Below are 72,089 nucleotides of genomic sequence, written 5' to 3'. Positions count from 1 at the left end.
TAACACTTATTATGAAGACTCAAAGTTGCTATGAAAAAAGTGTTGAAAAAGTCAAAGTCAAAGGTCAATGACTTAAAACCAGAAAACTGAAGTCACGTCCTTAACTCAGAAGACTAGAGATGGATGGTCTTGATACAAAAGAAGACTTGCTCAAAACCTAGCTTGATTAAGAAGATATGAAAAAGCATAAAGGAAAAGCATAAAACAACATGGTGAGGTGTCTTGATTGTAGAGGGAGAGGGCAAATCAGTCTTTTGTAAAAGTAGGGGTATAAGAATCTAAAAGTAGGAGGAGAGAATGCACCTAGACTTATTCTAGTGTCATGTAGGAGTAGTGTAATATTTATTTTCTAGTAATTTACATTCAAGTTTTGTTTTTACTTTTTGTTCTTCAATTCAATCTTTTTCTTTTCAAGTTTATGTTTTAATCTTTAATCAAAGTTGTTTCTTTTCAAGTTTATGTTTCAATCTTCAATCAAGTTTTTCTTTTCATCAATTACGTTGTTTCATTTAAGTTAGGAAATTTCATTACAAAGTTTGAGTCATTCAAAACAAGTCATGAGTTATAGTTAAGAATACTACCTTTTCTCCTTCACAACTCTCATCAATCCATATTCCAAACAATTTATGGTGAACCTCTTTTGAAAACCTTACTTACCACTAAGCACACTTCAAATGGCGCTGGCGTCATGGATTGAAAGAATATGAATTCTTGGTTGAGCTCTAATGAGGGAAGCACCATTATATCCTTCCATTTCTTTTTTTTTTTTTTTTTTTTATGTCATTTCATTTCGTTATTTTTCATTACTGATATGTTTTATTTCAAATCTAGGTATGCAGTTCAACTACTGTAGATGAGCTGAAGTTGATGTCGGAAGTCGACAGAACTTCACCAGAACCGAAGGGGCGACCGCCCACCCACTACCCTGCGACGGCCTAGTCACCTCCAGGCACTCTGTTGCCATTTTTTTTTTACAGTTCAAACCAATTTGTTTTCTGTTTGTAACTACAGATCCGGATTTTGTAATAGAGTAGTATAAATCAGTGGACTTTGTTCAAAAAAAAAAAATGAAAATGAAAAAATAAAAAATAGTTTATGTTAGTTACGTAGATTAGCATGAGTTGAGTACTTGGTTGAAGTTGTGCAACTTACCAAGGATTATAGTTTTCATTACCTTGGGAAGTTCAAGTGTGCGAGGTGAGTCGTGAATTATACGCTTGCGCACTTTGAATCAACTTGGTAATCAACACTCTAATTACGATTAACTATAGTTAATCTAGTTAATCTAGGTAATATATTAGTCTTAGTATTAGTATTAGTTTTACTTTTATGTTTTAGGCCCTTGAAGGCAAAGTTGTATAATTATTAAAAACCTGGATTGTGGGCATTTTAAGTAGACTTTTTTGTAACCTAAAACAGGGAACACTTGAATAGTTGGGCCTAATTCTCAGATCACGTGCCAACCAACGTCGCATTCTCCTCAAGCAGTGTGTAACCATGGCTTGAGATGTAAATTCTAGACCTCCTCGAAGCCCATGTACGAGGACACCTTGTGTGTTCAAACATGCTTATGTGATTGTTTGAATTTTAATTTTTGCAATGTAATTTCAATTCGCGCATAAGGCTTAACCCGAGCCACATAACAACCATTGGGAAGTCATTCCCCAAGGTAGATAAATCGGGCGTTGCTTGATTCTTGAAGCACTAGACCAAACAATCAAATTAAAATCAATCAACTACAGCCTAAAGTAGTCACGCTCCTCCAGAAAAGGACAAAAATATAGCCACGAGGATTTAGAGTAATCAGTTACCAGATTCCGGTGGACCAACTACCTTCCTCACTCCCCTCCCCCAGATTCATCGTGAGTGAGATTCTTGGTAGCACACCACTTGGTGAAGTGATTGCTTACTCTTCTGAGCCGTGTAGTAGATCCATCCTAGTCTCGCGCCCAATTGTTCCTTTGAACAGGGTATAGTAATTTATAGATCCAGCAAAGATTTTCAAAACTCCAACTTGCAAAAACAAATTTCGAATTCTTGAGCATACATTGCATTGTTTGTTCATGTTAGGATAGTTTTGCTATCTTGCTAAAAGTGCATGATACTGTGTTTAGGCACTACAAGGTTTAGTGAGAATAAAATTTACTCATGTAGGAGAGCACGTTGTCCTAGACAATCTCCAATTTCTTGTCCCCCATCTACTAAGATGCCTAATGAAGCATGTAAGCTGAAGAGCATCTCTCCAACTTCTACACACCATTACAAGATGGACCTCCATCTTGTATATGACTCATACCACTCATGAGCGACTTTTGCATTCCAACAAGCGTGTTCAATCTTCAACCCATCTTTCACGGGTTTGAACATGAGTTATCGTACGAACATCTACGCTCGATACATGAAGTATGCAATACTTTCCACCATCTGGGCATCACCGACAATCAAGTGAAGCTATGAGTGTTTCCATTCACTCTAGCTGGTAAAAGTCATGCATGACTTCATTCTCAGAAGTCCAATTCCTTCGATACATGGGAAAAGGTTGTGTTCTCCTTCATGAAGAAGTACTTTCCACCGAAGAAAACAGAAGAGATAAGAAGAAAGATACAGTTCTTCAGACAGAACCCGAGTGAGATATTTTTCGAAGAATGTGATAGATTCTCTGACATACTCCATTCATGTCCTCACCATAAACTAGAAAAATCCACTCTTGTCCAATGTTTCTTCAAAGGTATTCTCTAAGAACACAAAGTAACCCTCGACATCATGAGTAATGGTAATTTTTTGGATAGAAGTGCAACCGAAGCTTTAACCTTTCTTGAAAACCAAGCTACAAAGAGTACCCATTGGGGTGATATAAAGAATTCTAGAACAACCTAACCCAGTACATCTAAGGCTAGTGGTATTTTTGAGGTGAAATCCGATCTAGAAATCAAAATTTTAATTGAAACCCTCACAAAAAAGATAGATGCCAACACAACCAAACAATAAGGCCAAACTCCTCATCCTATCATGAACATAAATACCTCACTATGCAATTTATGTCTAAGCTTAAATCATATAGATATCACCTATCCCTTGATCACAAACCTATCATCACTTCTACCAGAAGAAGTCTGTGCTTTCAACATGCTAAATGCACTATTAATACAACACCCTAATTTTGCATGGACTAATAATCCACAAAACCAACCACTTCCAGGTTTCAATAACCACATCAAACCACAAAATACATTCAGACAAGGACAAGGCACATATAATAATAAGAATAGAACATTGGTAACATCCCAGTTTAACCAGAACTACCAAAACTCACCTATCAACAGCCAAAGAGACCTAGTTCCAGTTACACCACCAACTAGTGTCTAACAGATAAACCCACCAAAATAATGCTATCTGTCATGCAACAAAAACTTAAATCCTAGCATCCATGCAACAATATCTAAACTTGTTAGCCCAAGACAAAACCCAGAAAGGTGTGATCCCAGGATAAGCAATCCCAAACCGTAAACCAACAAACAGAGCCTTTGAAGCAACAAGTGATGTGAACGAAGCTGGAGCATAAAAACTTCTTCCATGAGTATTCCTATCTACGAGGATTAAATCCTCTTTTCCATTATATATTCCTTCCCATTTTCTTTCTGTTCCACCATTTTCTTAAAATGGAATACATCAATAAGGTAACTGGACCCTTCATTTGGAGTGTGTGGTTGTAAGTGTCGGAGCCTTAGTGCACGTGTATCTCGCATATTCTTTGTAAAACATATTTTACTCGTAGTTTGAGTAAGTGTGAACCTGTGGAGCGAGTATACAATTTTATTTTTCTTTATTTTATATTTCTTTTTCAAAACAATTTTTTTCCCGTTCTATTAATACAAGATTCTCGATACATCAATAGTCATGTTATTTTCCCAAAACAAAATGGGCAATGGATTCAACATAGACCAACCCTTAGAACAATGCAATCTAGGGCGGTTTGAAATTAGTTTTGCTTACTAAGGGTCGCCTATATCACCGAGCTATTCGCTCGGGGTCAGAACATTCCATGTCTTGAGCAGTAAATCTCCCAACTCGCGTAACTGAAGCTCTGTCTGTCTGGATTGGTTCGCCCCAGAGCCAACGCGAAAGTTGCTTGAGATACCTGTTATGGTTTGTTTTAAAAAATTAGCGGGTTTATAATCATGACTTTTGAGTACGAGTATCTTAAAACATCTCTCCATAGTTTTCAAAACTAGAGGATATAAAAATGAAAATTATACACCATGGAGTAACCAAAATGATACCAGATTCACGTATAATTTAATCTTCTTGTCAAAACTTCTATATGGTTAGAGATATATTTTGCTTGGGAAAGCCAACTAAAAAAAAAACAAAAAAACGAGGCGTCTCCAAACAAGAATTAAACAAATAGTGTAACCCAAAGTGATACTATTCTCTGTTTAATCCTATCTTTTGCCTCTACCTCTTTATTTTTCTCGAGAATCTGACGTCAAAAGACTTAAACTTGTACAAATTTTCAAAAATTCTTCTTTTTTTCTCAAAATCTTCTCCCTTATCAATCTCTCTTTCTCAAAACTTTCAAAAAAAAATTCAAAAATGTCTTTTGTTAAGAACAAAAACCCTCCACCTAGCAAGACTAGATGGATCAATTTCAATGATCATGTGCAAGCACTTCTTAGAGACCTGTAACTGAAGATATAGGCACATATACCAAAAACCATTCCTGGTTTGGGTAAGAATTCATACACACGCAAGAGATGAGCTATGAGAGAAAGCTGGTGCTCGAACTGTCAAACACCAACTTATCTCAGTTTTCAATCTCATAGTGAAAATTCAGTTTTCAAGGTTTTCATGTGCTAGCCACCTGCTCACTGAGCACAGCTGAAGAGAGTAATCTAACCATCTGGCTGGGATTGACTCAAGTTTTCAAAAACTTTAAAAAGTGTTGGGAATCTGACTTAAAACAACCCACCTTTTAAAATTTTAGTTCAAACATATTCAAAACCCAAAAAAATTAATTAAAATTTTCCTTCATTTGTTTGTATATATTTCCCTTCAGTTCTTTTTTGTTTCTTTCCTTTATCTGTTTTCCATCCACCTTTGGATGTGAGTGTACCCTATACCTTTGCGTTGCATTTTCAATGCTAATCATTTTGGTACCTCAGGGGTCAGGATCGGACGAGTAACGAAGACTTGATAGGCTTTTGAAGCTAGCAAGGCACATAAGACATGATCAAAATTACCAGATTTCATTTGGGCTTGGGCCAAAATTTTGTTTTAACTTAAAAGGCATGTGAGAGGCACGTGCCATCAACTCGTATTTAAAACTCGCGACTGCCCACCCACAATAAAACACCACCCTCCAAATTTTAACAGTAAACTCCATTTTCAACCCTCATTCCAACTAAAAACACTGATTTCATCAACTCCTACTCAAAATGGCTCGAGTCCTAAAAATCGTGCCGAAGCAAAATTTTTAACCCCTCTTTAATTTTGATCTATTTGAAATGCACTTCAAGGCTGAGATTAGAAGAAGAGGATGGGAGTCTTTGGTTTTATTGGAGGGCGCGAGTTATTCTCCCTCTCTCACTTTTTTGTTTTAAAACAACATGCAACGAGGGGAGGATGGCCGCGCCATGGTTGTCAGAGATGGCCACACGTTTGAGCTCACTAAGGAGGTGGTGAGTGAGGCTCTGGGGATTCCTCTAAAATTCCACACAGACGGAACAGTCCCCAGACAGCAAGACCATCGATGTGATGATGGCAGAGACGCTTCTCGAGGGTAAGAAAAACCTTACGTCATACTCCGTTTTAGAGTTCGCTATGAAAGAATCAGTTGGTCGTATCTTAATGGACAACCTACAACTTATTAGGCTCAGTCAAGCCTTCTGATATTAGTAAGACAATGCTCCACATCCTATGGATTCTCTAGGAGTAGAAGAATAGCTTCTGCATCGCTACCTTCGTCTGGGAGCAACTCTGCAAACCCAGGAGGTCCACCACCCCTCTACCAGTGCTGGTCACCAAGATCATGCAGCACTGGGGGTTCGATGCTACAGACGCTCTGCTGGAGATCAAGGACGCTACCATAGTTCCTATCTATGCCCACTGCGTCTAGAAATTCTGGCATCCACCTGTCGCCGAGCAATAAAACGTTACACCTACGCCAGTAGACTACTTGCCACTCACCAGTTCACTTAGCCCATGGGCAGAATTCATTTCCTCCATGAGGGTCAGAGGATTCTTCACCAGCATGTCCACCAACTCAGGCAAGGGCAGCGAGTTATTATAGCAGCTTTCGGCAAACCCCTCGAAAGGATGGATGGAGCGAGTCTCTTGGCCAGAGCAACGATGTTTTAGCCGCGGTGTCACAAGGACACTACAGAGCATTAGAGATGCACTCCCGTGTAGTGATAGATACTCTAGGACTCGACGTCAGCGAGGAGAAGGATCTTCTCGACGTCGTGATGAGTCATGCACGGATTCTGACTAGGCAGCTCTCTAGTGTCCGTATAGATAGTTTATGTTTTATTTTCATTTTGTTTGTTTTTTTTCTTGTCGCACTTATGTATACTTATAACTATTAGTTTAATTTTAATTTTATATGCTTGTTTTAAATTGTTTCTTATGTAGAATTTGGTATATGAGTAGAAGGTAATACATATACATCATGCCAAAAATTTCTATTTTTCTTTCTGCATTACATATGTTTTCAAAAATACAAAAACCCAAAAAGTTCATAGTAGAATAATTATCCTTAGTACAATAAATCATATATTTCTTGTTCTATATCAAACAACCTATACCCCAAACTTATTTGGGGGTAGCATATTTTCATCATGAAGAACAAAATACAGGTGTATCACCATTTTTGCTCATGTTTTCTATGGTAATCTCTTTCTTTATCTCTTCATACTTTGACGACAAAACATATTTCTATTTGGGAGTGGTATAGCAACATTTTACAAAAACTATGCATTTCTTATATTACATATAGTAGTATATTTATTCATTTCTTAAAAAAAATTCGAAAAAGACCATTTTTTTAGTACTAAAAGTCTTGTTTCATTTTTCTATGATGAATACAAAGTTTAGAAGTCTCATTATAGCAATAGAGTAAGGATTCGTTCTTCGAACTTAGACTAGTATACGTACAATAGTTTCTGTATCTTTGCATGAATGACATGTGTAAACATTTGGTTGTATATAGCAGTGAGTTTCCGAGACCAAGGTTAGAACAATTAAGTTCCATATCCTGTGAGAATCTAGCCAAAAGTCTCATCTGAATGATTATTGAGTGATGCCATAAAGGATGTCCGGATAGAAAGACCACACGTCCACTTGCTTGATCACCACGCCATATTCTAGGAGAGAATTTAGGCCCTTTTTGGATAGATATAGCCAAATAAACATTAAAAACCCAAAAAGATAGTTTTTCCTCTAGTTACCCCTTTTGAGCCTTCACAATTTTTTAAAACATTTTTATTCTTTGTTATAAATTCCTGACCCGTTACAACACACAATAAAAAACTTACCCAGCTAATGAGTTAAGAATTGGGTGGATATCAGAAAAAGAGAAGAGAAGACCTTGTACAAAAACAAATCAGTTAGTTACTTCGAAAAGAAAAGAAAGACCCATCAAAAACCAAAACTCCAAAAAAATCAAAGTAGTAAAAAAAAAAAAATCGAATCTCCCAAAAAGTTCAAAATCAAAAGGAGATGATATCAAAAAATAAAGAAAAGTTAGAACTCCCAAAATTTCAAAATCATATGGAGTCAGAAAGCCAAAGGGTTAAAGAATGAATCAAAATTCGGACGTAAAGAACAAAATGAGGTTTTTCTCTAGTTACAACTATCTTGAAGACTTAATTTCTCAACTTATCAGATTTTGTTTTCCCTTCCATTTTCTTTCTAAATCATCACCCTATCCCCGTAACTCATAATAAAAGACCTTTATCTCAATTAGAAATATGATGGTGTGATAGTAAGTGGCAAGTATGATCAATCGACCTCGGTTTCCTTTGGACGTCATTTGTGTATGTGAGGAATATAAATGCCCATTGTATTTGAGAGAATGAAACTTGAGTGAATCTATCAGAGAGTTTGTGTTTCAACACATCCTTGTGAGAACCCACCTTAAGGATGTTCTCCAAAAGTTTCAGAAACGACTCTGCTTTTGCATTTCATTGCTCATGTTTGTGCATTTATCTTTAAATGATTTAATTACTGTACATATGTTATTCTAAGTTCAAAGGAGCTTGTCCTTATTCCCTGTTAATGAGATGTATAGATTTCTGAGAATAAATAAGGAAACAAGACCTTTTGTACTAGATAGAAAAAGTTTGTGAGTACCTTCTCTGGAAAACTCTCACGAGGCTTAAGCTCGTATACTAGGGAATTCCTAGTGGTTTAAGGCATTGTTGTATATGGTCAATGCAATCACACTCTGCGAAACAAGATTAGTTGAATAAATAATAAATCACTCATTTGTGATCTTAGTTTTTTCTCTCATCCTTGCTTGAGGACAAGCAAAATGCTATTTGGGGGTGGTGATCAGCTCCCAAATGTGCGTTTTATTACCCTTACATTACTGCATTACAACCCTTCTTACGCATAATGAAAAGACAACTCATAGCTTTTATTGCCTTTTTCAGGTTACAGAGCATTTCAGACCACTTATCATAAAAGCTGCTTCTTAGCGCCACAAGGATGCTTATTAATGCTTATTATTAAGACTCAAAGTTGCTATGAAAAAGTGTTAAAAAAGTCAAAGTCAAAAGTCAATGACTAAAAACCAGAGAACTGAAAGTCACGTCCTTAACTCAGAAGACTAGAGATGGATGACTTTGATACAGAAGAAGACTTGCTCAAAACCTAGCTTGATCAAGAAGATATGAAAAAGCATAAAAGAAAAGCATAAAGCAACATGGTGAGGTGTCTTGATTGTAGAGGGAGAGGGAAAATTAGTCTTTTGTAAAAGTAGGGGTATAAGAACCTAAAAGTAAAAGGAGAGAATGCACCTACACTTATTCTAGTGTCATGTTGGAGTAGTGTAATATTTATTTTCAAGTCATTTACTTTCAAGTTGTTTAATTTAAGTTAGGAAATTTCAATACAAAGTTTGAGTCATTCAAAACAAGTCATGAGTTATAGTTAAGAACACTACCTTTTCTCCTTCACAACTCCCATCAATCTATATTCCAAACAATTTATGGTGAACCTCAACTTCAATACTCTTTTGAAAACCTTACTTACCACCACTACAAGAAATGAGGGTTTTAGCAATGCTTGCAAGCGTAGCCAATACTAGTAAAAGGTCATTTGCTACGCTTTAAGTGGCATTGCAGATAGTGGCGAAGCAAAAGCTTATGGGCAACGTTAAAAGTGTGGCTAATACTCTTTCTTCTATCCACATTTAAAAGCGTGGCTGAAAGACCTAAAAGCGTAGCTGATAATATTTTTGAGTTACATTTTGTAAAATGTATATTTATGTCTGAAAAAATCATTAGCAACATTTCAGCGTAGCTAAAGCAGTCCATCTGCAACATTTTCAAGCGTAGCAGAAGGGACACTATTGGCTAAACTTTCTCATGCGTTGCAAATAAAAGTGCATTAGCAACGCTTCAAAGCGTAGCATGAAGTATGAGCTTTGGCAACAGATGGACATGGACCGCAGCAAAAGATAACTACATTTGCTACACTCTCTTATGCGTTGCAAATAGAATTGCAATAGCAACGTTTTAAAGCGTAGTAGGAAGTTTTTTTATGTGTTAGGTTCTCTTGGGTTTTGGCTACACATTGGTTGTAGCAAAAGATAGTATGTGGTTTAATACAATATCAGGCTTTAACAATGCTTTAAAGCGTAGGTAAAAATTTGAACTACTGGATGTTGTTTCATCATTAGGCACGCTTATTAGCATAGTGAAAGCCCTTACAAATTTGTCATGCTTTTAATTTATCTTGTTTTGAAATTGGTAGCAAACAATAAATATAATCCAACAAAACCTTTCCATAAGCTAAATAAACATAAGTCATACACTTCTCCAAATTCAAGTACACAAATTAAACATCACCCAAAATGCATCATACATACTATACACAATATCATATTTATCCAAAAAAACTATCACTAGCTACATCCAAAATGTCACCCAAAAAAGTTATGATTGCATCCAAAATGTTAACGTTAAACTTGTCATAGAAATTTTGTCCAACTTCAAATCACAACATTCATTCTTCCCAGGAACCCCATAGTCCTCCCTCACATCTTTAAGACATTAGGTCCCATGACTTGAACTTTGCAATTGGAAAAGAGGTAGTGAGATTAGGGAGCCAGCAGAAAAAGAGACAGTAGCAAAAAAATAGATGGCAGCAGAAAAAATGGCAACAGAAAAAGAGATGGCAACAGAAAAATAATAATGATATCAAATGAAGGTGATAGAGTTTACTTCCCGGTTGTTTGAGAAGTTTTTCAATTAGGGATTCCGAAAAGTACAAAATTTGGTAGCCACAATGCTCAACCACGTTAGTTTAAATTGGAAAGACTAAGTTAATCGGGACTTCCCTTTAAGACCTCACTTTGCCTGTCCAGCGGTCCAAAATTTTACCCTATTTCAACTAATACCATAAATGGTATACTCTTAACCTAGATAGGTGTAAGTTTACACATTCATTCCTCGTAAGCACATATATATTAACATCCCTCTATCAATAACTAATTTTGACAGCTTTCTCATTTTCTATTTTTCGAAAGTCACTCTATACTCCTACTCACTCAAATATGTGATCTCCTCATTAATTTCACCTTGAAATAGTAAATCCTAAAAAAGAGACACCCTTCAAACTTGCTTACCCAAAAAAAGTATACCTTACTACCTTACTACCTTACCTTATTCAGTCAATCTACACTCTAAAATTCATTAACACAACCATACTATTTTCTCTTAAAGTGAATTTATTCTAACTTGTAATTATGCAATATATACTTAGTAATGGAATACACACTACTCACTTCAGCACCAAGTATAACAACATCTTCAGCAAGAAACAAAGTCATATGACTAGTAAGATTAAAAGGAGCAGTAACCCAATTTCCACTTTGAACATTAAGTTGCTCACCACCTTTCTTCCCCAACTTCAATATCTCAAATATCAGCCCAGCCTCACCTCTGTCTTTTTGAAAGACATGTGGGCTACTGGGGTACTAGCTAGGAACTACGGTCGAAGTTTGGAAAAGAAGGAACAAGGTGGCATAAAATATGGATGATAAAATATGTAGTAGGTTAAATCTTACCACATGAGAACTGACAAATTATGAAATAAGAAATTCAAGTTTTGATTCAGATGTTGCTTTCCAACTTTGCAACTCCTCAAACCTTAGGTCAGTTTCAGCTAAACGAGTTGTGAGCTCCTCAGCACATTGTTCAGACTCATGTGCATGTCTCTCAGCAGCCTCTGCTTTCCTTCTAAGCTCCTATACTTCAGAATTACGGTAAGCCGAGGAAGATGAGATTGGCTCCACGCCATGCCTAACCCATGATTGTAACCTGGTTTCTTACCCAATACCATTTCAGCTATCTTATCCTCCGTCCTAGGTTCATAGCCTTCTTCCAAAGGCTGAGACTTTATCTCCAACATCTTGTTCTGTAAGTTTAAATTCCAAGGAAAAAAATGCAGTGTCAAACACTACTTTCTAGTAACTAGTATGCTTTAAATTACACACAATAAGCAAAATCAAAGACATGTTTATTACATAATTCTCTTCAGCCACGTGACTAGCCCATCCTTTCCCAGTATTAAAGTACATCATACGATAGAATTCAATCCTACCAGGTTCTTGTCGAGTTTCTGGATCACGCTATAACACGTTTAGAAGATAAAAATAGGTGAGGATTAGTATGTCCACTAGCTACCACAAGTATGTTCACAAAGCATAATCATACTTAAAACAGTATCCGCTAGAACAAAGAAAGCCTAAGCTTGATCAGCATATGATTCCATACAAATAGTGTCATTTATTCAAGGAGTAACATATTTGTACAGGAGCATTGAATTTAATTAAAAAACAAAGAATGTCAGCTGTTTCTTATACCTTTTCCTCACGGTAGTTTGAAAATGACTTTGAACCACCGCGATGGTGCACTACTTTTTTCGCACGGTTTCCTTTGTTTTGCACACTGAGTTTCTGCCATGATAATTTTCCATTATAGTACAACATAATAAGATTAGGATAGTGCAATCTAAATCAACTTTTTCCTTAAACTTGTTAGTTTCAAACCACGTAGTAATCTTTTCCCAATCTTCTAGTGAGACACCATCATACGACTTTTCACATCTCCGGCGGTCACTTCCAACCTTTTTGTGGAACTTATGCAGTCTACAATGGAATTCCCTGAACCGATGGCCTAGAAACCTAGTGACAGTCCTTTCCACATGCGCGATATGCAAATCAATGTCAAACTTTGTCTACAAATAAAATTTGGGTGAGAAGGTTAGTAATAAGAATTTAGTACAACAACCAATATATATATACAACTACTATATGGAGATTTATTACCAAAATATGCTCATGCATAGTGGTAATAGCAGGCCAGTTCTCCTTCTTTACCAAAATCCATCTTTGAAAAGACAAAGGTGCGTGCTTGCGGCAAAGTATGCCAACCTCAGTAGCAAACTGCGAACTCCACCTTCCAACCGGTCTTAACATCCTAGGTGGTATCTCAATTCTAGGCTTCTGCCCCCCCTTTCCTCACTCTATAGTTGTTAAGAGTATTATTTATTGCCTTGCCTCTTATTTTTACTCTTGATGAGGTTGAAGTTGATTACAGTCAAAATTAAACCATCATAAAAAATATGATCTAATTTATAGTTTGTAAATACAAAAAACTATTATCTTACCAACACTAGACATATTCCCTGAAATGACTGATTGTGCAACTGAGTTTGGCACCTGCCCACTGGTAGCTCTCAAAGATTGTCCACCTGGTGCCATGATCGACTTCACCAGAAATTTATGTTTAAATAAACTATCCCAAGATATATATCTTAGCAAAACCATGCTAGCAACCATGTAGCAATAAAAATAATATTCCTATAAATTTTTCAATGTCTTGTAAACTCTCAACCATTTTAGCAAAACCACAAACCAGTAATAATGCTTCCAGAAATTACATACTTATAAATGTAAAACAATCACAACTAAACAAAGGGGATATTCTAAACTATACAAAGTTGAATCGCGTGGAACCATCCTAAAAAAATCCTCTGATCTCTCCACTTTAAAGTATGGAAATCTTTTGATTTCGATACACAAAAAGCCCAAAACCATACAATTTTCCAAGAACTATCAAATCTCTGAGTAACTATTCATTGTGGTAGGTAAGACTTAAGACTTCAATGTCCCTATTAAAGCAGTCGTCAGTTCATCTTTAGTTAGATTTCTTCTTTGTATAGTTTATCTATAGAGCAGTTTGATCACCCAAACATGGCTGATGCAATGGTTTCTATTGTTTGGATAAACTACCCCATTCGCTATGGTCCAAGTGATGTTTGATGATGCAAAGGATAAGCAGATTATGAGTGAAGCTACCAAACCTTGGTTGGAAGAACTGAAAGATGTAAACTATAGTGTTGATGGTGTATTAGATGAGTGTCAAATTAGTATTATTAGCTCAAAACGTAAGGGGTTTGATGCTGATGAATCTTTCTCTAGCAAGAAGGTACTTTCCTACTTGCTATGTCATTTCCCTTGTTTCAAAATTGTTGTTGGTCATAGTAAGGAAATAAGGGAAGAACTTTACTCGAATTAGAATCATCTAAAGCTTTAGACTGGTGTTTAAATGAAAATAAGAGGAGATATTTCACTTACAAGTGAAAATGAATGCTAGAAGTGAGTGCGTGCCAGTTTTATTAGTGAGTGTGTTCTTTCTTTCCCCTTTTCTAATTAGATTTTTTCATTGAGAGAGAGAGAGAGAGAGTTGGAATTGACAAAGTGAGTGTGTGTGCTGGAACTCTAAACAGGTAAGAGAGTGCCAGTTTTATCAGTGAGTGTGTGTTTTTTCTTTCCCTTTTCTAATTTGATTTTTTCACTGAAAAAATAGGCACCAAAGTGAAGACAAGCGGTGGGAAGTAATGAAAAAAATGTTTAGTGAAAAAATATGCCGCTCAAGTGAAAAGAAGAGCATGGGAAGTAGTGAAGAATGGCTGAAGAACAAAAGGGTTACAAATAGATAGGGTATCACTTTTTCCCCAATTCTGATTTTTCTTAAATTTGATCCAAGATATTTCCGAATTTGTTAATGATATATGCATTATGATATTTGAAATTCTGATGTTTGAAAAAAATCGGATGAGAATCGAATGTGTTTTCAAAATCCGATCCGATTCGATCAAATTTTATCAAAAATGATCCGATCCAAAATTTAATTATGAATTTATTTCCAATTGTTTAACACAGCTTGACCATCCGTCTATATACTAATGGTTAATTAGTGTGTTACAAATAACAAGATTTATGACAGTCAAAGTCTGCGATCACATTGGCGCCATTGTTAAGATGTCCGCCAAGGCATTGTTCTGGAAGCTATTTGCAACACATCACTTTACTTTCTAATAAGCCAATGAGGATTGCCACACACACGACACACTTTTATAAATTCATGAAGTATGACTATACATTCACTAATTAGTTTGCAGTTCCTGCAATTATTTCGTCATGTTTTATGGTGGTGTTGAACACCTATTTACCTTTGCTTTTAAGTTGTTGTCTCTGTGTATATGATTTTTCATTCGAGGTTTAGTTGTTTTTGGTAATTGCATATATTCATAATATTAGTTAAAATGAAACTGCGTCACTTTTTTTGTTTGTGTGTGTTAGGGCGTTAGGCTGCCTTGATGGCTAACCCTCATCCAAATCCCTGGCTCCGCCACTGCTTGCATTGGGTGTGTATCTATGATGTTGCCTAGGTGTGTGTTTGATGTAGGAGGATCCGAGTTAGATGACGCTGAGTTGTCAGATTACACATTGATGGCACTAAAGTATTATGAGTTGGCGGATCAGCGCAAAAATGGTAACCTAAGTTGTCAGTTGAAGGCAGCTTATAGATAGTGTCTTGAACAACCTGTTCCTGGGCAGCTTACATACGACAATGTATAAGTTGTGCACGACACTACATAACAGAGAAAATTTATATACGACAATGTATAAGCTTATATACGACAATGTATAAGTTGTGCCCGACACTGTATAAATCCGTCCACAACTGAAGCACACACTTGCAGAGAGAATCATATATTTTTAACATATCAACACACCATCCTTGAATTATAAATTATTCATATTGATAGAAAAATAATTAAATTTGGTTGTTTGCACATGTGGCAAATTGGGGCAGCTTTGGTAGCTAGTATAGAGTGGCACTTGATAAAGCAAATTAAGCTCTATATTTGACCCCGAAAATGGAGTGTGGTGAGTTGTCAACTTGATATAGAGTATGGATTGGTGTGGAAAATTTGAGCTGCCCACTCTACATGTAGGACAATTACTTGATTTGGAGTGCAAAGTGAGGTCATCCACTTAAAAGATGATGTTAGTTGAAGTATGAAAATTTTTCTACACCAATGCACCACACTCCAAATTATTGTTTTATAATGAAATCTATCATATAGACACAATTCACTTACAATAAAATGTTACGACTCCTCTTTCCTTGCCACCACCACATATCTCATCCATATACCTTACCACTCTCCACCATACATCTTTCTATAGATAAAAAAAGAAGCTTAGTTCCACCCATTTCTAATCACAATTTTAGCACAATAATTTTTGGTGTAAATTCATCTCTTCATGAAATTGAGATGGATGAGTCAAATCAAGATCAAACACTACTTGCTCATTTCATTCAAACAAATCACATGATAATTGGGAATTTGAGGTTAATGAAAACGATGAAGGAATGTTCCAATGATTCCTTGGTCGGCTTCACAAAATTCGTTATAGGCAGACTCATATAGCTTTTTAGGCTGCTTTGATAGATCATTTGTGGGAATTGCGTGGTCAAAATTAATTCAACAATGGTTGATATGTGCTGCTCTATGTCACTTTCTTATTTTGGTGCAAGTTTGTTTCACTTATTATTTTGTTGTAAGTTATTTTGAACTTAATGTGAAATGGTTTTTTCAACTGAATGTGAAGTATTGCTTTGTTCAAGCTTTCTCTTTAACAGACATGTTTGAAGGTAGCTTATACATAGTGTCTTGAACAACTTGTTCCTGGGCAGCTTGTATACGACAATGTATAAGCTGTGCACGCCACTATATAACAGAGAAAGTTTATATACGACAATGTATAAGCTGTGCACGACACTATATAACAGAGAAAGTTTATATACAATAATAATGTATAAGCTTATATACGACAATGTATAAGCTGTGCACAACACTATATAAGTCCGTCCACAATTGAAGCACACACTTGCAGAGAGAATCATATGTTTGTTTGGAAACCATGTTTTGCCGTTGGAACTCTGTTTTTGTTTTTACTGCTACCTAGTCCATTAACATGTATTCTTATTCACTTTTGAAGTTTCAATAGTCACGACCAAAAGAAAATTTAACCAATAACTCTAGGTACAAAGTGCATTTTCTGTACAATGTGCACTCTCCTTACATACAAAGTGTGCTCTAAGAAACATGTCAGAGACCGTCTCTCATAATGAACAACACAAGGTAACATGTCAGAGAGCTCTCACAGTGCACAACATAAAAAAAAACTAACTGTCAGAGTGCTTAAATTAATGAACACCAGGTAACCTGTCAGAGAGATCGAAACAATTGCAAATACATTCATTTCAACTTGAACAAACATATATAGAACATTTCATAGACACCAAATTCAACTTTCAAAACATATAACTTGTTCCACAATTACAAAAATATCACCCAAGCAAAATGCATCATATAGTATCATATTTATCCAAAAAGTTATCTCTCAATACAAATTCTTCTGCTTGCTTCCTACACAAATTTTTAGATGCAAGATCAGAAGCATATCACCGACCCACCGACCAGGGAATTCTAACATAAGGTCTGCCACTAAGCTAGCATTTGCACCTATAGACAGAAAGACTGCGACCATTTTTTCCCGACACAGTGAGATCCAAAAACAGATGGTGAAAGCAAATAATATAAAGGCACCAAATAGCTTCGAAGAAACTAACCTTGTAGAAGTATCAATTTATAGTTCCTAATCCTACTAAAGATTCATGGAACTAGTTTTTATATCAGTGACTAATTAAGTGCCTCCTGAAATTTGGCTTAAAAGATATTCTTTTCACAAATGGATAGACACCAAGTTGAGCTGAATTGAATTTTTGGTGTTCCTCAAAGCTTAGTAATCTAAATCAATATTCACACATATATAATAAACATGCAGTGGTAGTAATCTTAGTTTGTATTCATACATGATAAAAAAAAAAGAATATATTAGGAACCATGATGGTAGTAAATGCTATATATATATATATATATATAGGGATACCAAGTAGACCGATTAAGAAGACATGACAAAAGTGAACTTACTTGACATTTAATCTAAGTCAGAATCATCATCAGTAGACATTACACCCACTTCTTCATAACTACAATATTCGGCCAATGTATCGTCTTCTTCATCAGTATCACCATCATCAACAATAAAATCATCATCCATCGATGAGTTTCTCTCTATAATGGTCCTTACCATAGCCGCGTCAACTTCACTAGGGTTCAAATCCTCTCTATTTAGTTGTGTGGGTGCAACTTTTTCTGCTTCGATTTCATTGTTACTTTCATCAAGTTGCTCTTATTCCTGATATGCCTCACCACCATGCTCTACTCCAATCTCATCCACTTGTTCTAAAACGTCATACACATTCCTAGGTTTTAACTTTTGGACAACTTGCCAACTACACCGCAGTTTAGTATCACTCACGTAAAAGACTTAACCTATTTGAGTCGCTGGCACAAATCGATCATCTTTATACCAAGTCCGCAAAACATTAACACTAGTCACATAGCGGTCTGTGTGTATTCCTATTTTTCTATTACCAACATCCCGCCAATCACACTGGAAAAGAAAAACTCGATGGCGAAATAAGTAGTCTAACACTACGGCATCTGTTAAGATACCATAAAAGTTGATTTCTTTTGATTCGTGGCACCCTTCGACAACCACACCACTATTTTGAGTGCGTAGGTTTACTTCTTTATCCCTGGTGTGAAATCTTATTCCATTAACAATGCATCCGCTATACCGATTGACACGATTATCTAGCCGGCATGCTAATGAGTACAACTCATCAGTTGTTTCAGGAGATTTCTCAGACACAATATTTGGATCTACCAATAAAATGTAGACTAATTAGTAGTCTCACAATGGGCAAATACTTAAGTTCGATATCAAAAAGACCCTAAATGAACACTAACCCGACGCTTAAACCATTCAGAAAAAAGTGTTTCCTGCCTCTCTTCTAGATTATGTGGTCTTTGCATGTTAAGCTCTGTCTTGTGTTGTCTGCATATAGTGAAATGAAATAATTATGATTAATCATATGTATTTGCATCACTTACTATCACATATATAGTGTCGATCTAAATAATTATTCAACTTACTCAAGATATGGCAATACTTCATCTGTATTATTCAGCACGTAGTACCTAGCCTTATCAAGCTCTTTTGAGTCCATCATTATATACCTAGAAGCCCCCAGTGGTCACACATTCTGTTTGAAAATAGACAACCTTATCTGTTGTTTCCCATTACCACCATCAAAATTCCTTTCTTCACGGTTAAACCTAGTTTCAATTCCTTGTAGGTACATAGAGCAGAAAGTGAGACATTCAGTGTCAACGTACGCTTCTGCAATTAAACCTTCTGGGTGTGCCTTATTACGTACATATTGTTTTAGCGTGTGAAGAAATCTGCGAAAAAATTCACAATTATTGAATACTTAATACGACATGATACTATAGTTTTAAACACAAGTTACATTTTATATTAAACATATACCTTTCAATGGAATACATCCATTGATATTGCACAGGTCCACCATATATTGCTTCATGGGGCAAGTGAACAACCAAGTGAACCATTACATCAAAGAATGCCGACGGGAAAATCTGTTCGAGCTTACATATAATCAAGGCAATGTCTTTTTCCATCTTCTCGAGAATTTCCAATCTCAACGTCTTGCAACACAACTCCTTGAAGAAGGTACCCAACTCAATTAATGCAATGCACACATCATTAGACAAGCAACCACGTACTCTAACAGGAAGAAGTTGTTGTAGAAGTACATGACAATTGTGACTCTTCATTCCTAATATTTTACCATCTTTAGCATTTACACAATGAGAGATATTTGAGGCAAAACCATCTGGAAACTTCACTGATTTCAACCATTCACAGAATGCAATTCTCTCTGCAAACGACATAGTATAGCATGCAGGTGGTACAACAAATTTATTACCTTTTGGAATTACATGCAACTCTTCCCTTATGCCCATTGTAGCCAAATCCAATCGAGCTTTTACTGAATCTTTTGTTTTACCCTCTAGGTTCATTAGTGTGCCTAACACGTTGTCACAAATATTCTTTTCAATATGTATAACATCTAGATTGTGGCGCAATTCAAGAGTTTCCCAATATGGCAACTCAAAAAATACGCTCTTCTTTGTCCACTTCAACTTAATCTCTGTTCGCTTTCTCTTCTTGTTGTTCGGTCCCTTCCCAAATTTAGGTTCTTCAACAAGATTAAGTTGCAATATCACTTTATCACCTGACAACTCCTTTGGCCACGACCTATTCTCAACATTTCCATTAAACAACTCCTTTCCTCGGGTTCGCCAAGGATGTCGTGGTGGCAAAAAGCGATGATTGACCATATAACATAACTTTTGGCCATTCTTAAAATACATAGAATCAGTATCCTTATTGCAATTTGGACATGCCAACTTGCCTTTGGTGCTCCACCCAGACAAGTTACCATATGCAGGAAAATCATTTATAGTCCACAATAGTGCAACATGCATTTGGAATGTCTTCTTTGTCACGACATAGTATGTCTCCACCCTATTTACCCACAAATCCTTCAATTCATCTATCAGTGGCTGCAAATACACATCAATATCATTTCCTGGTGATTTACGACCAGGAATAAGTAAAGACATGAAGATGAAAGGCTCTTTCATAGATTTCCAAGGTGGCAAATTATACGGCATGACCATTACTGGCCACATGCTATACTGATTGCTCATGTCACCAAAAGGGTTGAACCTGTCACTTGCAAGACCAAGGCGAACATTGCGAGGATCATTAGCAAACCACTTGTGCTTCTTGTCAAACTCTTTCCATGCTTTAGAATCTGCTGGGTGTCTAAGTACATTTTCCTCCTCAACCCGTTTCTCTTTATGCCATCTCATATCTACAGTCGTTTTCCTTGACCTAAACAACCTTTGAAGCCTTGGTATAAGTGGAAAATACCGCAAAACTTTCTGTGGTATTCTCTTATTCTTACCTTCATTAATCTTATACCTCGGTGAATTACATTCTGGGCAACTCTCAAGATCCTCGTGTTTTTTCCAAAACAACACGCAATCATGTATGCATGCATGTATTGGAATATAACCAAGACTTAACCCCCGCATTAACTACTTAGCCTCATGATGGGACCTTTGGAGTGTCTTACCTGCAGGCAATGCCATTTTTATCAATTGAAGTACCGTACCAAATGATTTGTTACTCCAATGATATATTATCTTTGTATAAAGCAACTTGACAAGGAAATCTAATTTGGAAAATTTCTCACACCCTGGATACAGAGGCTGCCGTGCATCATTCAAGAGTCTATCAAAAGAATCTGGATTTTCTTCACTCATATCATGATGGCTAGTAGAAGGGTCTATATTTGTACTACCAGTATAATTATCTCCAACTTCTCCATGCTATATATCTGGAATATGGTTATCCACGTGAGTTGGTGCTCTTAAACCCTTAAGAAGTTCCTGCATACCATTGAAATGACCACTTTGATCACCAAAACTATCCTCATCCTCATCATCTTCACTCATCACCTCCAATTCTTCACCATGATATACCTAACGAGTGTAACTCTTGTCCATGCCATGCTCTTCCAAATCATATTCGATATACCCAAGAGATTTGATGAGAGAAAAAGGTACCTGAAGAAAAGAGTGTCAACTTGATGATAGAACGAATGCTTTCTTAAAAAGAGAAAGAGACATTGGTATTTTTACTAAGGGGTTTTTCTTTTTTCAACTTGCTGGTTTTCTTTTTGGATATTAGGCCAAAAAAATGAAGTGGCCCATAAATGATGTCCAGTTATTCAACATTTGCAACCAATAATAAAGTGTGGCCAAAAGCTTTGTCATTTGTAACCAAATAATGAAGCGTGGACAAAGCTATTTTAGGTGAGTATTGGCTACGCATTTGAGCTTTGCAATTTTTTTTGACTATTTACTACGCTCCATAGTGTCGATGATACTATAAAAAAGGAATTAAAACCATTTTCTACCATTTCCATTTTACTTAAAAATATGAAATATTTTTAGCTACGCTTAAAAGCATTGCCGATACTACCAATTTTACCTGAACCCTCAAAAAGGTTAGCTACACTTAAAAGTGTTGCTAATGTATGGTATCAGCTACACTTTCTAAGCGTTGCATATAATTTCGTAGCAAAAGCCCCCATCTCTTGTAGTGCACTAAGCTAACTTCAACAACACACATACAATGTTTACTCTAGCTCGGAAAATAAAAAATTAAAACAGAGTATGGAAAAGGGAAAGGAATAATTGATGTTGATCATTATCAAACACCAATACTAGATATATCAAAAGAAAAACTGAAAGACATATATATGTAAAAGACCGCTATGGAGGTATTTGAATAGCGACCAAAAGTTAGTAGTGAAAATTTCTTCAATCAAGCTACTAAAAGGTAATAATTATTACTTTATGATGAGTATGATTATCGTTACCTATTACGAGTAGTAGTTATATATATATATATATAATTGTCTAAAAAGTAGCTACTTAAGTTAACTTAAAATAAGTACGTAAGTAAAATTTTACCTACAAAATGAATTCAAACCTAATTTTTTGTGGTTATGAATCACTCACCATAATGATTATCTTCCCAAAATTTCAGCTCATTTGGAAACCTCTAACATAGATAAAAATTGTTGTCATTTTTAAAAATAAATCTAACGGTCCAGAAATGTTGAATTTTTGTAATCGTTTTTTGCCAATGTTAGAGGTTTCCAAATGAGCTGAAATTTTGTAGAGATGATCTACATATTGAGTATATCATATTCACAAAAAATAGATTTAAATTCATTTTGTAGGTGAAGTTTTACTTACGTACTTATTTTAAAGTTAACTTAAGTAGCTAGTTTTTAGAGAAGGACTATATATATATATATATATATATATATATATATATATATATATATATATATACAGCCACACCTTTTTTGGTTAATCTATCCCTTTGTTATAATTCTACTAATGATTTTTTTTTTTATCAAAATTTGATTTGGTAGCACAAGTGCATGGACAAGTGATGATCTGACCATTAAAGGATTCCTACTTGAAGATCTAATGTTTAATTGATTCATAAGTGAAGAGGTAGTATTTGTGAATGAATTTTAATATCTATTAGAATTCATTTATAACCAGCCACCTGCTTTGCATTTTAAAATGCATATAATGTATCACAAATTAAACTTGTCGATACTAGACCTTAAGCCTAAACCCTAAATCCATATAAATTGGACCCTAAGAATAAACTTTAAACCTCAATAGACTAGACCCTAAGCCTGAACCCTAAAAACCTCTAGACACTAAACCTTAAGTGCATAAACCCTCAACCCCAAAAAACCGAATCCTAAACCCATATAAACTAGACCCTAAGCTTAAACCCTACACCCCTAGACATTAAACCCTAAAATAATATTCCTCAATCTTTTAAGTGTAAACTTTTCTAAAAGAGGGTCCCTAACCCAATTTCTTGATTAAAAATATTTGCACACATTTATTAACATATTACTTTTTTGGTTTATAGGATAATTGATTGGTTCACCTCCTATTTGAGAGAAAATGACACAAACAATGCAAAGAGCAAATTATTTGGAGCAATGTGTAAGGTAAAGGTTCTCAATAATCCCAAATGATGCATTAACCGAGTCATTAATCATTTTCTTATACTATAAATGTAATTTCTTTTTCACAGACGTTCGTAACTCAAGGGAACGAAAAATATGTTAAGATGTTGATGATGACATTGAATTTTGTTTCTTTCCAATGAACACACCAAAAACCATTAAGTCGAAAAAGGGCTACCATTGGACACTTCTCAGATTGGATTGGGACACTTGGGAATGTCTCCTTTTCAACTCAATGAAGCCAAGAAGTAGATCAAACAAGTACATAAGAGATGCTGAAACAATAGTATGACTTTAACTTTATATGAATCAACAACTACTTACATTTAAAAATATCAACACCAATATGAAGTGACAAGAAAACTCTTGACACTGCTTGGTAATAATTGCTTCAATATTGCAAAACCATTTAGTAAAATTATTGTTGAACATATGCTTTATTAATTGCTACTTAGTTGGTTAATCAGTTCCTTCATTGTTTTCATCCATGCAGAAATCTTCATCTTAGGATTCATCTACCCATTGACTCCGCTTTTGTTTACATGCATTAGGGGCACTCTGATAAGTGCTCAAAAAGTGCAATTTAACCCTCGATTATGCCTCTTGTTTAGCCATCTTAGTGGACTAATAGTGTTTGTAAGTTATGTTTTATGATTCTACAAGTGAAAGAGAGAGTTTTGTGGAATATTAGAGAAAAAAGGGTAAAATGGAGCAATTCAGAGCATTAAGGATCACATGGGAAGCCCGTGAACAATCATGGAGAAGGCCAAGGAATTGGAGCTATTAAAGATGCGACTTGGACCAATTTTAAAGCCTATTTGGAAGCCCAAGGCCAAATGATTCGTTGTTTGGACCAAAGCCCGCAAAAGAGGATAGAAGGATAGAGCAGAAGAGATAAAATAGGCTTACGCGTCTGGGACGCATGGATCGAGCGTCCAGATGTATTGATTGCATCTGAGATGCATGAATAGTGTGTCCAGATGCATGAATCGACACTGTAGCCAATTTCTTCTTAGTTTTGGAGACGAAGTTGGACTCTGAAAGAAGTCTATTTGTATTAGGAAACAAATGATGGTTTGGAATGCTTCTAGAGCTCATTGTAACCTTTATAAATAGAGGACCTAAGTGCCTCATGTAATTTGCCAATTCACTTATACTCTTGTCTCCAGAACTTAAGGCAGAGAGAGATTAATAATAAAAAATCGGTTTTAACTAGTCGAGTCTTAATAAATTAGTCTTTCTAGTCTTATGTTCTTCGACTCTTCTTCTTATCGTTCTTCGTGTTCTTCCTTCTTTATGGAAGGCTAATCTTCTCCTTCAAGGGAGAAGATGAAGTCAGTGCTTAAGGTTCAATGATTCTTCTAGTTCATGGTGTTATTCAATCAGGTTAGTTCTTTATGTTTTTAGTTATTAGTTCCATTGCCCAGACCAGGGGATGGAAGTATAGATTAAGGTTTTTATTTATTGCAATCGAATATCATGCTAGTTTAGGGTTTTATTTATTGCAATTGAATATTTGCTAGTGACATGCCTTTATTTATTGCAATTGAATATAATGCTAGAATAGGGTTTTATTTATTGTAATTGAATATTATATTATTTATTCTCTACTTTTCTTCTAGTTGTGTAGTGTTTTAGAGTAAGGGAAATATTTCTTGTGTTTGCCTTAGATGGTGATTCATTGAATAGCTGCCCAAGGTCACATAAAAGGAAAGAAGATACTAGTAACATGAACATAGGAAGAACCTTAAGTAGAGTTATTTGTTAACGATGTTTTGTCCAAGAGGGCATCGACACTCGCTCGATTGCCTAATTGTAGTCTACTTGTGAGAACAACCATGAAGCAAAAGGTCATTGAATCAAAAGTATTGGTGGATTCTAATCTCTTGAATTCTCTTTCTTATAAATTCTCAATAGTTTAGTTTAGTTTAGTTTAGCATTAGAATCTACAATATCTATAATCGTAGTTTTTAATCCCTCAAACCCCCTTTTCAGTCTTGTCCTTCATATAAACATACACTTAAAAGTGGAACAATACCCTACTCATCCTTTACTTATTGAGGGATAATTAGGTTTTGATACTCTTCTATTTGTTCAATGACCATCATCTATCTACATCATCCATATACCATCTCATCTACATACACAAAAAAGAGGCAAGTGTCAAATGGCGCCGTTGCCATTTTAAGTTGTTTATGTTTAATGTTTTCTTTCAAGATTAGAATTTTGGATCTTGAGGTAATTTTAGCCGCATCCTCCATCCTTTTGAGAAAGAGAGAAGCTTGAAGGACATCTCGAAGACAAGATCTACCATCTAGGTTAGTCGAATCTTCATTCTTTTTATTTCATTCTTAGTATAGTTGCATCGTAGTTTAGTTTTATTGCTTTCTTAGTATAATTGCATCGTAGTTTAGTTTTATTGCTTTCTAGTATAATTGCATTTAGGACCTTTTCAACAATTGAAGTTGTAAGCCAACACAGCGAAACATCAAACTCTAGTGTTTCTTGTCTGAATCTTGACAAACGGACTATCGTCTGTGGGTCGTGGTACTTAAACAATCCAAGTGATTCGCCATAACCCTAGAAGAGACAGCTTTAGACAACGGGAGAGATACTAGCTGGAAAGCCCAACCCAATTGAAGGAAAGTAGTTTTGCATATTAGTATAATTTAGAATAGTTGCATATTAGTTTAATTGCATTCAAGCATAGTAGGATAGTTTTTCATCATCTTCGCATAGCAAGAATACTAGACAAGATTGATACAATGTCCACACGCAATGATGGAGGTGTTACGAAACCGAATAATCCTGAAGCTATCCCACCCATGCAAGCACAACAGAGGAAGAAGCTGAGCAATTTCTATTCGCCAATCATTGGAGACCCACCTAGCAGTATTGTTTTTCCAGAGACAGAATCTAACCAGTTTGAACTTAGAGCATCAGTAATCTCTATGCTTCCAAAGTTCAATGGTTCACATAATGTTCACCATATGTTGACATGAACAAATTTCTATCGATCCCTCGAACTTTCAAGAACGAGAATATCAAAGATGAGAGTATCAAGTTGATTCTTTTTTGCTCTCACTCGAAGGTAAAAGCCTACGAATGGTTAACCGTGATAGCCGATCAATTCAATAGATACTGGGAGAAGTTGAGAACAAAGTTTATGAACAAGTTCTACCCACCCCAGAAGACAGATGCCATGTAGCAAGCCATCAGCAATTTCAAAGGGAAGGTGACTGAAGAATATCATCAAAGCTGGGAGAAATTCAATAATCTGCTAGTCTCATGTCCACATCATGGTTATGATAAGAGCACACTTACTCATTTTTTCTATCGAGGACTCTCGATGATGAACAAGCATATGATACAGTCAATGCACAAAGGCAAGTTTACATCAATGGATGGAGAGGAAGCTTACAACTTTCTCAAGAATTTAGCTGAAGAAACACAACAATGGACTACTAGCAACGAGGATGTAGCTAGAATGGAGGGGGAGCTAAAGCAATTTGGTTACCAAGCACATGAACAATTAGATCAAGAACTGAAGTCTACATTGGCCAGCCTGGCCACCAGCATTGAAACTCTGAGTAAGAAATTTAAACATTTCTCTATGAATCCCTCCAAGATCAACAAGTCTCAAGCTAAATCTCTCCCAATCATGCAAGCTAGCCAATACTGCAAAGTCTGTTCGGACACTTCCTATGCAACTCTAGAATGTCCTAGTTACTGTCAACATGCATCAGTTGGAAAGTACAATGTGAACTTATTTCAAAGGCCCAACCAAGGTGGTAATAACTTTCAAGGCAATTATTGGAGACAGAACGCTGGACCCCCAGGTTCTCAAGATCAAAGTTTTATTCCACAGACAAGTCAAGCTTCACAGTTGGTTCCTCAACAATAATTTTACTCTCAGCAGAATTCCAATACAAGTGAAGAGTTAGTGGCAGATCCTAGGAAAAATTATGCCGCACCTGCCAACCTGGAGAATGCAATTACTTTGCTATCACAGAAAAATCAAAAGTTTGAAAGTGTTCTAGAGCTTCTTGCACAGTCTCAGCTCAATCTCCAGCAATCTCAGGCAAGTCAATGTTCTAGAATGGAGTCTCTAGAGGCTAAGGTCGACCAACTCACTACTGCTTTGTCTGTAAAGACACAAGCCATTAAACCTAGCTTATTAGAACCAATATTGAAGAGTGAAGATGTATGCCACATTGGGACAACTTCTAGTACTGATCAACTCCATGATCATGTCAACTCAGTTACTACTCTCAGATTAGGATTGAAGATAGACAACAATGTTGACTTACCTTCTCATGATGACATTGCTACAGAGCAATCAGTCAAGATTTCAAATAAAGTTCGAAAGGAAGTGGGAGAAATCCTTTCAACTCCCATTTGTGAAGATAACCAAGACAAGATATGCAAGAATGCCAAAGAGAAAGAAGAGCGCATTAATATGTCGATGTGTTTGTACCAAAGGCACCTTTTCCTATGTTTTTTGCTCAAAGCAAAAAGGACAAGCAATTTTTAGAGATGAAGGAGGCATTTGAGAAAGATAACATCAATATCCCCTTTCTCAAAGTGATCAAGCAGTTGCCATCATATGCCAAATTCTTGAGGATGTATGCAACATAAAGAGAAATACTCATGTTCCAAAGCGAGCGTTTCTAGCTGGACAAACAACATCTATTATCCATCAGCAAGCTCCAGTAAAGCTCAAAGATCTAGGAAGTCCTACAATATCTTGCAAGATAGGAGAAAAATTCACGGGTAATGCTCTTTTAGACCTTGGTGCTAGTGTTAATCTCTTGCCATATCATGTGTACCAAGCGTTGGGCCTGGAGAACCTAAAGCCTACAAAGGTCAAATTGAAGTTAGCTGACCGTTCTACCAAGATTCCCAGAGGCATAGTTGAGGATGTTCTTATTCAAGTAGCCGATTTCTACTATCCTGTGGATTTCATTGTGATAGACACCAAGGAGGCCTTTGATAAAATTCCAGTTATTCTAGGCCGACCTTTCCTCGCTACCGCAAAAGCTTTGATAAATTGTCACAATGGTGAAATGAAGATCAACTTTGGTAAGATGTCCATGGACATAAATATCTTTCACTTGTTGCATAAGGATTGTGATGACGCTGAAGGTGGAGAGGTGTACTTCCTTGATAGCATGATACAAGAATCATTCCCATTCGAAGATACAATTGAGAGTGCTCAATCTACAGAAAACTGTGATGAACTTGAGAACCCCACCACAGAGGCGTTGCTAGCCATGTTCTTGGAATCTCTGCAGAAAATTCAGGATTTAAGTAAGCATAATGGAAAATTGGTAGAGAGAGTATCATACCTTGAGAAGATGAACTCTACATTTCAGGATGAACAACAGACTTACGCTTGAGAAAAATGGGGTTACTAGAAAATCAGCTTAAAGAAGTTTTGGAAAAACAACGTAATCTAGAAACTGAAATGAGTCTTCAAGCGAGAAAGTGGACCATATTGATAAGAAGCATTGACTATTGAAGCCTCTTCTACACCATCATTGTCCGAACGAGAGAAGAAGATGAAAACCACGCCCACCTTGAGCGTAGTCAGCTAGACATCCATTATCATCACTATGGTGGTAAATGGCACATCAGATACTTTTGTCCTGTTAAAAAGAAAGATTTTCGTCAATCTTCTACACAGAGGAACCACAAGGCCTATCACACAATCATCAGACCTGAAATAGTTCAAGGTGGAAAAGCAATTTCACCAGCAATCTTTCGAGCATATCAAGGAGTATTTTTGACAACCCACAAGGTGAGACCTCCTCGTCCTCCAAACATTCGTCAGATTTAGGTAAGAAAATTTGATCTCCTCACTCCAAATTGATAATGCATGATATATAGTCTTAGGGATCTGACTTAAAAAGACTTAAAAAAAAAAATCTTGGTAAAAGGAAATGTTCTTATTTTTGGGATTAATTTTGATATTCGGCATCAAGGGTAACATCTTCCCTTTTTCTCATTTCATTTACTTAATTTCTATACATTGAGGACAATGCATATGTTAAGTTGGGGGAGGGTGTACTTGAGAAATGAATTTCAAAAATTAGTTTCCAAAAACAAAAATATTTTTGTTTCTATATCAGTAGCATGAGAAAAATGAATTTTAATGATGAGTCTGGGATATAGATTCTATACTACTTAGTATTGAGTTTGATAGATAGTTGATATTATTAATTTCATTACCGCTTAGACTATTTATTATGCTCGGACATAGTTCTTGTTGATAGAATTCTTTATCAAGGCACCACCATAGTACTTGGTCAATTTTGTGTACTTTTGCTAGAAGATAGATTTAAACCCCTAGTAAACTGGAAGTAGAATTTTTAGACTTAGCCCGTGAGACTTGAGCTTTATACCCATTCTTTAGAGAGTCTTACGAAAAATCCGAGTCTTAGTGACTCAACATCTTTCAGTTCTTTATGTCGTTGTAATATAGTCTCATTATTTGTTGATTTGGTTAATCACGAAGTGACATCAACTGGGGAGATAGCCATTAGGTCTTGTAGTCTATTCGAAACAGAGTATCATACTGATAAGTCAAGTAGTGAACCCATTCAGCCTTTATCCCACCTAGTAGGACCATCATCCTTTTGAGCCTTACAATAAGCCATTTTCTTTCATAAAACCCTTTACCCTTTACCCAACCCCAGACAAAGAGTATAGCCAAAATCTTTATCAGCCATACCCATATGTTTTTGAGAATACAAGGGGCACAAAGAGGAAGAAATAGCACAAAAGGAAGATTACAAGGAAATACCAGAGAGATACAATGAAGACCATCATTATGTTCTAATTGAAAGAAGCTAGTGGAAAACAAGCATATCCAGTACTAATCAAGGATATACCACTGAGCTAAAGAAAAATTAAAAAAAAAAAAAAAAAAAAAAGTTGAACAGAATGGATGGAAAAGCTAAGACAAAGGAAGAATTTTCTCTGCAATACAAAATTTGAAGAAATCTTCCAAATAATGAAGTAAAACCCTTAGTGTTTTTCAGAAACAACCTTTGAATCCTTTTTACCTTTCCATCATAAACCAATATCCAAGCCAAGTTACAACCCATGACTTATCATTAAAGTATGGTACGAAGTCTAGAATAGGTGAGAGGATGCTAAAGTGAAGGACCCGACACTTCATATGTGATTAACATTCTTTCCATGAGACTAATTTCATCCAGAAGTCCGTTTTTCAAGGTAGTATGTGGGATGTTCGTATTCATTATTCTTTTCCCCACATACATGAGGTAAAATAGTATACCATCTTCTGAGAGATTCTTTTCTGAGAGTATGACCGGTGAGGATTGAAAGTCGAGATTATTTGTCTAAAGGTAAACTAGGGATTCCGTTTCTTGGATAGGAGAGTATAGGAGATTGACTGAGTACACACATAAGCCTTGATTGAGAATTTTGTCAATTTTTACCATCTCCCATCATAATCTATGAGTCTTTGCAGCAATGTAGCCAGCAATGGAGATCGTCTGTTGGAGTAAGCACTAAGTGGTAAGGAATTTCTCTCTCTAAAAAATACTATCATTCTTGAACATGTTATTGATTGATTTTATGGGTATATCACCTGAAAACCCTCACGAAACTATAACTCGTCCTTTTTGGGGAACTTAAAGGTTTAAAGCCTTGTTGCATATGGTAAATGCAATTGCGATGTCTGCGAAAGTGAGTTAGGATTTTATTTTTGTTATTAGGATGTGATTTTGATCACTTAACTATTTTTTATCTTATTTGCTAAGAGACTAGCAAAAGGCTAGTTGGGAGTTGTGATAAGTGCTAAAAAAGTGCAATTTAACCCTCGATTATGCCTCTTGTTTAGCCATCTTAGTGGACTAATAGTGTTTGTAAGTTATGTTTTATGATTCTATAGGTGAAAGAGAGAGTTTTGTGGAATATTAGAGAAAAAAGGGTAAAATGGAGCAATTCGGAGCATTAAGGATCACATGGGAAGCCCGTGAACAATCATGGAGAAGGCCAAGGAATTGGAGCTATTAAAGATGCGACTTGGACCTATTTTAAAGCCTATTTGGAAGCCCAAGGCCAAAAGATTCGTTGCTTGGACCAAAGCCCGCAAAAGAGGATAGAAGGATAGAGCAGAAGAGATAAAATAGGCTTACGCGATTGGAACGCATGGATCGAGCATCCAGACACATTGATTGCTTCTGAGATGCATGAATAGTGCGTCCAGACGCATGAATCGACACTGTAGCCAATTTCTTCTCAGTTTTGGAGACGAAGTTGGACTCTGAAAGAAGTCTATTTGTATTAGGAAACAAATGATGGGTTGGAATGCTTCTAGAGCTTATTGTAACCTCTATAAATAGAGGACCTAAGTACCGCATGTAATTTGCCAATTCACTTATACTCTTGTCTCCAAAACTTAAGGCAGAGAGAGATTAATAATAAAAAATCGGTTTTAACTAGCCGAGTCTTAATAAATTAGTCTTTCTAGTCTTATGTTATTCGACTCTTCTTCTTCTCGTTCTTCGTGTTCTTTTCTTTATGGAAGGCTAATCTTCTCCTTTAAGGGAGAAGATGAATCCGGGTGCTTAAGGTTCAATGATTCTTCTGGTTCATAGTGTTCTTCAATCAGGCTAGTTCTTTATGTTTTTAGTTATTAGTTCCATTGCTCAGACCAGGGGATGGAAGTATAGATTAAGGTTTTTATTTATTGCAATCGAATATCATGCTAATTTAGGGTTTTATTTATTGCAATTGAATATTTGCTAGTGACATGCTTTTATTTATTGCAATTGAATATAATGCTAGAATAGGGTTTTATTTATTGTAATTGAATATTATACCATTATTCTCCACTTTTCTTCTAGTTGTGTAGTGTTTTAGAGTAAGGGAAGTATTCCTTGTGCTTGCCTTAGATGGTGATTCATTGAATAGCTGCCCAAGCTCACATAAAAAGAAAGAAGATATTAGTAACATGAACATAGGAATAACCTTAAGTAGAGTTATTTGTTAATGATGTTTTGTCCAAGAGGGCATCGACACTCGCTCGATTGCCTAATTGTAGTCTACTTGTGAGAACAACCATAAAGCAAAAGGTCATTGAATCAAAAGTATTGGTGGATTCTAATCTCTTGGATTCTATTTCTTATAAATTCTCAATAGTTTAGTTTAGTTTAGTTTAGTTTAGCATTAGAATCTACAATATATATAATCGTAGTTTTTAATCCCTCAAACCCCCTTTCAAGTCTTGTCCTTCATATAAACATACACTTAAAAGTAGAACGATACCCTACTCATCCTTTACTTATTGAGGGATAATTAGGTTTTGATACACTTCTATTTGTTCAACGACCATTATCTATCTACATCATCCATATACCATCTCATCTACATACACAAAAAAGAGGCAAGTGTCACACTCCATGAAAGAATATGGAAAACACCAAAAAAGTTCTAAATGCGTGTCTGATAAGAGCCCAAAACTGTAGTTTTAACCCCTTAACAATAATACTTTTAGACCGATTATGCGAGTAATAAATAAGAGTTAATGTTGATTACGTGTTTTTTGTATTTCAGGCATTGGAGTCAATTATGTGTAGAAATGTGTCACTTTTGTGAGATAAAGGAGCAAGGGTTGGTTGCTAAGAAATTCTGTGATTAAAGGCCAAGATTCAAGGAGAAAAAACCTTTTTAAATCCGGTCAAAGCTAAAAAGTCAAAGTCAATGCGGGTAGAAATAGCGCACATAAAGTTAGCAGAACTTTCGAAGTCCGTATCTTTGAACTCAGACTTTGGAATCAAGCCTACCATACGTCAAAACGACCAGCTCGGAAAGAGCTTTCTAACGGTCCAAGACTTGACCCATTCAGAGGAGCACAAGTGGACGAAAATGTCATTGAAGTCATTTCCAACTGAAAGCCCCTTTTTAGACTAAAGAAATTGGGTTTTGGGCCCGATTTTCCGGCCCAAAACATGGCTCCAAGCCAATGCACGAAATTGGGGATCTCTTTCTCTTCTTGAAAAGAAGAAAGGAGGTAGACTAAAAAAGAGACCTAGATTAGAAATAAATTAGCTTAGACTCCATTAATTAATTTTTATTACCTTGTTTTGAATTCAGTTTTTGAATCAGTTTATTGTTATTACTCATTAGATCAATAAAGTTAGTTAGCTATTGATAATTCTAGTTTCATTTCATTAAATCATTTTAGTTTCAATTCATCGATTTAGTTAATAATCATTACTAGTTTCAATTCAATCTTGCATGATTAGACTTTAATTTTAAATCAAATAAGTAAATTTATAATCTTTTTATCATGTCTTGTTATGATTTATATATGAATGATAGCATAATTATTCAAGGCTAAAACCTCCATTAGAGGGGTTTGAAGAAGCCTTGATGAAGCTTGATTGTTGTTAGCGTAGAATAGTTCGTAATATTCCATTCCATTCTAGAAAACAATTAGTTCACCATGAGAATAAGTTTGATTGTTTCACGTGCTAGTTGTTAGTTGGTAAAGATTACCATGAACAATTAGGGATTAGGAAGAACCAATTGCTATGCGAAAGCATTGTAATTCGGATTACGACAATTCCTCGCTAGTTGATTAAGTCAAATTAAGGTGGAATCAAATCCCCTTAATTCGTTTTCATATTGTCAAATTAGTAATTTCGTAGTTTGAATTATCGTATCTTGTTTAGTATAATTTTAGTATAATTTCCATCGTTACTCTCATTGATTTTGATAGACTGATAATCGTAGTTAACAATAAATTCTAAAGAACTAGGAGTGGAACGAATCTTCTATTCCAACTATATTGCAATAGCATCGAGAGTAGAAAACTTTGATAACATTAAGCAGAAAGTAGTTTTAGTTTTACTTGTGTTGAGTTTCGTAGCTTTGCGTAGGTAAAACTATTCATTTTACCTTTTATCAAATGGCACCGCTGATATCTTAGTTCCGTTTAGAGTTGTTTTCATTAGTATTGTTAGTCTTCCCAAAGTCCCATTAAACCCACCCACCCTTGTTTGCTTCTAACAGTGATTGTTTGGTTCAGAAACTAAAAAAAATTCAGAGAACAAGCCTGAGAGCTACCTGCGCCCATACAAGGCTAATTTTGAGCCCTAGAACTCGAGTTGGACTTGAGTGCGACCCGCGCCCTACCTAGGCAATTTCTGAGCTCGACCCGCGCCCTCTTCTAAACCACCCAATTTTCACCGGTTAGTACAAACTTCCATTACTTTAAGTTATTCAGTATTTCTAACTTGTTAAACACACTGACCTCGCGTATACAATACACTATTCATAAGCGAAGCAAGGAGGCATTCAGGTACTTCTTTCTTCCACTCCTCGCATCTCCTGTTAGAGGTTTATACTAGCATATCAGGATTGTTTTGACGGTTTTCGTGTTTAGTTAAGATTGGTCTTAGCCTTGCATGAGATTAAGGTCAGGTAGAAGAAAAATGTCTAACGTAATCAACCGTCATTGTCAACAAACATGTCTTTCTAGTATACCACTCACTACACCTCTAGCTAATATACCACACACTACACCTGAAATAATGGCTGAAGAAAGAGAGTCTCCTTTCTCTGAATTTTATAAAGCCTTGAACGATAGCCCAAAATCTTGCATCGTTATTGCAGACCCAATGGGGGATTTTCGAATCTCCCCAAATATATTTAATTTGTTACCCGTTTATCAGCACATGCGAAGGATTGAACAAGTCCTTACCACATTCCACCATCCTACGATTGGTGCTGAACAAATTAAACTGAAGGTGTTTCCTTTCACCTTAGCCGATAAGGCGGCGTCTTGGTTAACTGCCCAAGCGCCTAATTTTGTGGACTCATGGGCCAAACTTGTTCAACTATTTATGGAACATTTTTACCCACCACTGAAGATAGATGAAATACTTTTCAAGATTCATTTCTTCCGACATAATCCTTATGAATCATTTTCAGAGGCTTGGAATCATTTCACCAATCTTCTTATAGAGTGTCCACACCATAACCTCATGAAAGACACGTTAGTTCGTGCCTTTTTCAAAGGACTGTTGCACCACCACAAAGAGGTGCTTGACATAATGAATGGGGGTAGTTTCCTCAGTAAGGGAGCCTCAAAGGCTTATAAATTTCTAGAAGATCAGACAAAGCGTAATAATGGGGGGGGGGTAGTGACGATATCTCCCGCTCCGCTAGTTCTTCTACAACAGTTAAGGCCGCCGGTATGTTTGAGATTAAACCCGATCCTAAGCTTAAAACATTAATCAATTCACTAACTAAAAAGGTAGAATCTATTTCTATTCAGCAAAAGCTTATCCCCGTCATGAATGTCAACTATAATCCATGTAATTTCTGTTTGAGTCCTGAGCATCCCGACTCCTATTGTCCTCTCGCTTATGAACAACAAACATCACAACAAGATAACATTTGCTCAATTAATAGCTATCTATTTCTAATGCCCCTTGGAGACAACATCCTAACTTCAGTTGGAGAAATAATCAACAAGTTACAACTCCAGGGTTTAAAAATCAAAATGTTAGGCCAGCAAACAATTACAACCAAGCTCCACCACGACAATGACAAGGTCAGGGTAATTATAATAATTATAATAATAATAATTATAATGCTAATAGAGGTATCGTTCTAATAAATAATAACTATCACAACCCACCCATTAATAATCAACGTGACATAGTTCCTGTCACACAACCTATAGCAAACACTCCCCCACAACCGGATTGTTTTGACGCCTTTATGCAAACCTAACAACATATTTTACAAGCCATCCAACTTTCCTTACAGCAGTTAGCACAAGAGAAAGTACAACCAAAAGGTGTGTTTCCAGGTCAAGCGATACTTAATCCTAAAATAACAAACACAACTTTTGAGGTAAATGGTAATACTAGTAAGGACAATGCAAACGTAGGTGAGCTAAATGCCATCACCACTCTTTGTTCGGGCAGAGTGGTTGATAACGCCGTAACTATGCCTATAGTTACCCCACTAGTAGTTCTTACACCGGATATTGAACTAGATACCGAAATAGAAACTGAAGATCCTACCCCTATAGAGGTACCAATTAAACCACAACCTAAGAAACAAAAAGCAAAGGTTAGATATTCAGTTGATCCATACACTAAATATAGATAGAAAACACCATTTCCCCAGAGATTAGCAATGTTAAACAAGGATACAAACTTTGACGAGATTAGGAAAGTTTTCAAAAATCTAACGATAAACCTACCTTTTCTTGAAGCAATTAAAAAGTTATCTCACCATGCTAAGTTTCTTAAAGAGTTGTGCACTACTAGGCGTAAGAGAAATATTCCTAAAAATGCCTTTTTAACTGAACAGTTTCCAACTTTAACCGAACATAATGGAATCGTTAAGTACAAGGACCCTGGTCGTCCTACTGTACAATGCACTTTAGGAGATTCCCACACGACGACCACTTTATTAGACCTGGGGGTGAGTGTTAACTTACTCCTGTATTATCTATACAAACAAATAGGTCTACAGGAGATGCAACCTACTAAAATGACGTTGCAATTAGTGGATCGGTCTATTAAGTATCCTAAGGGTGTGGTTGAAAACGTGCTTGTTAAGATTCAGGATTTCTACTATCCTGCTGATTTTGTTATCCTTGATACGGAAGTCGTTAACGACTCTGTTCCGATCATCTTAGGGCGTCCCTTCTTGGCAACTGCCAACACGCTTATAAACTGTCACGATGGTTCGATGTCCTTGTCTTTTGGCCATCTTTCTGTTGAGGTAAATGTTTTTAAAATGACGAGACAGTTACTTGATATGACTATCGATGGGGAGGTTAGCATGATCGAGAGCTTAGCTCAAGATTATTTTAATAACACATTTCTCAAAAACCAAATGCATAAATTCCTTTCGTTCGGAGTCTACTCCTATCGTAGACCCTTCTGTTGCTCCATCTACCGAGTTTGAAGACTTGCTGCCTAAGCAAGTTTTCACTACTCAAGATGAGGACCCTCCAGAAGCATTTATCAACATTCCTTCCACCCCGGTGCTTAAACCTCTTCCTTCTGAGTTAAAGTATATTCAACTTGATTCGGATGGTAGTCATCCTGTAATTATATCATCTCTGTTATCTGTAGATGAAGAGGCATGGTTGATTAAGGTTATTAGGGAACATCGTTCTGCGATTGGTTGGTCCCTAGCCGACATTAAGGGGATTGACCCAAATGTTTGCACTCATTGTATCCATTTGGAGGATAACGCAAAGACTTCTCGCGAACCTTAGCGTTTCTTGAACCCTGCAATGAAAGAGGTGGTCAGGGAAGAAGTCTTACGGTTACTAGATGCAGGTATCATATACCCAATCTCTAATAGCGAATGGGTAAATCCCATTCATGTAGTTCCTAATAAATCAGGGATTACCATGGTACGTAATACTAAGGGTGAATATGTTTCCACACATGGTCCTATGAAATGGAGAATCTGTATCGATTACAGACATTTAAATGCCATGACACGAAAGGATCATTTTCCTTTATCCTTTATAGATCAGATGCTTGAACGCCTAGCTGGTCATGCTTTTTATTATTTTTTGGATGGCTACTCTGGCTATTTTGAAATTATTATTGATATTGATGACCAAGAAAAGACTACCTTCACATGTCCGTTTGGAACATATGCCTATAAACGAATGCCTTTTGGCCTTTGTAACGCTCCTGGTACCTTCCAGCGGTGTATGCTTCATATATTTAGTGACATGGTAGAACACTTTATGGAAGTTTCCATGGATGATTTTTCTATCTATGGAGACTCTTTCACTGACTGCCTGTCTAACTTGTCTAAGGTTTTGACACGGTGTGAAGAGAAGAGTTTGGTTTTAAATTGGGAAAAATGTCATTTCATGGTTAAAAAAGGAATTGTCCTAGGTCATATTATACCTAGTGATGGCATCGAAGTAGATAAGGCCAAACTAGATAAGATAACATCTCTACCTATACCACGGAATGTCCGTGATATTAGAGCCTTTCTAGGCCATGCAGGTTTTTATAGGCGTTTTATCAAAGATTTTTCAAAAATAGCTAGGCCTTTAACTAATTTGCTTTTAAAGGATGTCATCTTTGATTTTAATTTTAACTGTAAACAGGCTTTTGAAACGTTAAAAGCCACCTTAACATCATTTATTATGCTAGTAAAATGTTAAATGTGTGATGCTAGTGATTATGAAGACGAAACTAGATAATTATACATTTATTATGCTACCGAAAAAGGAATTATACAACTACTAAAAAAAAGAATTCTTAGTCATGCCGTTTATGCTTTAGATAAGTTTCGTCCTTATTTGGTTGGTTCTAAGACTTTAGTTTACACGGACCATGCAGCCTTTAGGTACCTTCTCGCAAAGAAGGATGCTAAGCAGAGATTAATCCGATGGATTCTTCTCTTGCAAGAGTTCACATTAGAAATTAAAGACAAAAGAGGGGTCAAAAACGTAATTGCCGACCACTTATATAAACTAACAAATGACGATGATAGTGATTCTGAGTCCATACCTGCCTCTTTTCCAGATGAGCATCTATATGCTATTTTTTATGCACCATGGTATGCTGACATTGTGAATTATTTAGCGTCTGATATTATTCCTGATGATTGGTCAAGAAATGAACGTAAGAAGTTCTTGGCCAGAGTTAAGCTATACTACTGGGATGAGCCCTACCTTTTTAAGTATTGTACGTATCAGATTATTCATCACTGTATTCCCCAGTGGGAATATAATGAGGTTATATTATTCTGCCATGACAAAGAGTGTGGTGGCCATTTTAGTGGTATGAAAACAGCTGCTAAAATTCTTCAATGTGGGTTTTGTTGGCCTACCCTTTTTAAAGATGCCCAAGTGCATTGCATTGCAAGACGTGTGTTCGTTGCCAACAACTTGGGCTTAATCAATGGCGTAATATGATGCCATTAAATCCAATAATGGTGGTAGAAATATTTGACGTATGGGGCATTGATTTCATGGGTTCTTTTCCTGTTTCCCACGATTTCATATATATCCTAGTTGTCGTGGACTACGTGTCTAAATGGATAGAGGCCATGGCTTGCCGTAGCAATGACCATAAGACAGTTGTGTTTTTTAGTTAAGGAATACATTTTCTGTCGGTTTGGCATTCCTAAAGCCATGATTAGTGATGGTGGAACACATTTTTGCAACAGAGTTGTTGCGTCTCTCGTAAAAAGGTATAGAGTTACACATAAGGTAGCAACTCCTTGTCATCCACAAACTAGCGGCCAAGTAGAAGTTTCTAATAGGAAAATCAAAAAAATCTTAGAAACAACTGTAAATCCTGATATGAAAGATTGGTCTAAGCGTCTAACTGATGCCTTATGGGCGAATAGGGCTGGTTTTAAAACTCCTATAGGTATGTCTCTCTTTAGACTTATATTTAGAAAACCTTGTCATTTGCCCATTGAATTGGAGCACCGTGCTATGTGGGCTATAAAAAGCCTTAACTTCAATATTGATGAGGCGGGTGTCAAGCGCAAGTTGCAATTGAATGAGCTTGAAAAAATCCGTAGAGATTCTTATGATCTCGCGAAGGATTATAAAGCTAACATGAATCGTGTTCATGATAAGCAAATCTTGCGCAAAGAGTTTGTGGTAGGTCAAAAAGACTTGCTTTACAACTCCCGTCTACATATTTTTCCAGGAAAATTAAAAACCCGTTGGTCCGGTCCTTTTCTGGTTATTGAAGTCACCCCTTACGGGGCAATCACCTTGGTAAATCCCAAGGACAACAATACCTTTCAAGTCAATGGCCAACGGTTAAAATATTTTCACTAGCTAATGCCCCCTGATGTGGAGGAAGTCTTTTTACAGGACCCTGTCTATAAGGATTGACCTTTGTTGCTTGGTGTACTTCCTTCACTTCCATATATTAGTAAGTGCAACATTCAGGTAACTGGGCCCTCCCTATGGAGTGTGTGGCTGTAAGTACCGGATCCTAAGACCACGCTTAACATAATTCATGCATTCCATTCTTGCATGTTTTCTCGGTTTTTGAGTCATGTTCCTCTATGGTGTGAATTATGTCCTTCCTCATAACAAAAACAGATCGCGAGTTTTTTGTTTTCGCTTCCGCCATTAGCACCCACAAAACCCTAACAAAAATAAAAAAAAAAGAAAGAAAACTTAAATACCACCACGCCAAAAGTTTTAACCCACTCCAAATCGCAAGTCCTACTCTACACCATTATCCAACACCAACTTACCCACCGAAAAACCAAAAAAAATTACCAAAATAATAAATCTTCACAACCACCACCGCCATCACTCCAAGCTATAAGTGAATCCCATTCAAACTCGTTCCCTACATTGTCTTCATCCCATAAATCGTTTCAAAACTTCAATGGCTCAAAGAGGAAGAATTTTGCCGGAACAAGCTTTTACTGTCGACTGATTTATGCCGTTTTTTTAGTGACGAGATGATTAGGAGGGATTGCAATAGGTTGTGGTATTCAACAGATGATTTCTACCACTCCGATTTGCTCGAACAATTCTATAAGAAGAGGGAGTTGGAAGGTCAGAAATTTTTTGTGAAGGTGGCTGGGATGAGGAGAGAAGTTTCTAAAGAGTTGTTGGCTGAGATTTTAGGCATTACGCCTGAACGCCATCTCGAAGCCACCTTGCAGGAATCCCAGTATGCTGGAGTTCCTGCATTAATGAAAGATAATGTCATGGAGGGATGGTACAATCCGAATTCTCATTCAGGTTCGACAAATATCGTCAGAAAACAAAACCAACCGGGGTCAGATTTCGATGGATTGGTAAGAACGCCATCGAAAAGAGAAAGTCACGACATCGGTCCGAATTCGACCCCGCGTTCTCGGATATTACATGAGAAGAGGTATAAATTCTGCATCCTCGATTTGATTTTGAATATGATTAGAGGAGTTGGAAAGAGTGTTGCGCCCTTCCCGATATTGATCACTAAGATCATGATGTCTTTTAGAGATGTTACAAAATCTGATCGTATTATGTTAAAATTGCATTCAAATGCAATTATTTATATGGAGTGTATCCAAAAGACTTGGAAGTTGCCGGAGGATAGGGTGGTTGATTCGGATGATGAGATGGAGGATATGACATGTTTGGATGAAAATGCCTTGGAGAGTTGTACTTCTGATTTAGAATGCATGTGAGTGCTGCATAGTGGCTTGCATTGTGCTTATAGTATTTGTGAAGATTTATGGACTAGGCAAATTAAAATTTGAAATAAACAAAAGAACCCTCAGACGAATTTTGAATTGCTCAACAAGGGTCAGGCGGATCTCTAGTATAACATGGAGACTCTAGTCCAATGTCAGGATGCACATTGGGTAGAGATGAAGGCAGAGATGGAGGCACAACACTGGTTCCGAGTAAAGATTCTAAAATGCATGCCACCCATGGGTGGTTCTTCCTCAGGGGAGTCTGTGAGGCATGAGCGTCGTCGCCGAAGGACGGATGGCTCGGGCATTTCTTCATCCCAAGCCCAATCCTCATCTCAGGGTCCTTCTTCATCCCGTGGCTAGTAGTTTAGGAATTTGTTGCTTTGATGTTGTTTTTATTGTTTTTAGTAGTTCGGATGTTAAGTTGTTAAATTCAGTAGTTAAATTTGAATTCGGTAGTCATTTGTTATTTGAATTTCGATTTTAATTTAATGTGGTTCTTTTCTACGTATGCGATGATTTGTGCGTTAATCCCACCTTCCCAAATTGTTTGGGGGTGGTATTATTTCTTTTAGCATTGTTGTTATATGATCCACCATTTTAGAAGTAATTATTGCGATGAGTTGTGGGAATGTTGCCGATATTGGCATGGCTATGATTAGATATTGTGGTAGGATGAAAATTCAATGAGTTAAGAAGTTACTATTCTAAATTCAACCTAAAAGATATTAGGTTTGTTTTGGAATAAGGAATATGGGTTGTTTCCGTTTTAGGTTTTGGTAATATTTTGTTTATGGTAATTGCCTTAAATTTTTTGGCAACTTGTCGATTCGTTTTAGAAACTAAAAACCCTATATATACTTGATTCATTCTCCACACAAAACCCACACATCTCATTTTCATCTCTCACCTTCAAACTCCAATTTTTCCTTTTATTTTTCATCGCACTCGTTTCTTTCACACATGGAGCGACCCGCCTCTACCAAGACCAATTTAAAGGCGCACCTAGCTTCGAAAACGTCAGAACTCGATTTAGCCCCGAAGCGACTCGCGTCTCTACCAAGGCTATTTCGAGCGCGACTCGCTCGACCTTTGTAGCCACGAAAAATTCTAATTTTTTGTGGGTTGTTCCAGGGTCGTTTGCAGCTCTTCCAGAGAGTAGTTTTGTGATGACATCTCTTACAGTCATACCAAAGCAGTCTTTCGAAGACTTGTTGGCAAGCGAGACCTACGGAGGTTGGTTTCGCGACAGGATCTTGCAGTTAGGATGGCAGTATCTACTGGCAAGTGATGACGACTTGTATTTACCTCAGCTTACTGCATATTTCTACGATAATGTTAAATTCTTATGTCAATCTGATGGAGAACAAAAATTCTCTGTCGTAGTTGATGACACGCCACCGAATTCAAGAAGTCTTTGGTAGCGTTTGTTTTGTGGATTGCCTTGCCCGATCCTACAAAACGCGGGGATATATGACCGATAATGCATACCTCTATGACTATGCGTATTTCCATGAGTATTATGGGGAGGGTGTTTCGTGTAATTGACCAAGGGCTTATATAGCATAGCCCCTCAGTAGCCCGTCCCCGAATGTAGGCACCACCATGTTATTCATCCCGATGAATGTTTTAGGAGTGGCGGTTTTACGCAAATAGTATCGCCGGTGACATTTTCCTTGTTTTTTATCCACTACAGGGGATGTCAACGATATGACATTCGAGTTTTAGTGGCTAGTCTAAAGAGAGCAAAAGCATGAGGCATAAGTATCTTCTTATGCCTATTTTGGTTTGTCACATCAAAGCGCTTGTGATTTGTTTACTTGTATTTTGTACCGTTGACGGGTTGCTAATAAAAAAAAATAATTTCTCATATTTTGTAGCAAGACCCAGTTAAGTTACAATAACCAATGAATACAAGGATTGAAAAAGAATGGTTGAAGACAAAGACCCACCAATTGCGTGGTGGCGCTCATTCCTTCCGAAGTTATGACTTGGATTATCAATACAATGAATAGCCATTAGAAAATAACAATGGCTACCAAGGATGGCAATGTTGGAATGAAAAAGGTGTGCAACCTCATTTGTAACATGTTTTGATAACACTCCTTACACCCCATATCGGGGAGACAAGTTCAAAATGGTATCTAACAACCGAGTAACAATAGTTTTAGTCAAAAACACCGATTTATCAACCTGAATTTGGTTATGTACTTTTTCGGGTGGATGACAGTTAGAAGATGAAAACATACTTGGGGGCTTAGGCCCTTTGGCAAGTTATTATAAGATGTGGCGAGGGTCTTTGTGAGAAGAAAAGAACCTTGGTCCCATGAAGAGGATGAGGATGATGTTTAAACGATGGAGATAAGGTAAGTTTTTAGTTTCAATTCATGTTTGTTTATGTCCCAAGAAACTAACAATTTGATTATTGTTAACCCCATAACGGGTGGAACTCATATAGAGTTGGCATACGGCCGGTTCAGATAATAAGCGCGTGAAAACACTTTAACTATTTTCTTTATCTATATTAGTATGTTTTAGCCTTGTTTTGACACATTAGCATCCAACAAAGGATGTTCCTAAGAATATCACTTGAGCTTCCATGGTAATTTTCTACCCTTTTATTTCAATACTTTGAGGACAAAGTATGCTTCTTGTTTATCTTCTTGGGGTGGCATAGAAACGACGGTAATTAAGGCATGATCTCCTCGATATTAACGTTAGAATATAGATATGTACAATATGCACTTGTTTTATAGTAAAAATTTCAAAAAATAATAAAAATAAAAAAAATATGTTATGTTATACACTTAGGAATATTGGTATTGTTTTCTTTCCCTATGCTCTTAATAATCTAGAAGTCTCATGTTAGCTTTTGCATTATAATAATTTTTAGAAACTTAGGTTAATATGTACGTAATAATCTTTATATCTATCTATAAATATATTACATGAGTATCTATGATTGTTTGGTAGTAAGTTTATGAAATCTAGGCTAGAGTACTTATTCTACAAATCCTGTGAGAATATAGCTTAAAGTCTTATACGAGTGAAATATTTGAGAAATGACACAAGGGAGAAGTAAAATCCGGATAAAGAAATCACACATCCACTTGCTTGAACACTATACCATATCCTAAGCGAGAATTTAGGCTCTCTTTGGATCGATATAGCTAGAAATTCAAACCTATGAATTATTTTCTGCTAGTCGCCCCTCTGAGCATTTCTTTAGCTTTTCATAAACCACAATTCCTTTACCCTTTTACAAAACAAAACAAAAAAAAAAATCAACCTACCCATTTTAGAATGAGTCTGAGAATAGGATGAGTGAAGAAAAGAGAAAAGAAAAACCTGTGTAAACAAAAATTAGTTAGTTGCTTCTAAAAAGAAAAAGAAAAGAAATTTCCATCCAAAGAAAAGAAAAGAAAAATAAAAATAGAAACAAAATAAAAACTTCAAAAATAGAATAAAAGGAGTCAAAAAGCCAAAATAAAAAGGCTAAGGATGGAAACAAAGTGTAGAAGCAAAATAACAAGGGTTTCTCTAGTTACGTAATATTAAGATCCTATTATCTCAGACTTGTCCATTTTGAATATCCATTTCCTTCCTTCTTAAACCATCACCTAATCCCCGTAACACCTAATAAAGACCTCTAGCTCAATTAGGAATATGTTAGTGTGATAGTAAGTGGCAGGTGTGTTTGATCCACTTCGGCTTCCTTGTGTGTCATTGAGATTGTAAGGTAAAGTGTGCCCACTGCGCACTGGAGTAGCTAAACTTGAGCAGAAAAATCAGAGTGGTTTTTGTCTTGACCTTTATGTGAGGATCTACTTAAGGACGATATTCCGAGTTTTCATAAACGGACATGTTAGTGCATTTCACAGTACTACTCATTGTATACATGTTTATTCTTAGATGATTGATTATTATGCATATATTAGCTTAGGTTTCGATTTGATTATTCTGTATTCATTGCTAGTGAGATATATAGATAATTGGGAGCATAAATAAGGAAACAATAGTTTTATTTCTTAGTCATTGTAGTATAGATGAAGTTTGTGAGTACCTGTAGGAACCGTTATTTCAGAATGAATATTTCTACAAACCGTGAAAACCACGCGCAGTGGAATTAATAGTTCTCACGATTTTAGATTGGAAAACATACCTGTAAATCCGGTTAAGATAACTTTGAGAATCCAATAGCTATGAAATCAGCATCAACCTCTTGATCTTCTGTTGTATTCCTTTCAATAGATTGGACGTTGTGTGGGTAACGATCTACCAACCCCTTTCTCTCTCACAAAGCTAGAACTGATTTGGATCTATCTTTTCTTGCCTCTCTTTTCCATCAAGATGAATAAAAAAAAAATCGGCCAAAAAGAAAGCTTTCTATTTATAGGCTACAGTAGGGACCATGAGGAGAAATTAGGGTTGGGCCTCCTGATGGGCTTGGGCTGTAGGAACCGTTATTCAGAATGCAAATATTTTTACAAACCGCGAACACCATGCGCAGCGGAATTAATGGGTGTCCACGATTTGTGATTGGAAAACATACCTTTGAGAATCGGTTTAGATAACTTTGAGAATCCAAGCTTTATGAAATCCGAAATCAACCTCATGATCTTCTGTTGTATTCCTTTAGAATGGATTGGATGTTGTGTAGACAATGATCTACCAACTCCCTTCTTTCTCTCAAGATCAGAAACAAATTCAGATCTACTTTTCTTGCCTCTTTTTTAGAACCAGTGAATAGTGAATTTCGGCCAGAGAGAGAGTATTCTATTTATAGGCTATAACAGGGACCATGAGGAGAAATTAGGGTTGGGCCTCCTGACGGGCTAGGGCTTCCCATGTTGGCCCAGAACACACGGCCCAAGTCCGTCAACAAATGGCTTATTCCACTAAAGGCCATTGTTGAACTACCGCCCTAATCCCAAATTACGTGTTAGCGTTTATGGGCTCCATATTATATGCTCGTTGATCTCCCCGTGTTTAAGATATCGAATGTCCGTTGATTAAGTCAAGTTACTGACAACGACATTAATCAACTTCTTATGTCCTTGAGTAATACCACTCAACCTCATTGTCATGTCAGAATAAATCCACCTGCAGGGTTTACATGACAATCTTTTTGAGCTCCTCAAGGGGACATCATCAACCCGACTTCTTGCGGGACATGGATTCCTTCTATAATCAACATCACACCTTACATACAATGTCATTACCCAATCCGTCGAGTTTGTTGATTCACAAATGAATCTCACTCATTGATGATTTAAAGTAATGTACAATGCATGTAAGTGCCCATTATTATATCTGGATTAGGAGGACAAGTATCCATAATAACCGAGGCGTTTGTTCTCTTATATAGTCAGTATAAAGAGAAACAACCTCACTTGGTCCTGTTCAATACACACAAAGTGTACTAGTGTAATCCTATAGTCAAGATAGACTAATACCAGATTATACTACAACCGTAGTAATGGTTTGTCCAAATCCATCTAGGTTGTAAACAATTACTTATACTTTATAAGGTATTGATGATATGATCTTCTGTGTGCTCACACCATATCATCTACAACATAAAGTATTAGACACATGCATATAATTAATATGCATAACATTTGCCCATATGTTTCTTATTCAAAAAATGAAGAATTAGAGTTAATACAAAAGTAATGGTTTTAGTATATAACCCTATCATTGGCTTCCCATGTTCGCCCAGAACACACGGCCCAAGTCCATCAACAAATGACTTATTCCACTAAAGGCCATTATTGCACTACCGCCCTAATCCCAAATTACGTGTTAGCGTTTATGGGCTCCATATTATATGCTCGTTGATCTCCCCGTGTTTAAGATATCGAATGTCCGTTGATTAAGTCAAGTTACTGACAACTACATTAATCAACTTCTTATATCTTTGAGTAGTACACTCAACCTCATTGTCATGTCGGATTAAATCCACCTGTAGGATTTACATGACAATCCTTATGAGCTCTTTAAGGGGACTCATCAGCCCGACTTCTTGCGGGACACGGATTCCTTCTATAATAAGCAGCATACCTTACATACAATGTCATTACCCAATCCATTGAGTTTGTTAATTCACAAATGAATCTCACTCATTGATGATTTAAAGCAATGTACAATGCACATAAATGCCCATTATTATATCCGGATTAAGAGGACAAGCATCTATAATAACAGAGGTGTTTGTTCTCTTACATAGTCAGTATAAAGAGAAACAACCTCTTTTGGTCCGGTTCAATACACACAAAGTGTACTAGTGTAATCTTATAGTCAAGATAAACTAATACCAGATTATACTACAACCGTACCAATGGTTTGTCCAAATCCATCTAGGTTGTGAACGATTACTTATACTTTATAAGGTATTGATGATATGATCTTCTGTGTGTCCACACCATATCATCTACAACATAAAGTATTAGACACATGCATATAACTAATAACATATATAATATGCATAATATTTGCCCATATGATTCTCATTCAAAATATAAAGAATTAGAGTTAATACAAAAGTAATGCTTTTAGTATATAACCCTATCAGTACCTTCACTGGAAAACTCTCACGAGGCTATAACTCATTCACTAGGGAATTCCTAGTGGTTTATGGCCTTGTTGCATATGGTCAATGCAATCACACTCGGCGAAACGAGATTAGTTAGAACTCCATTTTTGGTCACTTATTCTAATTTCTCATATTTACTTGAGGATAAGCAAAATACTGTTTGGGGGTGGTTTGATAAGAGCCCAAAACTTTAGTTTTAACCCCTTAAAAATAATACTTTTAGACCGATTATGCGAGTAATAAATAAGAGTCATTCACCATACTCCAGCAAGAGAACCAAGCTATGCGCGAGCAAACCATTTCCAACACGAACAATGTGACCCCAGATACCATCGACAACAATGCGGTCACATCCCTCACAACAACCACTAATCAACGACTTGATGACCTCACCCAACGACTGGACAAAATAGGCGAAAAAGCTAGCGCAGCCCATATCATTTAGAAGATGCTCCAATCATACAAGGTGTCACCATTCACCACAGAAGTCAGGGACAAGCAGCCTCCCATTGACTTCATCCAACCAAAGTTCCCATTGTACGACGGTAGCTCATGTCCAGGCCAACACATAACTCGCTTTAGCTATATCCTTGCACTCTGCAACACTCCAGGCTGTGACTATCTAAAGTGCAAACTCTTTCCAGCCAGCTTGAAGGATGGAGCATTAGACTGGTTATACACACTCACTCCAGATTCAATCAACAACTTCGACAAGCTGGTCGAGACGTTCGCAGCAGAGTTCATCCACAATAGAAAGAAACAAGCCGACCTAGATTCGCTGTTCCAGCTGAAGCAAGCACACGATGAGACTATCCCCACTTTCCTAGGACGTTTCAAGAAGGAACTCCTATCAATGGAGTCAAGCCTCAAGGACAGCTTTGCAACTTCTATGTTCACCAATGCACTCCTAGATGACTCCGATCTAACAGGGTCTCTCATGCCCAACAAGCCGAAATTCCTAGACAACCTGTACCACAGAGTCGACAAGTACATGAAGTACAAAGAATGGATGGCCCAGCACAAAGGCAAATAAGTCCTCGCAGTAAGCACCAAGCAGGGACCTAAAGAAAGCAATCAATACTCAGGCAACAGCAACAAGGGCAACAACTCCCACAAGCCCTCATACACCAAAAAAGAATTCTCCAACTTCTCCAGGACGCCAAGCAGTATCCTGAAGAAGATATACACAGCACCTTACTTCAAGCCAAATATCAACAAGGTGATAGCAATATCAGGACGTCCATATTGCCACTTCTACAAGCTCCAACACCATGACACTGATGAATGTTAGAGCCTCAAGCACTACCTCCAAGACTTAGTAGAAGAGGGAAAGCAGAAAGAGTTCCTAACAGAAAGCGACCTCAAACATAAGCTGAATGGAAACCGCAACAGAAGCAGGAGCCGGAGCCATGAACGACCTGCTCGCAGAAGGAGCAAAAGCAGAACAACCTGACGATCTAAATCTCCAGGTCGGTTGAGGCATAACAGGAGACATCACACCTCCGATCACGTCGAGGAAAAGGTAATCCACATGATTACAGACACCTCCAACAAAGAAACCTCAGGTCGTGAAAAGCGTAGGCATGTAGGAGCACTGCAAGAAATCTACGACCTCTCCCACAAAGCTGAAGTAATCACTCTTACCAGCTCTCAAGCTATGACCTCCATATCATTTACCGAGGAAGACCTTGACAAGGTGTGCCTACCCCCACAATGATGCCCTAGTAGTGCACGTCAAGATCAACGGATGGACAGTCAAACGGGTCCTAATCGATCCAGGCAGCTCCTAAGACATCCTCTTATACCAAACATATAAGGATATACACATGCCAGACTAGGTGATGATAGAGTCAAATGGACCACTCTACAGGTTCAATGGAGACTGCACAGATGCCATTAGAGATGTCATCCTACCAGTCTCCATTAGAGAAAAAGAGGACATGGTCTTGACTTTAACATGCTTCAGTGTTATTGATGTCAAGTCATCCTATACTGCCATCTTAGGACGCAGATAGATTCACAAGATCCAAGTAGTTCCATCAACCATACATTAAGTCCTGCGGTTTCCCAGACCCCGAGGCATCATGATGCTCAGAAGCAACTAACTAGAAGCTTATCGATGCAATCAAGTCATCGCAACAACCACAACCAAAACTCAGGTCGTCCAAACAAAAGAAATCCCAAAGCCGCAAGATCCTCAAGCTTCCAGCCCTCCAACATCAACAACAGACAAACTCAAGGAGAAACAAGCACAAATCGAACTAGGAGAAAAATTCAATTTGGGCACAAATGATGACCCAAAATTTGTTTATGTAGGGGCTGATTTAGACCCCAAGCTCAAGGAACAACTTGTCAAATTTCTATCTCTCAATAAAGATGTTTTTGCTTGGTCGTATATCGATATGTCAGGAATCGACTCTCAGGTCACTTGCCACAAATTAAATGTAGATCCAACTGTAAAGTCTGTCAAACAACGACCTAGGAAACTAGCATTCAAATTTCAAAAAGCCATCAACGAAAAGATAGAAAAGCTTAGAAATGTTGGATTCATCAGAGAAGTCGAGTACCCGACCTGGCTAGCTAACATTGTAGCTGTTCCTAAGAAGAATGGTCAGGTATGACTCTGCATAGACTTCACCAACGTCAACAAGCGGCATTGCCCAAAGGATAGCTTCCCGCTACCAAGGATTGACATATTGGTAGATCAAACTTGCGGACATGAGCTTCTATCATTTATGGACGTATATAGTGGATACAATCAGATACCACTTGCAGAAGAAGACCAGGAGAAGACGTCCTTCATAACCGAACAAGGAACGTTCTACTGTTCGGCTTGAAGAACGCCGGTGCGATCTACCAAAGACTTGTCACGAAGATGTTCAAAGACTTGCTGGGCAACACTATGGAAGTCTACATAAATGACATGGTAGTCAAAAGCGAAAAGGCTGGCGATCACATTTCTCACCTGCAAGAAGCCTTTGAAAGATTGCGCCAAAACATGATGAAGCTCAACCCAGCAAAATCTGTATTTGGGGTAGCCTCAGGGAAATTCTTAGGATACCTCGTTTCATAAAGACAGATTGAAGCAAACCCAGAACAAATACGAGCTCTCCTTGAAATGCCAAACCAACTTCCAAGCAACAAATTCACAAGCTATCTGGCATGGTTTCAGCTCTCAACAGATTCATCTCACGTGCATCTGACAAGTGCAGACCGTTCCTACAAATACTTAAGAAAGGCCTAACATTCACATGGACATACGAATGCCACAAAGCGTTCAATGACCTGAAGGCTTACCTAACAACTCCGTCCATCCTGTCCAAACCAAATGAAGGAGAAACACTGGGGCTTTACCTTGCAACTACCGACTTTGGCATCAGCTCGGTCCTCTTTTGCAAAAGCGAGGAAATAAAAAAACCAATCTATTTCACCAGCAAGACATTGGCAGATTCAGAAAAGCATTACTCTCCAATTGAGAAAACAATATTATCTTTGTTATACTCTGCTCGTAAGTTTTGACCTTACTTCCAGGCTTATAGCATCAATGTCATAACAGATGTACCCATCAAGCATATGTTTTGAGTTCTAACAACAAAATAGCCCACATGGCCAAATGGTCTGAAGAACTCGGAGAGCATTACATCGACTTTGTTCCCAGAACATCTCGTAAAGGTTAGGCTGCTACTGACTTCCCCGTCGAAGATGTCAACTGGGAACTCATGCCCATCACTTCACTCCATCAACTAACCACCCCAGACACATGGCACCTCTACGTAGATGGAGAATGCAACAACAGCGGTAGTGGACTGGAAGTTGTGTTAACTTCACCAGAAGGAACCCAGTTACAAAAGTCAATCAAGATCGATTTTGCAACATCCAACAACGAAGCGGAATATGCAGCATTAATCACAGGCCTCCACATGGCACAACAAATACAAGTTCGAAAGCTCAAAGCTTATAGTGACTCACAACTAATCGCCAAACAGATCACCAAAGAATATGTGACAAATGGAGCAAACTTAGCCAATTACGCCCAAGTTGTCAATGATATCATCAGCTCGTTCACAACATTCTCCTTGGAACACATTCCTTGAGAGGATAACAGGAATACAAAAAGCTTGACTTTCTTAGCCTCGAAAACCCAAGATGCATGTCCCAGCAGTCCAGGACAGTCTACATTGACATCCTAGAAAGGCCCGCCTACCAACAAGAAAGCGTCAACAGCCTCACAGACTTCCAACCCTCATCTGAAGAAGAAATCACTCAATCTTGGATAGGCCCATTCCTAAAATTTATCTTACATGGCAAGTGCCCAGCCGAGGCAAGGAATGCTCGTGCCATACAATTTTGAACCCCGAACACCATGATCAACAAACAATTGTTCCATAAATCCGCAGGAGGATCCCACCTAAGGTGCATAACTCCACATGAAGGCTAACTCATTTTTGACAAAATTCACAAAGGCGAATGTGGCAACCATGCAGGAGCAAGATCTTTGGCTCATAAAGCAATCGCCCAAGGGTATTATTGGCTAGGCATGCACATTAAGGCAAAGAAGTATGTTCTCAGATGCCACCAATGTCAAACATTGTTTGCCACAACTATCTAAGTCCATCATGGGAATTGATAAATATAGCCAGCCCCTGGCCTTTCCATATGTGGGGGCTAGACATCATGGGACCATTTATCCCACAAAAGGAAACAGGACTCAAATACGTTCTTGCAGCCACAGATTACTTCACCAAAGGCTTAAATACATAAATATGCAATGTACTTAGGTCCTATTAACACTTGTATCAACATAGATTTTTTTTTCCACAAACGTATCAATATACTATGCCCGATTTCACAAAAATAGCAATCTGTTAGCATCCGTCGGTTAAGTGATGATGTGTCCATTTTTTTTCCAATTTCATTTTATTTGTATTTTCCACTCGGCATACAACCTCAGCATTTCTACCACCTCAGCCAAAACTGACCCATATAACCTATTTTCATCATCTCTTTCACCCATTTTTAAACCCATTTGCATATAGACCCATTTTTCGAACCTACTATACTACTACTATATGTTATGAATTGTAACTAGTGAACTAGAGTTATGAAACATTACCAAAAGCGAAATTCATGTGGGATTTTTTTAAAATGCTTTACAAAATGGCGCCTGGAATGCTACCCAAAAAATGATCAACTTATATAAAGATGTTGATAGATGACATAGTACATCAGAAAATACAAAGGAAAAAAAGCGAACCTCAAAAACCAACTATTGATGTGACAATGAAGTATTGAAATGTATAGGTACTTTTATGTTAAGGGTGGAAGGAGAATTGTTAATGGTTAATGCAATGTTAGTTTTGTGATTCATCCGGCTTGTTCTTTGATGTATTGCCCCTGGGTAATAATTAGACCCTTATTAATCTTGACAATTAAGACAATGTTTTGTACCCTGTGTGTAAATATGAATTATAGTGGTTTACATGCTTGAAGGTTCCCCCATTTTGGTATTATGGATATTGATTAGGTTTAATTATACCAATACAAAAGTACTGTCTCCTCTATTGGCTTTAGTAGTCTACGCATGCTTAGGCTTTTTGGGTTTTGTATTACGTGAAAAACTTGGAACTGATTGTTGTGTTACGGAGGTGATTTGTGGGTTTGTTATCCTGTAAGTTTTGAAAGGTTTGGTATTTTATGTGCAGATTGGTCCAGATCATATTGAAGTGTTGTATCAGTATGCCAAGTTTCAGTTTGAATGTGGAAACTACTCTGGTGCAGCTGACTTTGTGTATTAGTACCGGGCTTTATGCACAAACAGTGAGAGGAACTTGAGTGCGTTATGGAGAAAGGTTGCCTTTGAAAAATCGATCTTTGTCGGGTACATTTAAGCTTGACGAGCTCAATCATTTGAGGGAGATAATTGATGCAAAGGTTTGTGATGAGTACTATTCTGCATATGTGGTGACACCCACTTTTTTTTTCTAACTATCTCTGATATGTCTTGTACCCATCTGTGATGTAGAACTTTCAATCTCCACTCAATATGAAAGCTAAGCCACCGCTTTGCGGTCCTGTTTGCAAGACTGAAAACATTCAATTCTTTGGGCATTCCATATGACAAAAAGAAAATGAAAAAAGAAAGAATAAAAAAAAATTAATTAAAATAAAAAATTGGCATTGCAATATATAACTACTCGAAATTATTGATATCTTAAGGATCCACTAGATCAAATGATAGAGATTACTCACTTCCACAGAGCATTTACTACAGGCGGGTTTGGAAAATGGGTCTATATGTAAATGGGATCGAAAATGGGTGAAAGAGATGATGAAAACAGGTTATATGGGTTAGTTTTGGCTGAGGTGGTAGAAATGCTGAGGTGGTATGCTGAGTGGAAAATACAAATAAAATGAAATTTAAAAAAAAAAATGGACACATCATCACTTAATTGACAAATGCTAACAGATTGCTATTTTTGTGAAATCGAGCATAGTACATTGATACATTTGTGAAAAAAAGTTCTATGTTGATACATGTGTTAATATGACCTAAGTATGTTGCATATTTTTGTATTTAAGCCCTTCACCAAATGGGTTGAAGCAATACCACTCGTTCAAGTCAAGGAAGTCCACGTCATCAACTTCATATGGACCAATATCATCACAAGATTTGCTCTACCACACCCTTGTCATGAACAACAGAACCCAATTTGCGGGCACACAAGTCAAGGCATTCCTACAAAAATGGCACATCACTCAATCATTTTCTACACCTAGATATGCACAAAGCAATGATTAAGCAGAGGCCACAAACAAATCTATCATAGAAAATCTCTAAAAGAAATTGGAGAGCAAGAAAAGCCAATGGCCAGAACAACTCGAGAACATCTTATGGGCATACATAACAATTGCCCGAGCCAGTACCAACGAGTCTCCTTTCACACTTTGCTTCGGAATAGAAGCAGTCATACCATCAGAGCTTACTATCACAACAACACGTTCTGACATCGTTGAATCAGGAGAAAATGACAACATCTTAGCCAAAGAAGTCGACCTCTTAGAAGAGCGAAGGGAAACAACTGCAATATCCCTAGCTCGGTACCACCAAATAATCCAACGATCTTACAACAAGAAGGTCGTCCCAAGATCTTTTCAAGCTGACGACCAAGTCCTCAAAAAGACCTTAGCACCAGCCAAGCTTGACCCAACTTGGGAAAGCCCATACATAGTTCACAAAGTCATTGGAAATGGAATGTACTGGATCAAAACTTAGCTCGGTGATATGCTTCCCCGACCTTGGAATACAGTTCTACTCAAATGTTTTTACCAATAAGCTGTATCCAGATGTATCAATCAATTGAATAAAATTTCATCAACATTTCGCGTATATATGTTATCCTTGCATTAGATGAGTACCACGCATCTTGAACTCGCTGCCCGATATAAGGTATCAAAATAGCCGACCTACCACCAACGGCAGGGTTGAGCATAACTCAACTATAATTACCACGCAGTGGTTAATTATCAGTCAAATTCAATCCATGGTCCCCCAAAAGGACCGAAAATCAACTTAACACTAACGCCAGAGTTAAGAATGATTCAACTGTAATTGCCACACAAAGGCTAATTATCAGTCAAATATAATCCAAGGTACTCTCAAAAGGACCACAAGTCCACTTAAGGCCTTTGAGAGGGTTAAGCTTGACTCAACTATAATTACCACTCAAAGGCTAATTATAAGTCAAGAATCAATAAGAAGTTCCCCCAAAAGGAACCACTCAATCAATACACACACCTAAGGACACAAGTAAACCTAGGTGCCAACTACGCACATCTATCAGGTCGTACAAAGACACTTACTACTTACAAGCATCAGACGAGCTAACAAAGTTCAACAGGTCGTCAAGCCTACTACTATGAAGCACAGGTCATCAAATTACAAATAAAAAAGTAATGGAAGCAATCACATACATGCAAAATTCAAAAACAATCCCAATTCAAAACAAGTAAGTAATTTAAATATTTTTTTTTACTTCTTACAAATTTTGTTAGATGCTAGAGGCCCCCAGGTTATCATGAGAAAACAACCTCAGCATCCCCATCAAAAATAAAAATATCAGTATCAATAGCAAAAAGAAAATATTATTCAAACACTTCATCCATTCCAAGAAGAGCACAATCAATTGATGCAAGGAAGATTCTCTATATTCAAGGGGTCCAGTTGGCAGCCCTCTTCACCAACAGAGCTATTAGCCAGATCACCACTTGCATTCAGCGCTTATGTGGTAGCATCTTCAGTGGGCTGAGCAGCAGGAGCAGCACCCAAGTCGGCTAGTAGATCGGATCGTCTACTAGCATCTGGAATAGTACTTTCCACAGTTACTGTTGCAGCCCCACTTTCAACCGATCTCTTGAGGGTTTTGTACTTACATTCTAGCTCCATGTAATCATCCACCAGAACGTAGACATCACCACTCTCTACCAAGTCAACCAGGTCTTTATATTAATTTTGAGCTCGTTCATCAACGGCCTGCGCATTTTTGCACTTAGCAACCCAATGCCCTACCTCCACCCTTGAAGCATCAAAGAGACGGCTGCAACAAGGCCACCCTCCTAACCAACTCCCCGACTTGAGCCCTCAGCCCCAATTCAGCCCGCTCCACCTCTTGTACAGCCAGCAGCTTGTCATAGGCGTCCTTGGCAACTTCCAGCTCCTTCTTGTATAGGTCAAAGATAGTTGCCATCTCCCTCAGCTTCCTATACATGGCCAAGACCTGACAACCAACAAAGAAAAGTAAAAAAAAAACAATAAATCAAAGCACAAAACAAAAGCTTAGATTGAAAGGACACTTACAAAGCAGATGGAGCGATCCATATCTTTCAGGTTTGTCTCCAAATCCTTCCCAGTTTCCTGCTGGTGCCTATCACCATCCAGGGCAATACTCTCCAACAACCCATTCGCAACTAGTGAAGACTTGAAACTGCAGTCCCTTTTCTTCACCAGCCGTTAACCCACTCACGAGGTCGTAGTAGGTGACCGTTTTGTCCGGAACGTCAGAATCACCACTCTTGTCACTTGAGGCTGCACTCCTTGACCCCTTGCACTTCTGGGCAGCTGACTCAGTCTCACTAGCCTTCTTTTTGCCCCAGGCATCAGCCACCCGAACATCCACCACCAGCTTCTTCAGATTCATCCTCTTCAGAGGAGCCCGACTAGATGAAGTACGACTTTCCACCATAGCAGGTGGTTCATCAGACTCAGTTTGAGTCCTCTTCGTCCCCTTAGGCTCAGCCACCTCAGAGCGCCTCTTCAGCTGATGCCTGCCAAAGGGAGCGGGAGCATCACCAACTCCCCCAGAACTCCTAACACCACGACCTCCCCTATCACTTTCACCACCCTTAGGTCGTCAGGACACAGGACGGCTACCAGAGCCTCCTCAAACCGTTCTCACTTCAGAAACAGGTTCTCTCCTTTGGCTCTCTTTCTCTCCATCTCAGTGTCCGAGCTATAATCAAAGATATCAAACACTAGCTTTTGAGCCCTTTTCTTCTACTCAACCTTCTTCTATTTGATCTTCTCTCCTCCGTGCTTTTTGAAGTAATGCACAACCTCTCCCAAGACAGCTTTTTCTCCTCCTAACTCAAACAAGCAAACTTTTCTATAGCCCCAGCACTCATACGCCCACAAATACCAACCTCTGCAAAAATAAAATAAACTGGTCAGAACATTCAAATTATCAACTACCATACCTACAATACAACTTATAACATAATGACCAACCATCCCACTTTATAGTGTGATTATCCAACTCCCAATCAGAAGGACTATAATTACCCACAACTAATAACGGCCTACGCTCCCAATCCTCCTTACTCACCCCCACATTCACAGCAGATTTCCCCTTCACCACCTGCAAACTAAAGTTCATTGCAGATGACCTCTTCATAGAGAAATGCTCTAACACATCTGATAAACAAATATTATAACCCCTCTCATTCAACAAATCTAACACATGGAAAACCCTTCAACTCTTCCCTATGAACTGACAAGGGGCTTTTCCACAAAAATTCAAAACCTCCACAGTAAGACAAGAGAATGGCAACCTCATCCCAACCTTCAACTAACCATAACAAACCACAACACCCCTATCCCGAGGAACGTAATCCTTGCCAAATATATTCCTCTCTTCACCCAGGTCGTAGACAGTCAGGCCGGAGTCTACCTAACCAAACTCCTCCCTCAAAGCAGCAGTACAACCTACAGACTTAGGCCCCACCTCCTTAGCCATTGTCTCTAATGAGGAAGACGATGAAGCCTCACCTCCACTTCGAGCCCTAACACCACAATCTTCATCACTCATAGTTCTCTCTCTCCACTGATCCAACTCAACTTCCCCACTCAAACTATCACTGGTAATAGACATTACAAAAGCAAAAAGAAAACAAAGATCAAATTTTTAGATTGAAAGAACGCACCTGAAGACGAAAAGACGAAAAGTTTTTGGTTTTCTTTTTCTCTGCTTTTTTCACTTGTGTTGATAGAATGAGAAATGAGAAGCCTTCACACGCAAAAACCCTTCAGTTGCATAGGTTTCCAAAACTGACAAAAGGTTTCGCCTTCCCACAAAAAGTAATCATAAACTCGCCCACAATTAAACATCCGCGATTTGGGCCCATGGACCAAATCCAACAGTTCCCACACATTTTTCAAAAGCATTCAAATGAATCAACTGCATGACACGTGTTTGAAAGCTTTACTTTATCTTTTCTTTTCACACCACAGTTGTCCAAAAATAAATAAAATAAAGGGGCCTGTGTAAGTACTCTCCGTTCTACATTCATATCACTACAGCACATGTGTCCACACACCAGGTCGTACTTTACCAGCTTGTACCAAGCCATCAGGACGTAACAATGACCCAGACTTAGGTCGTCCCAAATATCAGATACAGCCATAAATGGAAGCAAATGATCTACCGCGATCCTGAAGCTCAGTCAACGTACCAATCAAGGAGACATTTACTTTGTAACATCAGGAATAATGACAAATCATCAAAATAGCACAAAATATGGATCTACACTTGACAACGGCCTGGAGCAAATAAGGAAGGTCATCTCAAACATCTATAAGTAGAGAGAGATGAACTACATAAGGCTTGATTCAAGTTTGACCCAAGGAACTTGATACATAGGTAACTCTTGTCCCAAGAAATAGTGCAGCCATTCCCAACCATCCACAACATTAGGTCGTAGACCCAAAATATTACTCCTCAACAACATGCAAGGGGATAAGCTAGTTACAACGACTAACCCAAAAAATCCCTGACAAGGGGATAAGAAATCACAAAGTCACGTATCAAAATCTAGAAGTATTTAACATGCTTCACATGTTAAAATTTACTAAGATTTATTCTCTAACAAATGACCAAACCCAACTATTGATAAGGAAGTGAGAGAAGATTCACTTGCCTATGAATTCCTCCATTTAAGCAAGCACTCCCCCCTTTACTTTAATGTTCATGGATCATCTCCATGTTGTCCAATGCGAAACCCCAAACTTCTTTAATTGAAATCGAAATTGCCGACTCTAATTCTCTCCCTCTTTCGTCACCTTCAGCATGCAAAGAGCATGAAAGAATGAAAAAGATTATCAATATCTACCCATTTAAAATCAGTGTGGGTACTTGGGTCACACCCAACTCAACCCACATATATAAGAAAGTATAATTACAGTACAATGATGTATCTTGAAAAGAACAACATGTAGGACTTCAAAATTGTAAAATTACAATGATGTTTCTGAAGTCTAAGAATTATAATTAATGGGAGTAGTATTAAGAAAGTGGGGAAGACTTACCACAGTTCTACTATCCGCTCTCATTCTGGAACCATCCTATTAATACTTTTGTATTCGGACTCTTGGATAATTTTCTTTTGTAAGGCATAGTTTGTCCAAGCCTTGTACTGAACTGCAGGATCACTGACTAAGTCCATTGCTAATGGTGAATCCCTGTTTGGCCACATAATTTCGTCATGTAGGTCCAAGACTAGGAGTGACCACAACAAATTCATAATTAATCAATAAGAGAAGTACCTTCAGATTTATATGAATCCCTTCTTTTGCTTTGTTTTATTGATTAACTCGAGAAGCAAACGCGGGAATATAGTGGCCGACATATGACTCTCCAATAATGTAAGTCATTTTCAGCAAATTGAGGATGCTCAGCTAAAAATGCCTAACATAATAAACAAAAAAAATTTAATCATCAGTGCAAGCTTTCATACCAATATCTATTGAAAACAATTATTTTCTACCTTCTTTTTCCCCTGATGTTTTTTATGAGACACATAGTTAAAATTCTATACCAACATAATTTATGAAGGCATGTAACCATTTACTTGCTAGCTACTAGATAAAATATAGAGAAAAAAAACAATAAATTAGAAACATTCTCATATGAAAAGATCGAATACTTGAGATGATAAAGTTGGTATCCAGAAACATAGACAGACTTATGGTAGATAGATTAACATACCTGCAAAAATCATATAGCTCGTTGCTAACTCCTTCGTTATGGTGAAAAGACGTCACGCTTATCAGAACTGTAGCTAAATCCGGTTTTAATAGGCCGGTCGATGTATATTAAGTTTGATGCCTTACAATACCAAGATAATATATCAACATCATCAGGCTTTCCGTGTTCAAATTGGACACAGTCATAGACCTTAAAGGCGAAGCATAATACAGATAGAAGTAAGTAATACAAAAAAAAAAAAGATAACTTGGTAAAAATTAATAATTTGCATGCCAAAAGGTGAAGCCCAAGTTATGGAGGATATCCTGTGTCTTTTTACCCCCTAAACCAACAACCAAGAACATGAAAGAGACCAAGTTGCTACTTTAAACAAAACACTTAACGGGTAAAATGTACGCATGCTTTTGCAATTTAGATAATTTACTTTTTTTTTGCACTGCAGTACTCTGTACAATTAGTTTTTTTGCACTTTTAGAATATGACTCAATTCTAGTCGGTCAATGCTGATGTGGCCATCGAAATACACATGTCCGATCATTTCATTAGGCAGCATTAATAAAGCACGTGAAGAAAAACGTTTTTTTTTCTTAAAAACTGAAAAAAGAAATTAAATATCAAATTCACAATAACCCGTAAAAGCTATATTAGATTTCTCTAACTTATTCTTACTGTATCAATTATTTATTTTCTACTCTCACATATATATTCATGCAATATATAGAGTACGGAATCGTTCCACTTCTAAACTACCAAGACATAAATAGAATCCAATTAACCAAACACAAGGAAACAATGGTGAGAACAATATTTATAGAGGTGAATTTATACTATGAAATTACTTATATGAATTTAACTTATAATAATTTAACTAAAGCAATTGAATATGACTTGAATAAAATATGGAGAAGAATAGAGAAGGAATTAGGGGGATTTGATTTCACTTAGATAAATTTCTAATATGTTAGTGTAGATTATTGCAATCTTAACCAATAAAGATTAAGTAATTGATCCCTAATTATTGATGGCAATCTCTGCCAACTAATAATTAGCATATGAGAAAGTTCAACCCATTCTCATGGCGAATCAACTAATCTACTAGAGTGAAACTCTTAAAAAGCAATAATCCTAACTAATACATCAAGTCTTCATCAAGCTTCATCAAACCCTTCTAATTGAGGTTTAACTAGAAGTCATTAGACTATCATAAGCATAATAATAAATAAAAGAAGACATCATGAAGAACTACTTTATTAAAGATACTTGAATTGAATAAACTAAAACTTTTATTAAAAGGCTCTAATGGAGATTACAAACTAAACAAATTAACTAAAACTAAACTAAACTAAAAGGAGAGAGAGAGAGAGAGAGAGAGAGAGAGAGAACCCTAATTTAAAACTAAACTAAAGAGGGGAGTAGCCAAATTTTGTTTAGCCTTAACCCTCTTTATATAGGAGGGGGTTAGGTTTACAATTTTGTGCATGGGCTTTGGAGCTATGTTTTAGGCCATTAAATCAAGCCCAAAACCTAATTACTTAAGTCCAAAAAGGGTTTCATTGTGTGAATTTATTGCAACACCCTTTTCGTCCACTTTTTCTACTTTGATTAGCTCAAAGATTGAACCATTAGAAATCTCTTTCCGAGCTGGTCGTTTTGACATATAATATGCCTAATTCCAAGGTCTGAGTCCAAAGATATGGCCTACGAAAATTTTGTTGACTTTTCTACTCTTTTTCTACCCGCGTTGACTTTGACTTTTAAGCTTTGACTGGGATTTAAAAATGCTTTTTTTCCTTGAAACTTGGGCTTTAACCATAGAACTTCTTAGCAACCAACCTTTGCTCCTTTCTCTTACAAAAGTGATATATTTCTTCATATATTTGACTCCAAGACCTGGAATACACAAAAGCACGTAAACAGTACTAACGTTTATTTATTATACACATAATTGGTATAAATATAATATTATTAAAGGGTTAAAACTACAGTTTTGAGCTCTTATTAGACCACCCCCAAACAGCATTTTGCTTGTCCACAAACAAATATGAGAAATTAAAATAAGTGACCAAAAATGGAGTTCTAACTAATCTCGTTTCGCTGAGTGCGATTGCATTTATCATATGCAATAATGCCTTAAACCAATAAGAATTCCCTAGTGGACGAGTTATAGCCTCGTGAGAGTTTTCCAGAGAAGGTACTCACAAACTTCCTCTATACTATAACGACTAAGAAATAAAATTAATGTTTCCTTATTTATTCTCAGATATCTATACATCTCACTAGCAATGAATACAGAATAATCAATTCGAAACCTAAGCTTATACGTGCATAATAATCAATCATCTATGGATAAACATATATACAATGAACTATAACATCCTTAAGTAGGTCCTCACATATATGTCAAGACAAAAACACTCTGATTTTTCCATTCAAGTTTTGCTCATTCCAGTGTCAGTGGGCACACTTTACCTTACAATCTCAATGACACACAAGGAAGCCGAAGTCGATCAAACACATCTGCCACTTACTATCACACTAACCTATTTCTAATTGAGCTAGATGTCTTTATTAGTTGTTACGGGGATTAGGTGATGATTTAAGAATGAAGGAAATGGATATTCAAAAAGACAAGTCTACGATAATAAAGTCATCATATTATGTACATAGAGAAAACCTTGTTCATACTTTACTTTTACACTTTGTTTCTATCATTAGCCATTTTTATTTTTATTTTTCTTTTGGCTTTTGACTCATTTTATTATGTTTTTGGAGTTCTAACTTTTATTTTGTTTATTTATTTCTTTTTTCTTTTTTTTTGGATAAAAACTTTCTTTTCTTATTTGAAGCAACTAACAAATTCTTGGTTTTCCACAGGTCTTTCTCTTTTCTTTTATTCATTTCATCTCTATTCTTAGACTCATTCAAAAATAGGTAGGCTGATTTTTATTTTGTTTTGATTTTGTAAAAGGGTAAATGAATTGTGGTTTATGAAAGGCTAAAGAAAGGTTCAGAGGGGCGACTAGCGGAAAATAATTTCATATAGGTTTGAATTTCTAGCTATATCGATCTAAAAATGGCCTAAATTCTCACTTAGGATATGGTATAGTGATCAAGAAAGTGGACGTGTGATTTCTCTATTCGAAATTTACTTTTCCCTTGTGTCATTACTCAAATATTTTACTCATATAAGGCTTTAAGGCTATATTTTCACAGGATTTGTAGAATAAGTACTCTAGCCTAGATTTCAAAAACTTACTGCCAATACAACCATAGATGCTCATGCAATATATTTATGGAAAGATGCAATGACTATAACCTACATATTAACCTAAGTTTCTAAAAACTATTATAATTTATAAGCTAACGTGAAATATCTAGACTATTATCATCATAGAGAAATAAACAATATCAATATTCTTAAGTGCATAGCATAAACTTTTTATTTATATTTTTGAATTTTTGAATTTTTTATTAGAAAACAAGTGCGTATTATACATGTATTATCTCCTAATAGGTGCCTTAAATTATGCGTGTTTCTATGCCACCCCCAAACAAAAGCATGTTTTGTCCTCAAAGTATAGAAATAAGAAGGGTAGGAAATACCATGGAAACACGTGAAAATTTCAAAGCACCTGCAAAACAAATTTATAACATACTAATATAGATAAAGAAAAATAGACGCAACTCTATATGAGTTCCACCCGTTATGGGGATAACAAGAATTAAATTGCTTGGGACATAAGCAAACACTAACAAAAAGTAAAACTTACCTCCTATCTAGCATAATACACTACTAAACTCTTGGAAGTGAGTGCAGAAGAACACAAAAAAAATAGAACTGGATTTGCGTTGAGGTGAAGGCATGGGCGTGCTTATGATAGCCTATATAAAGGTGCGGGCGCGCTCTGGCTTGGCAAGAATTCTAGTGTTTTTGGGGTGTGCGCGCTCTGAGTATAGGCAAAATAGGGGGCGTGCACGCTCCGTGTAGTAGAAGTGCTATGAAGTGAAAGTGCAAGTAAAAGTGAGAGGTGTGGTGTTAAGTTGAGAGATCAAGAATGGAAAGACCAAACACACCACCCCCAAACAAATTTCTGAAAACATGGTTAGAAAATTTGTTTAAACAGGTAGGTCATTTAAAGTCAGATTCCCCTAGACTTAATGTGGGGTCGTTTTAAGTCATATTCCCCTAGACTGTGCACACCCCCAAACAAGCAAGAAACTAGGTGGCACAAAATGGATGATGCATGGTCAACTATAAACTAATAATCGAAAGAGTTGGGGGTTTAGCCATAAAAACATGATACTAAATGCACCCCCAAATAGAATAAAGTTGTATAATTGGAAGCAATCTTGTAGAAGAATGAATGAAAACTTATGCAACCCATTAAAAAACATATGCAAACCATCATGCTGTAGTTGTTTTAAAGAGTTAGAATGACCAAAAAGATGAATTAGTGATACTTTAGGTGAGAAAGGAATGGAGTATGGATCCTGATGTCTTTCATGAGGCTCAGATGAGGAAAATAAGACAAACTAGGTTTCTCATTACAAACTAGGGATTGTGTGCTAGGCAAAAACTCTTCACCGTGAGGGTTGAAAAAATTATAGAGGGTCTCTGAGGCAATAGGCTCAAGTGCAAATTCAAGGTTCTTTTGAAATGGTGGGTGAATGGATGGCTTAGTTGTCATAGATGGTTGGATTATAGGAGGTGGTAACTCAGGTGGATGGTGATCGGTTGGTGGTTCATTAGTTGGTGGATCCTCACATGCTCTTGAGAACTCTACATCTAGCTCGGTTAAATCCACAAGGTTGTGGTTCGTGGCTTTATCTTTAAGAAATTCATATATATCTTCCATTGTTATTTCCTCATCTACCAAACTAAATTTAGATTCACATTGCGCTAAAGAAGATACATCATTTAACTCCTGCACATTACCTTGTTCATGCCTTAGATTAGAATTGTTAATTTCTATTTCCTCACCCTCTTCCTCTAAAACACTATAAGTATCCTCAATGGAATCATTCAAATGTGTCGAGGAATCATCCAGCCGAGTGCGGTTAGCAAACACAATGGCATGGACATGCTCAACAGGAGGGTCCATATTAAGAGAATGCCAATAGTTATCAAATTCTTCCTCCATCACATCTTTATAAATATCTTCTAATGTGTCATCATTGTATTCATCTTCAGATGGATTAGTGGGAGGTTCCTCGGAGGCATCTCTCAAATTTGAGTGGTCATCCAAAACAGGTCCTAAATAGTCGTCTTCAAGAATTTCCTTATCCAAGTGGGGTGTGGAGTCAACAAAATGGTTAATGGGAGGGTCATGGGAAGGTAATGATTCATGAAATTTAGGGTAGGTCATAACTAGGTCGAATGGTGTGGTTATGGGAATAAGTTGTTCTACTTGTGTGTCAATCTCTAGCAAGGTTGATAGTTCTGTGTTAAGTGAAGTTAGCATCAATCTTGTCCGTTCTAGGTCCTAAAGTATTATTTTGTTTGGGCCATTATTTTGTCAAATGTCATTAGCGGAGGGGAAACTTGGTTGTGTGGTTCTGGTTGGTATGGTGTTTGATAGTTATAGGTATTGGCGAATGGATATGATATGAGTCCGTCTTGGGATATGGCTTTTGAGTGACTCTAGTTGATCTCGTACTGTGATAGGTTAGGTTGAGGCTGAATAAATATAGGACATGAATGGGCGGTGTGGTCTGGATCTGAACAAATTGTGCATGGAAAAGTATTTGGTTCGTTGTACACGCCCATTACGGAACTAGAAGTAGACGACACTATTTGATTCCCTGTATAGTTTGGATGACTAGAAAACTCTTGATTGTATAGGTTACTATAAAAATTTGAAAATTGAGGCTCATAATTATTATTATATCCTATAGTAGGCTCAAACTCTTGATATGATGGGCAATGAGAAGCCCAATGGTAATGATTACCACAACAGGAACATGGTGAAGGGTTTGCATAATAACCATATGATTGTTGGTCTACATATTAATATGCCATAATGGTTTAAAAAAATATTCTAGGATAATTAATATGCAAACAAAACTCTAACTATAAATTTCTAGATAGGCTTGTGCATTGACGTTTACGATATATAACTCTAAATGGTTTTTTTCTTACCAGACCTTAATCTCAGGCAAGGCTAAGTCCAATATGAAAGAAATATGAACAACAGTCAAACAACAACCTGATATACTAGAATTAAAACTCCTCTGACAGAAGAGATGAGGAGTGAAAGAAGGAGAACCCGAATACCTCATTGCTACGCGTATGAATAACGTCTTGTACGCAATCCCAATGTATTTAAGAAGATGGAAACATTTAATATATATATAAATATGAAAAAAACGAGAGCCGGTAAATCACCTAGGAATATCGGGCTTCCTTCAGAAGTGCGCGGGCGCGCGCTTGGAATCAGCCTAATAATGGCGCGTGCACGCTCTTGCTTGACACGACTTCCAGTACTTAGAGGGCGGGCGCTCTCAAATGATTGGGTTGATAGGGCATGGGAGCACACTCCAAAAAATTTAAAATTTTTACAATAGTTTGTTAAGATGTCCACTAAGTCGCCTGTAAAATTTTAGATCAATCAGACTTATGAAAGTTCTTCTACTGCCCTGCAAAGTTTGTGAAACAGTTTTTGGACACAACACAAACAACCGAATGGTTAACCAATCAAAATAGAGCCAAAAATTGCCAAAAGTTTACTGGAGACGTATGACAGATCATGCGGATTCCTATAAAAATTTTATAGCAATTGGAGTTCTACAAATTTTCCTTATCGGCTGTTGTTCCATAAATTATGTGTTGTAAAACTGCAGAAACACACTGAAAACAATCAACTAGTTAGATGGTCAAACCAAATCAAAAACTCTTCAAACGTTTATTGTAAACTCCTGACTTATGATAGATACTCCTGTCAGAATCTTAGAATTTTTAGACCTCCCAAAGTAACCTTACACATCAGTTTTTCTTGAAACTTACGATTTGAAAGCAAAAATGGAGCACTGTAAAGATGGTATTAGTTTGCTAGGTAAAATAACTTGGAAAAATCTGAAAATAGTTCAGTAAATCAATAACACCTTAAGGATTATGCCTATAAATTTTCATAATTTTTCAAAATTAAAAAATACCTTTGCTGCAGTGTTCTTCACTGTGAATCCACAGACACAAGGGAGGGTAGGCACGCTTTGAACAAGGCAAAATAGAGGGTGTGCTCCCCTGTGCCTAAAGCTGTGAACAGTAACAAAAATGCAAGAAACAAGAATGAAAAATTAAAAGGGTGGGTGGGTTGAGAATGGGGGATTGCCCCTTGGATTCAAACAATTAAATTCTTGTCCTGAAAGAGTTTAAGATGGCAGCAGCGCCATTTGATAAATTGTAAAATAATAGTTTTACCTACTCATAACTATTTAAGCTATGAATAAGTGAAACTAAAGCTAAAACGATTCTATATTATCAAAGTTATCTACTCTCTGTTATTATGAAATATGTGGAGTAGAGAATTCGTTCCACTCCTAGTTGTTTATAGATGTAAGTTTCCTAGTTCAATCGATTCTAACAAAACAAATGAGAGTAATGGATTTAATTATACTAATACGGTGATTGTAATTATGATAAATAGATTATACTAACATCAATTAATACCAAGGTGTGGATATGGATGAAATTTAGAAGTAAGGAATGGAAGAAATGAGAGTGTGGGTTTATCACAAAATTCATAGGTGGAGTGGGTTGGTATAATCACACAACTAAAAATGAAAATATAAGGTGGCTCTTTAGGTAGTATTTTCTTATTATAAGAGTTTAGAAAATCATGAAGTACAGGAGAAACAAGAGGGTCAAGTGCAAACTCAAGGTTCCTTTGAAAAAGTGGTGGGAGGTGAATCGAGGTGGGTGGTGCGCAAGGTAGTTCTTAATAGGGTGAATCATCATAGGCTAAATCATCACAGGCTCTAAGAAACTCATCGAATTCCTCATCTAGCTTGGTCACATCCATATGACTATAGTATTCCTCTGCATCTTTGAGAAAGTCATAAATCTCGTCCAAGGAGTCGAAATTGTGATCATTGTCTACATCCATAAGAGGGGTATCGACTAGTGTGGGGACAAAAGCGTCGGAGTTGGAACTTCCAAAAGAAAGGAAGTGATGCATCTGATTCTCAGGAAACGTGTTGTTGAAATAATCTTGAGCTAAGTCCTCGATCATGCTAACCTCACCCTCGATAGTCGTATCTGGTAATTGTTTCATCATTTTGAAAACATTTACCTCAATAGAAAGATGGCCAAAAGACATGGACATCAAACCATCATGGCAGTTGATGAGCGAGTTGGCAGTTACTAAGAAAGGATGCCCTAAAATGATAGGAACAAAGCCGTTAGCGACTTCTGTGTCGAGGATAACAAAGTCGGCTGGGTTTTAAAAAAATTTAACTTTAACCAGCACGTATTCAACCACACCCTTAGGTTACTTAATAGAATGATAAGCTAATTGCAATGTCATTTTAGTTGGTTGCAACTCGTTTAAACCTATTTGTTTATATAAATAATAAGGGAGTAAGTTAACACTCACCCCCAGGTCTAATAGAGCAGTTGTTGTGTGAGTATCCCCCAAGGTGCATTGTACAATAGGACGACTAGGGTCCTTGTACTTAACGATTCCATTATGTTCAGATAGAGTTTGGAACTATTCAGTTAAAAAGGCGTCTTTGGTATATTGGTCTTCCGCCTAGTAGTGCACAACTCTTTTAGAAACTTAACATGTTGTGGTAACTTTTTAATAGGGTCAAGAAAAGGTAGGTTTATCGTTAGATTTTTAAAAACTTCCCTAATCTCATCAAAGTTAGTATCCTTGTGTAACATGGCTAGTCTCTGGGGAAATGGTGGGTTCTCTCAATATTTAACATATGTATAAATAGGAGTTTTAACCTTGGCCGCTTTCCTTTTGGGTTGAGGCTTAACTGGTACCTCTACAGGAGTAGGATCTTCAGTTACTACTTCGGTATCTAGTAAATTATTAGGTGCAATGACCATTAGTAACAACAGGCATAGTTATGGCGTTATCAACCACTCTGCCAGAACGGAAAGTGGTGATGGCATTTAACTCATCTACGTGTATATTATCATTACTAGGATTACCGGTTACTTCAAAGGCTGTGTTTGACATTTTAGGATTAGGTATGGCTTGACCTGGAAACACACCTTTTGGTTGGGCTTTCTCTTGGGCTAACTACTGGATGGAATGATTAATGGATTGTAAAAGCTATTGGTTAGATTGATTAATGGATTGTAGCATCTGTTGGTTAGCCTGCATGTAGGCTTCAAAATGATCTAGTTGTGAAGGTGTAGTGGTCACAGGTGGTGTGACTAGAACTATCTCACGTTGATTATTAGCGGGTAGGTTGCAATAGTTATTAGTAATCGAAACGATACCTCTATTAACATTATAATTATTATAATTACCATGTCCCTGTCCTTGTCTTGGTGGAGCCTGGTTGTAAGTGTTGGCTGGCCGAACAGGTTAATTAGTAAACTTTGGAGGTGTAACTTGGTGGTTATTTCTCCAGCCAAAGTTGGGATGTTGTCTCCAAGGTGCGTTAGGTTCGCTATTAATGGAACAAACATTGTCCGGCTGAGCGGGTGGTTGTTCATAGAGGAGAGGACAATAGGAGTCGGAATGCTCCAGGCTGTAACAGAAATTACATGGAAGAGTGTTGACGTCCATGACATGAGTAGGCTTATATTGGACATAAATGGCTTCTACCTTTTTAGTGAGAGATTCAATTAGAGTTCTAAGCTCAGGATCAGATTTAGCCTCAAACATACTGGCAGCCTTAACTGTGGAAGAAGCACTATTGGACCGGGGGATGTCATTACCCCCCCACCCCCAGTTATTTTGATGTTTAGATTGATCTTCCTAAAACCTATAAGCTTCTGAGGCACCGTTACTAAGGAAACTACCCCTAGTCATTATATCAAGCACCTCTTTATGGTGGTGTAAAAGCCCTTTGAAAAATGCACGAACAAGTGTGTCTTTCGCAAGGTTATGATGTGGACACTCAATGAGAATATTAGTGAAACAATTCAAGGCCTCTGAAAAGGATTCATGAGGATTCTGGCGGAAGAAATGAATCTTTTGAAGCATTTCATCTGTCTTTCGAGGTGGGTAAAATTGTTCCATGAACAATTAAACGAGGTTGTCCCATGAGTCCACAGAATTAGGTGATTGGGTAGTTAACCAAGATGTCGCCATATCGGCTAGGGTGAAAGGAAACACCCTAAGTTTAATTTGCTCTGAACCAACAGTAGAAAGTGATGAAATGTGGTAAGAACTTGTTCAATCCTATGCATATGATGATAAGGCTTCTCGTGGTCTAAACCGTGAAAAATGGGTAACAAATTAAATATATTTTGGGGGATTCAAAAATCTCCCACTGGGTCTGCAAGAATGATGCACGACTTAGGGCTATCGTTAAGGGCTTTATGAAAGTCAGAGAGAGGAGTCTCTATTTCTTCAGCCATTGTTGCAGGTGTAGTGTGTGGAATTCTAGATAGGCGTGTTCGTTAACGTTTGAAATAAATAACAGAAGATGGTTTACTACTACCGGACCTCAATCTCGTGCAAGGCTAAGACCAATAGTAAAGCTATACAAACAATAGTCAAAACAACCCTGATATGCTAGAATCAAAAACTCCGCTGACAGGAGAGGCGAGGAGTGGAAGAAAGAGTACATGAATGCCTCCTTGCTACGTGTTTGAATAGTGTCTTGTATACGCAATGTCAGTGTATTGAAGAGGTTGAAAACAACGAACAACTTTGAACAAACGAAAGTTTGAACTAACCTGTGAATATCGGGCTGTATCAGAAGGGGCGCATGCGCGCTTGGAAATAGGCGTAGAAGGGCGTGGGTGCGCTCTTGCCTTACTCGATGTCCAGTGTTTTTAGGGTGTGCGTGCTCCCGAAATAGCCTACTTTAGGCACGGGCTTGCTCAGTGTAGAATTCCGAAAAAAAAAATTTCTGAACCAAACAAACACAGTCATAACCAAACAAGGGTGGGTGGGTTTAATGGGGATTTTGTAGGAACGAAAATACTAAAGGAAACGAATTTAAACAAAACTAAGGTGGCAACGGCGCTATTTGATAAGTTGTAAAACAGCAGTTTTACCTACTCTTAACTATTTATGCTACGAATAAGTAAAACTAAATGCTTAACGATGGTATGCTATCAAAGTTATCTACTCTTGTCTATCATGCAATATGTGGAGTAGAGAATTCGTTACACTCTTAATTCCTTAGACGTAAGTAGAATCCAATTAACCAAACACAAAGTAACAATGGTGAGAGCAATATTTATAGAGGTGAATTTATACTATGAAATTAATTATATGAATTTAACTTGTAATAATTTAACTAAAGCAATTTAATATGTCTTGAATAAAATATGGAGAAGAATAGAGAATAAATTAGGGGGATTTGATTTCACTTAGATAAATTCCTAATATGCTAGTGTAGATT

The 72,089-nt window shown here is 37.1% G+C and overlaps 2 protein-coding genes across 2 annotated transcripts; one reads left to right on the top strand and one right to left on the bottom strand.

The window, feature by feature from the left end:
* Nucleotides 1-16,203: 16,203 nt before the first annotated feature.
* LOC147475826 (uncharacterized) lies at nt 16,204-20,457 on the bottom strand. Its single transcript, XM_086585548.1, has 5 exons — nt 19,046-20,457; nt 18,778-18,957; nt 18,649-18,732; nt 18,463-18,550; nt 16,204-16,311 (listed from the first exon to the last, which is right to left on the bottom strand). The coding sequence occupies exons 1-5, from the start codon at nt 20,455-20,457 to the stop codon at nt 16,204-16,206; spliced, it is 1,872 nt and encodes a 623-aa protein (XP_086441674.1).
* Nucleotides 20,458-48,466: 28,009 nt separating this feature from the next.
* On the top strand, nt 48,467-49,051 carry LOC147475825 (uncharacterized). The gene has a single exon (XM_086585547.1). The coding sequence runs from the start codon at nt 48,467-48,469 to the stop codon at nt 49,049-49,051; it is 585 nt and encodes a 194-aa protein (XP_086441673.1).
* The last annotated feature ends 23,038 nt before the right edge of the window (nt 49,052-72,089 follow it).

The sequence above is a fragment of the Coptis chinensis genome, chromosome 9 (genome assembly GCF_015680905.1).
Source record: "Coptis chinensis isolate HL-2020 chromosome 9, ASM1568090v1, whole genome shotgun sequence".
Classification (NCBI taxonomy): Eukaryota; Viridiplantae; Streptophyta; class Magnoliopsida; order Ranunculales; family Ranunculaceae; genus Coptis; species Coptis chinensis.
This window is presented reverse-complemented; position numbering and strand designations above follow the sequence as displayed.

Excerpts from the sequence above, each read along its gene's own strand:
- LOC147475826 (XM_086585548.1), bottom strand. The coding sequence starts at position 20,457 with ATGAGATGGCATAAAGAGAAACGGGTTGAGGAGGAAAATGTACTTAGA. Across the intron at positions 18,958-19,045 it reads TGGATGTATTCCATTGAAAG|ATTTCTTCACACGCTAAAAC; the intron begins GTATATGTTTAA and ends ATTTTTTCGCAG. Across the intron at positions 18,551-18,648 it reads GAAGTATTGCCATATCTTGA|ACAACACAAGACAGAGCTTA; the intron begins GTAAGTTGAATA and ends CACTATATGCAG.
- LOC147475825 (XM_086585547.1), top strand. The coding sequence starts at position 48,467 with ATGCTCCAATCATACAAGGTGTCACCATTCACCACAGAAGTCAGGGAC.